The sequence below is a fragment of the Chanodichthys erythropterus genome, chromosome 10, assembly GCF_024489055.1.
Source record: "Chanodichthys erythropterus isolate Z2021 chromosome 10, ASM2448905v1, whole genome shotgun sequence".
Lineage (NCBI taxonomy): Eukaryota > Metazoa > Chordata > Actinopteri > Cypriniformes > Xenocyprididae > Chanodichthys > Chanodichthys erythropterus.
The window spans coordinates 52,142,561-52,214,649 of NC_090230.1; the positions used below are offsets into that span (position 1 = coordinate 52,142,561).

The 72,089-nt window shown below is 41.8% G+C and overlaps 3 protein-coding genes across 5 annotated transcripts; 1 reads left to right on the top strand and 2 right to left on the bottom strand.

Moving 5' to 3' along the window:
- Nucleotides 1-279: 279 nt before the first annotated feature.
- On the top strand, nucleotides 280-6,407 carry rab36 (RAB36, member RAS oncogene family). 3 transcript variants are annotated; one of them, XM_067399424.1, is made up of 11 exons: nucleotides 280-415; nucleotides 849-948; nucleotides 1,966-2,057; nucleotides 2,237-2,311; nucleotides 2,395-2,496; nucleotides 2,594-2,664; nucleotides 2,741-2,792; nucleotides 2,874-2,955; nucleotides 3,567-3,657; nucleotides 5,334-5,450; nucleotides 5,547-6,407. In XM_067399424.1, the coding sequence occupies exons 2-11, from the start codon at nucleotides 895-897 to the stop codon at nucleotides 5,600-5,602; spliced, it is 792 nt and encodes a 263-aa protein (XP_067255525.1). In that variant the 5' UTR covers nucleotides 280-415; nucleotides 849-894; the 3' UTR covers nucleotides 5,603-6,407. The 3 variants fall into 3 exon arrangements, with proteins under 3 accessions (XP_067255525.1, XP_067255524.1, XP_067255527.1); XM_067399423.1 differs by having other exon boundaries at nucleotides 865-948; XM_067399426.1 differs by having other exon boundaries at nucleotides 865-948; nucleotides 2,594-2,658.
- A 15,478-nt stretch (nucleotides 6,408-21,885) lies between these two features.
- Nucleotides 21,886-24,926, bottom strand: LOC137028392 (piggyBac transposable element-derived protein 4-like). The gene is made up of 4 exons (XM_067397150.1): nucleotides 24,711-24,926; nucleotides 23,858-24,068; nucleotides 22,572-23,518; nucleotides 21,886-22,434 (listed from the first exon to the last, which is right to left on the bottom strand). The coding sequence occupies exons 1-4, from the start codon at nucleotides 24,924-24,926 to the stop codon at nucleotides 21,886-21,888; spliced, it is 1,923 nt and encodes a 640-aa protein (XP_067253251.1).
- A 37,863-nt stretch (nucleotides 24,927-62,789) lies between these two features.
- LOC137029756 (fish-egg lectin-like) lies at nucleotides 62,790-66,064 on the bottom strand. The gene is made up of 6 exons (XM_067399427.1): nucleotides 65,991-66,064; nucleotides 65,849-65,910; nucleotides 65,457-65,684; nucleotides 64,685-64,896; nucleotides 63,206-63,333; nucleotides 62,790-63,090 (listed from the first exon to the last, which is right to left on the bottom strand). Exons 1-6 carry the CDS (start codon nucleotides 65,999-66,001, stop codon nucleotides 62,946-62,948), a joined length of 786 nt encoding a protein of 261 aa, XP_067255528.1. The 5' UTR covers nucleotides 66,002-66,064; the 3' UTR covers nucleotides 62,790-62,945.
- Between the last annotated feature and the right edge of the window lie 6,025 nt (nucleotides 66,065-72,089).

Genomic DNA, 72,089 nt, shown 5'->3' on the forward strand with positions numbered 1-72,089 from the left:
CTTTATGTTCAACAGAAAAAAAAAAAAAAAAAAAAAATGAAAAAGAGTAAATAATGACATTATTTTAATTTTTGGGTATACCTTTAAGTTATCTCATCGCGTAACGTGATGTTTTACTTTTTGAGTTGTTAGCTATTTTGAATGCATTTTAGTTGATTTCCAAACATGGATTGGGTGGGTTGGCATGAGTTGCCATATACATGCATTTAAATTTGTCCATTGATTTTTTTTCTTCCTCCAGCTACAAGGGCGTCTATTAAATATTTCCTGTTGCCATCGCACGGCGTACTGTATCTCCTACACCACGTGATGGCGGCGGGTTCCGGCTAGTGGTTGTCATGGCGATGACTTGAGGATTTGATGCGGAGACTCGATGCGCATTCGGCAGGAATAAGACTGCGCTGCAGGAATATCCGTGAGTACACGACAACCAGTTAATTTTGCACAGTCTCGGCAGGTCTTGATGTGTTAAAACGAGATTAGCGGTGTTTTTAAATGATTTTTTTTTATAGACAAAGTATTAACTGCGCCGTTACAGCGCTATATTGTGTTGCCATTCTCGTACAACAAATGCAGCTCTGCTTATTTAAGTTAGTGTTTATAGCGGGATTAACTCATTTAACCATGAACCATAACCATAGTCTTCTGTATGAGGTAACGCGCTTAAAGACATCTACAGCATTTCTGCACATCTGCAGTGTATTAAAGTTAAAATGATGACTTCGCTTGATATAATACTATATCTAGTATACACTTATTGTATAAGGTATGCAATATTAAGTTATTCAGGTAGGTGTGAATGTACAGAGTAAACACATACAGTATGTCTGATCTGATTGTGCTGACAGTGTGTGTCCTTCACAGAGTTTCCCTAGACAACCTGCTGACAAGAAAATGCATTTCAGCCCTCCTGTCAGCAGAGACAGGATCATATGTACATTTCCAAAGGTAGACTGTCTAAAGTCACATTATGTTAAAAATTTACAGGTACTTTAATTGAAGAGATCTTTCAGTATTTGACCAGGTTAAATCATCAAGTCTGATTCATATTGCATGTCGTACTATGGGAAATTCAGCAAGCGTTTTGTAAACTGTAGCGAGCACATCAGATTAGTATATTGAGAAAGTGTGACATCCATATAGAGGGGCCTCACTGCAGATGAATCCATCAGGATCACAGGACTGCAGCTTACTCTGCTGAAATAAAAAACCTTCCCACAGCTGCTTCTTGCAGTAGTTTTCTCAGTAGTGGGGTCATATTAAGGGCAAATGTTAAAGTCAAAGTTTATTTATAAAGCACTTTTTAAAAACAGCAAGTGTTTATCAAAGTGCAGTACACACATAAAAAGAATAAAAATATAAATGATACAAACAGTCAACAACACAAAAGAAGACAATAAGACACAATAAAAACAATAAAAAAGCGGCTCTCATGTAGCGTCAAATGCCAGACAATAAAAAGTTTTTAGGCTAGAATTAAAAACAGCAAGTGTATGAGTCTGTCGAATGTAGAGGGGCAAAATTATTCCAGAGCTTCGGACCTGCCACTGCAAAAGCTCGGTCACCCCTGCTCTTCAACTTTACCCGTGAGACAACTAAAAGCAAATGGTCAGCAGACCTAAGTGCTCTTAGGGGAGCATACAGCTTGATCAAGTCGGAAAGATATTTAGGTGCTAAACCATTAAGAGATTTAAAAACAAATACCAAAATCTTAAAATGAATCCTAAAATGACCAGGTAATCAGTGAAGAGAGGTGAAAACGGGTACCCTATTTACTTAGTGCACATTCTTGACCTTATTGTGAATGATTCCAAAATGCAAAGTAATGAAACTGACACAGTTTCAACATACTAAACAAAACTACTGTTCTTACACAGTAAATGACCCAAAGTATATGGTATTTCATGCGGTTTATAACAAGAAGAGTTGGTCGGCATTTATTAGTTCTGTCCTATTGTTCTCTAGTGTTATAATCCACAAGCCTGCCTACAGGTGAAGGATGACTGGGATACAAAAGCCAAGATGGCTTGTCAAGACCGGGCGGCCCGCCTGCAAGGGTATGTATGTATGTATGTATGTATGTATTTATTTATCTATCTAATCTATTTCTATTTTAATATACAGTATTTAAAACAATTTATTAATGTTATGGCAAAACTGAATATATATATATATATATATATATATATATATATATATTACTTCAATAATATGCTTTTTATATATTATCTTCCAGGTATGACAGGCTTAAGATGTCAAAAGCAGTAGTGGTTGGAGATCTAAATGTGGGAAAGACATGTTTAATAAACAGGTAGAGTGTACATGTTTACTTTAAATGATACATATTGTATTTTTCATCAACATTAAGTTCCATTATGTTCTTGTATATCATAGGTTCTGTAAAGATGTGTTTGAGAGAGACTACAAGGCTACTATAGGTGTTGACTTTGAGATTGAGAGATTTGAGATGTCTGGGCTGCCCTATTCTCTTCAAATGTGAGCAGTTATTTTCTGAACGATTTAAATAACACATCTCTTCATTTGAAACTTTCATGTGTTTTATATTTGATTTTGCACATTACAATATTTGTAGATGGGACACTGCTGGCCAAGAAAAGTTCAAATGCATTGCATCAGCATATTACAGAGGAGCTCAAGGTAAATGTAGGTTCTCATTTAATTCCCTAGATAAGAGTTTGTTTAAACCCTAATATAATCTTTTCTGTTTCTATTTTAAAAGTTATTATTACTGTCTTCGACATGGCGGATATCAAGACATTGGAAAACACACAGTAAGTAATTTTTTGGAGATTGGGAAATGTCAGTTTTTGTATTTATTTCATTTATTTATTCATTGTTTGTTTGTTTCTCAGACAGTGGTTAGCGGAGGCACTGAAAGAAAATGAACCAAACTCCTGTTTTGTTTTCTTGGTTGGCACAAAAAGAGACCTCCTGGTGAGAATAGTCCCACACACAAGCATTCATATTTGCATATGTATACATACAACACGTAAAAGCTATTAAAGGGGTCCTATTATGCTTTTGTACATTTTCATGCTTTTTTAGTGTTTAATGTTGCTGTTTAAGCATGAAAAAGGTCTGCAAAGTTATAAAGCACTAAGTCACTGCAAAGGTTATTCTCTATATCAGTCATTGTAGTCTTGAGTTTTCTTCCGGTAACTGAACACTTCACAATATTCCTTATTTAAATAATTTCCGCCAAAGGCATATACAAAATAAAGAGCCGAGGCTGGTTGAAACTCACAGTTATGGTAAGGGGTGTGACATTTCCCAAACACGCTCAAAGTGGTTGACCAATCACAACACACTGGTCCAGCCAACCAGTCAGAGCACACTGAGCTTTTCAGAAGGAGGGGCTTCTCATAGAGACAGGAACTAAACAGAGAGTTACTGACAGAATGGGAAGAGAGGTGCTGCAATAATGTGAAAAATAATGTGTATTTTGAACATTCAAGCATGAACACATGGGAGACCCCAAAAACAAAACCAAGACAAAAGGGCATAATAGGTCCTCTTTAAAGATTCCCTGTTGTCTTTATGTGAAGTCTGCAGAAGAGTGCGAGAGAACAGAGAGGGATGCCATAAAGATTGCAGCAGAAATGAACGCTGAATTCTGGTCGGTGTCCTCAAAAACAGGTACATTCTAAAAGGAAAAAAATATGCATGTACTTCATCTAGTAGTTGCAATTAGAGACATGTGTGAGTTGGATTTTTCTGGCCCGCTCCAAATTTAGGAGACAGTTGTTGTCAGATTTCATTGGTGATTTCAAATATTAAATTTAATCGAAAGAGATAGGAGCTGCACTTGAATGCCCGATAGGCGTTTAAAAGATGGCCGTCAAGTGAAATTACTTGTCTTAAAAGGACTTTGGTTATAATCAATTGGTTATGATCAATGAAGCTGATTGCACAATGAATCTTTCATAATGTCGTCTACAACACTTTATTTTTTATAATCAGAGGATTCGCCGGCATTCAGAATTCAGCACTGAACAAAAACTCAGATGTTATGAGTGGATTCAAACTTAAATACATCTGATTGGCCATTACGTTCAAGCCATCAACACATATGTCTGTAATTGGCTACATTGCACAATGCTGCAGAAACATGTTATGAATAGAATCTTGCGTCTGTAAATCATTTTTATTTTATTTTAGTTGGTCTTGTTGCTTTTGTGGAATAGATGAATAACTTAGTTTATTTATTTTTAGATGTTTTATTTTTAGATATTTCTACTTTGCGGGAGTTGCTAAAATCATTTTATTTTTCCACAACCCACACACGAGTACCTTACTGCCCGTACATGCACTCGACCATCAAATCTTGTCCAGCGCCACACTCTGTTGTGTCCGGTCCCACGGGAGTGCAGGTCTCTAGTTGCAATGTCCATTACAAGAATTATAAGATGGTTACTACATGTACAGTTGAGCTCAAAAGTTGACATACCCCTTGCAGAATCTGCAAAAATATTGTTTTAACAAAATAAGGATCATAAAAATTGAATGTTATTTTTTATTTAGTATTGTCCTCAATAAGCTATTTCACATAACAGATGTTTACATAAAGTCCACAAGACAAAAAAATAGCTGAATTTATAAAAAATGACCCAGTTCAAAGGTTTACATACCCTAGATTCTTAATACTATGTGTCGTTACCTGAATGATCCATGACTGTTTTTTTGTGATGTTCTTGAGTCCCTTGTTTGTACTGAGCAGTTAAACTGACCATGTTCTTCAGAAATCCTCCATGTCCTGCAAATTCTTTTATTTTTCGGCAACTTCTGCATATTTGAACCCTTTCCAACAATGACTGTATGATTTTTAGAACAATCTTTTCACACTGAGGACAACTGAGGGACTCAAACACAACTATTACAAAAGCTGCAAACATTCACTGATGCTCCAGAAGGAAACATAATGCATTAAGAGCCAGGGATGTAAACTTTGTTAATTGGAGGAACAGGAAAAATTGTACGTTTTTTGTCTTCTAGGAAACATGTATCTTTTGTAGCTTCCAAAGAGCAGTACTAAATGAAAAAAATATGATCTTTAAACAAAATAAGAAAAACTTGCACTTCATCTTCTTGTTCAAAAGTTTTTACCCCCGACTCATAATGCATTGTGTATCCTTCTGGAGCATCAATAAATGTTTGAAGCTTTTGTAATAGTTGTGTTTGAGCCCCTCAGTGGTTCCACAGTATGAAAAGATGGATCTTAAAATCATACAGTCATTGTTGGAAAGGGTTCAAATATGCAAGGGGTATGTCAACTTTTGAGCTCAACTGTAACTGTCACTACTATTGGTTTGAAGGGGAGAATGTCCAGGAGTTTTTCTTTCGTGTGGCAGCTCTGGCCTTTGAAGATGCCATTCTGAAGGACCTGGAGACAGAAATCAGCACTGCTCAGATCGGAGATGGAAGTATTCTCAGTAAGTGATTATGCTCTAAAATCACAAAACAGAGATGTTCGCTCATGTAAATGTAAATATTGTGAGGTGTAAGATGATGTGGCTTTGTTATTTCAGATGATAAAGCACTGGAAGATGCCGAAGAAAAACCAAAGAAGAAGTCCTGTTGTTGATCCTGGATCTTTCAAGAAGAAAAATGACCAATTTGTATTACAGAACAAAATAAATATTCAACATAGTTGAAAAAGAAGTGTTTTTCCCTGACATAACCAACTTCTGAGTTGGTGCATCACTAATGTACTTTCTGAGAGGGACCACCTTATCAGAACACACATAAAAATAAGGGAATGATAACCAATATGAGTTTGATTTATAGTGTAGTATTAACATTAGTATTTTGTAATGCTCAAAAAACTGCCATTTAATGATTATATTGTATGTTATATTTCAACCTTTTGTACTTTTTTTTTCCCTTTTGGCAGGCGAAATAAATATACATTGTAATTGAACACAGCTTATTAAATTTTTAATCATTATTTGTCTTTACATTACCCAAGCTTGAGAAATCCACATGTTCAGCAGTAATAGAAGGAAACATGCTATTTATCAGTAAAGAAGCATAGTTTGACGATGCAGAAGCATAATCATAGTGCAACAGATGACAGCATAGTAGATTTATCATTGTACAAATAAAGCTAAATTACATTTTTTTTATCTTCTGAAATTGTAAGATATTCACTTTGAAATGGTATTCTTGATGAAGACAGAAAAATGCCTATGAACTCTGCCTATATTGTATTATATTATTGAGGCAGTCTGTATTTAGTTATGACTGTGAATCTCCAGCACGCTTTGCGGCACTGTCCATCTCTATATTGTATACACGAAGAAGCCACTGTCCACTTATGCTGCCTTCACGTGTTATTATTTCTATTATTTTTATATAATTATTTCATAATTCCCGCTTCAGAAGTGATTACGAGCTTGTTGCATTCAAGTGCTTTGTTGTCGGAATGAACAGGAATAATGGAGGCCACCAAGTTTATATTTGCCTATTTATTGTGAAAATATTATTAAAATCAAAATTATATGTAACTGATCACCCTCTCCTGTGTCTTTCTCTGGCAAACTTTTTCTCTCTGCTAATTTTCAGTCTGGCCGTATGTGTGGTAGGGTGCCCCAGAAGTCCTGCTGCTTTCTGCCTCTCAGACAGTGCCTAGTTTTTGCTGCATGGTCTGGGTGAAAGGCCCTCATCACTCCTGCCTGGTTCATGGTTTATAACTCTTTAACATAAGACTTTTTTTTTTTTTTTAATCCCAATGTGAAAAAAATAATAATTCCAGAACCAACTCTGTTGAAAAAGTTTTTCATTTACTGGTGCCAGTTGATACTGGATATTTCATTGTTCCTGCTCATGGAACAATTAGACATGTCAAAAAGTAATTGAGAAATATTTAAAACTTTGCACTATTTGTAAGTCTCTAATAAACCAGTGACACTGAGCATGTGAATTCCTTTGTCAATACGGTCACATGTTCTTGCTTCTATTGAACTTAACTTTTCATTCATTATTTATGAAAATTGAATTAAATTAGAAAAATGCAAAATTCTCAAGTATTCTTGAACTTTTGAACCCTACTGTAGATTTGATATATATTGAAGATCTAGGTCCAAAATTGACATGCTCTCCATCTTATGTAGACGTGATGATGACTCTCCAGTGATGACAGCCCATCATGTGTTTGAAGAGTTCATCTGCCAACAACTGATGTAAGGCTACCAGATCATTGTAAAGACAAACAGGAAGCAACAGCCTGCTATAGTCCCACCTCCCAGCAGCAGCCCACTTTATTCCAGAGGTACATCCAACCAAGACTTGGAAGTAAACGTACACTGCTATAATTGGGTAACAGTTTTGCATTTTAAAATAATTTTCAACATATCTGCTTCACATGTGGAATTGTTTTGAAATCTTCTAAAGTTTGCCATACTTGTTTAAGTAAGAGTCTGATCCTGAATTAGAAGACAAACCTAAACCTCAAAAAAATAAAAATAAAAAAATAAAAATATGTATATAATTAATGTGGTTCATATAACAATATTTTGAGTTTCTGTTGATTAAACCAATCTCCATTGTATTAACTCAATTTTTTATTTTCAATGAACTCAAAAAAGGTAAGCAACCAGGTCACTTACTTTTTTTTAAGTTAAACCAACAGTATTTCTTTTTCTATAAAAAAACCTCTATAATATGTCAAAGATATAAAAGAAGAATGTGTGGTTTTGGACAAGTAAACATTGTTGAATGTACAGTAAAAACTGCCAGGCATGTGTTAAATTTGATACTATACAGCAGTTAAGAACGATTTGACAAAAAATAAGGACATGATTATATGAATGATCAGTTTTGGTCTTGGGTTTACAATCAGTTTAGGTGCTAAAAACAATATAAATTAATTTAAAAGTACAGAAATAAAATATTGTATTGTACTTCCTGCCATCAAATACAACACGTACAATAGGCAGCTATAAGGAAGAAAAGGTATTTGTTGAGGATATTATAAGGAAGTATTAAGTGTCTCAAGAGGAACTTTGCAACATCTTACAATCTGATTAATCACATTTAGCTTGATGTTAATAAAAAGTAACATTTCTGTCCACAGAATACAGGTATAATATCCTAATATCCTGAGTTAGATGATAGTGATGTGATCTTTAACCAAAGAATCCCTGGAAAAAGACGCAGACGGTGAGGAGGATAATAGCATTAGCGTTGACCACATTTCTCCATAGAGGCTTCTCAGTGGTGTCAGTGAGCTTCATCTTCATCTCTACCTCCTGTTCTTTGGTCAGTTTAGAGTCATTGCCTTGATCAAAGCCACAGAACCAGTTGTAGGCCTTCTTACAAAAGCTTGGTTCCTCATGCACCTCTGCAGGGTCAAGAGACAAACAGAAACGGTTGTTATTGGTTATTAAAGCTAATATGTTACATGTGCAGTGTGATTTACACAAATAAGACATGTGCCTAGATCAACATCCTTTGATTTTCCTAGCACAAACTACAATCTAATCAAATAATCATGGCTATAACCAAGTCTCAGCATCAAACGGCACACACACAGATGTCCGCAGTCCGTTCACTGAGCCACGTGATGCTCGTTGCACACAAAAATGATGAGATGTTACTTATCAATGATTATGTATTTGGTGGCTTGTGCAAATGTACCATCTGTTTCCATAGAGTTGGAATCCTGGTCATCAGTCCAGTCATCTAACTCCAGATCTATCCTCTCCTCAGTGTTGTTCCTCAAACTCCAGCAGAGTCTGTACAGCTGCACAACAACAAGGGGCCACAGAATGTTGCTTTTTTACAGATATAAAAAACAGTTATATAATATAAACCAAATTATATAAATGGATGGATACAAGGCAAAATATATAAAACGTAAAATGTAAAATGTAGAATTGACTCACTGGTTCATTGACTCGCTTGCAGAAAATGGCGAGGGTGAAGACAGCGGCAATGTGCTATTTGTATTCATATATTAATATTTTAAATTAACTTTTATTATATATCGTCAGTTTTCATTGTAATTTTAGTTTAAGCTTTAGTCATTGATATGTTTGTCTGATATATAGAACTGACTTTTAATTATTAATAATTACTGCTTTTCAACAGAATTAAAACAATTATAATTTTTTATAAGAAGGATAAAAAATTGTAATTTTTATTATTTTGTATTTAGCTTTAATTTTTTATTTCTATAGAGGGTATACATCGACATCACTTTCCTGCCGAAAGCGCGCTCACTCAGATGGACTGAGTGGCAAAAGAACCTGCCACATGACTGGATTTAATAGAGGAAACTGCAAAAACGCTAGTAAAACTAACGAATTACACTAAGGGTTGGAATTGAATGTGTTCCTTACAGCTTGTCAAAGAAACCTAATCCATGGTTATTGACATGCAGCCAGGAGTCGTGTTTCCTGACATTTATATGAGCCTGATTTCGACGCCGGGGAAATACATAAAGCAAATCTGCCTGTTTGTATTTTATATAACTACAATATAGGTAGGTTAAATCCACGTAATCACTTATATCAATGTTATATCGTCATATTGTCCAGCCCTAAAACATATAGTTTTATAGTATAGTTTTTTTGTCAGTGTTGTTTATTTAAAAACACCCAATTATGCAGAATATAAAATGGAAAATATTTAATTGATCAGTTGTCAACATAATATATAACAATACTATATATACGGTATGATTTTACATCAAAATCCAACAATTTGACACAAAATGATAACTGCAAACGTTACTAATGTAACCTCGGTTCCCTGAGATACGGAACGAGTACTGCGTATGGGGGAAAGTCTCCTTTTTTCCCGTTACTGAAGCCTTTTTCAATAACGCAATGTAACTGCACCGTCATTGGTTCACTCATAGACAAGTTGTTGAACCAATGACGGCGCGGCATAGCTGCGCATCCTACGGCGACAAAGCACGCAAATATTCCCGCTGAAATGGGCGGGGTTTAGGGCTATATAAGCAGGCGTTTCGCCATAGGATTTCAGGTCATACGACTGAAGCGACGACACTGAAGCCGCAGCCTCGTGGCACGGCATGTATCGCAGTACTCGTTCCGTATCTCAGGGAACCAAGGTTACGTTAGAAACCGAGTACGTTCCCTTTCGATACTTCACTCGTACTGCATATGGGGGAACGAATTCAACCGCGCTGTGCCACGGCAGGGAATGACTGGACTTGTCTTGGGCACTGATAGGGATCCAGCGGACAAGTGGGAAGGCCAAAGCCCCCAAACCCATGTTACACTTGCAACGGGGAGATAACTCCCGGAATGGCATGAAGCGGAGCTCAGAAGAGGCCGCGGGATCATACCGACAGGACCCGAGCTTGCAAGGTCAGGATATCCAAATTATAAAATCTGACAAAAGTGGATGGCGAAGACCAGCCAGCCACCTCACAGATGTCTTTAATGGAGACTCAACTGGACCAGGCCCAAGAGGAAGACATTCCTCTAGTGGAGTGGGCTCTAACTCCTAGTTCTGGCCCATAGAGGAGTAACAAAGAGCAATAGCGTCGACTATCCAACGTGAAAGAGCTGCTTAGAGACTGCCAACCCCTTGGTGCGGCCTCCAAAGCAGACAAAGAGCTGATCAGATTGCCGGAAAGGCTGAGATCGCTCAATGTAGGCCCTCAACGCCCCGATTGGGCAGAGTAACTCCAGCTCTCGCTCATCCGAAGAGGGAGGAAGCGCTGAGAGGGAAATGACCTTTGCTCTGAACGGAGTCAAGAGCACCTTAGGGACGTAGCCATGCCTAGGTTTTAGAACGACTTTGGAGTCGTTAGGCCCGAACTCGAGGCATGCAGGGCTCACAGAGAGAGCCTGCAAGTCATCAACATGTTTAACTGATGCTAGTGCAAGCAGCAGAGCGGCTTTGAGCGTCAGGGGCCTGAGATCAGCTGGAGGCCCTTTGAGAGTCCTGAGGACCAGAGAGAGGTCCCAGGCAGGGATGGTGAGAGGGCGAGGAGGATTTAATCGCCTAGAACCTCTCAAGAAACGCGCTACAAGGCTGTTTTGTCCCACTAACTGGCCAGCAATAGGAGCATGAAACGCTGCAATGGCTGCTACATAAACTTTGAGCGTTGAAGGGGTGCGACCCATATCCAAACGCTCCTGGAGGAAAGACAGTATCGGCGATACGTCACACTCCACACGGTCTATGTTGCGTGCAGAGCACCAGCCAACAAAGACAAACCATTTCTGGGCGTAAAGGCATCTCATGGACGGCGTTCTCGCATGAGAAATGGTATTTTATACGTCCCCTGGGAGGTTAGCAGGTTCCCATCGAGGGACCAGAGGTGTAGAGCCCAAAGTTCTGGCTGAGGGTGCCAGATCATCCTGTTCGCCTGAGAGAGGAGGTCCCGTCTCAGGGGAATTGGCCACTGGGCTTTCATGGAAAGCCTGAATAGCTCAGAGGACCAAAGGAGAACTCTGTGTTTGCTCTCCTCGACTCGCCTGATGACTTGAGGGATCAGGGCGATCGGGGGCAAAGCGTATAGGAGAGGGCTGGGCCAGGTGTGGGCCAGCGCATTATCCTCTTTTGAAAAATAAATTGGGCAGTGAAAGTTGCCTCTCGAGGCGAAGAGGTCTACCTCTGCCTTCCCGAAGAACTCCCAAATTCTGAGAACTGTCTGTGGGTGGAGCATCCACTCGTCTGAGGGGATGTTGCTCAAAGATAGTATGTCTGCTCCCAGATTCGTTCTCCCGGGTATGTGAGTCATCCAACTCCGGGCGTGGGACTGCTCTACCCTGCGGTCTCTTCCTGGCCGGCTCGCAGGAGGAAGGAGAAGGGAGGGCGTGAGCAGCGGGACCGCCCTCACTGAAGAAGGCAATCCGCGAGCGCAGCGAGGCAAGACTCATGTTCTCGCAGTGAGAACATGAGCTCCCGGTGAGCGCGGCCTCTGCGTGGGGTCTACCCAGACAGCCGACGCACTCACTGTGCCCGTCGTCTTCATGCAGAGGGGCTCTGCATGTGCCACAAGAGTGGCGCAGCAATTGTATCAACACTGCCGGCGTGAAAACGGCATTTGAGGGGCTCTTTTAGAGCAGCGAGGGCCGCAGGAAGCTCTTTTAGAGCGGCGAAAGCCGGAAGGAAAAGCTCTTTTAAAGTGGCGAGAAACCGCGGGAAAACTGCCCAGTTAGGCCCGCCAGATGGCGGCCGGGAGTGGGAAGCGGGCAGCTCGAGACGGCGCTCAGGACGTTGTTGCCATCTGATCATCCTGCAACATTTCTGCAGCTTAAAACTTAAAGTATTGTATCACGCTTGTTCTTAAATACAAATTAGACAATTCATCAGGAATCACCCCGACAGTAGCAGAAATCATGTTCATGATGAGGAAGCACACTGTATTTCATTGCTACTGTCGGGGTGATTCCTTCAGCTGTAGAAGTGAAGATGACCACTCCCATCATTTCACACTCCTTTACGGGATCATCAAGCTACGATGTTGTTAGTGTTGAATAATCCTCTGTGATGAATTGTCTAATTTGTATTTAAGAACAAGCATGATACAATATTTTAAGTTTTCTAACTCAGAGCTAGAGCTATATAAGCTAATACTAGTCTGTGGCTATACAACATGCTTGTTGTATCAGATTTGCTGCCACTAGGGGTGTAAGCTTCCCCCAATAGATCCTTCTCTTCATGTGTTGCATGCCTCAATGGGTATGCTGCAAGGTGTATGTTTCCCTGACTAAATACTAGCTAATATAGTTCTGTTATTACACAACATGCTAGTTGTATCAGATTTTGCTGCCACTAGTCGAAGCTATTGCTTCCCCGACCATACTAGTTTATCTAGTTCTGCAATTATACAAGATGCTTGTTGTATCAGAGTTACTGCCACTAGGGTTGTATGCTTCTCCCAATTAAAAAACAAACAAACAAAAAAACAAAACAAACAAACAAAAAAAACACTAGTTTATGTATTTGGCAACAGATGTATGCTTTCCCGACCAAACTGCTGCTAGGGGTGTAAGCTTCCCCCAATAATATTAATATTAATATTTATATAATAATAATAAAAATACACTAGTTCATGTACTGGGCAATGAGTGTATGCTTTCCCGACCAGACCGCCATTAGTTTAATATTAGTCTGTGATTTACAACATGTTTGTATCAGATTTGCTGCCGCTAGGGGTATAAGCTTCCCCTATAAGAGAGAGAGAGAGAGAAAAAAAAATTCAGTGTTTCTACAGGAGTAAACCGACAACCAAGTAGGGCTGAAACGATTAGTCTACATTATCGGCAACGTCGACAATAACACGATTTGACCAGTGGGGCGCTGTAGAGCAATACTGTAATGCAGCCCTCCCGGATCCAATTCAGTAGAAGACGACACGGTGCTTCGGAGTGCATAGTGCAAACGAAGTCGAACCTGTAAATTGTGGGACTTTAACATAGCATAAAACATAACAAACATAACGTTTAGCATAACTACAAAAATGCTGTCATGCAGGGCCACCATCTCTCATTAAAACTCACTGTTCTCACGCCACGTCCATTTTCTCATGCAGTGAAAGATACATAGCAGAGCAAAGAGGACACAGACAACGTGCTGACAGATCAGGTTACTTTTGATATAAAACAGTCTCGGCTTTTAAATTCTGTCAATTTTACTACGGGATCCAAACAATACATGTAGTTTTGGCACTCTTTAATGTGGCATTACAGATCGCTGTAACACCTCAGGTCAAGCAGCATGTTAACCTATTATCTCTTCCACTTTTCTGCTATTACAGCACAAAATGAATATGAATGAACTTCAAAAAGTATTTTGAAAGATACAGTACAACTTACTGACATGAATCCATCTCTAATATAATCAGTTTTAATCGCAGAAAGATGTCAGTAAAACAGCTTGCAAACTAATATGTCATAAATTGTTACATTTACCTCAGGAAAGCCATTCAGTGACAAACTCGATAGTAGAGAGGGGTATTTTTAAAAAAATATGCACAATATTACATATTAATATTTTTACTCTTATTAAAAAGTTGTTATTATTAAAGGTGCCATTGAACGTTTTTTTACAAGATGTAATATAAGTCTAAGGTGTCCCCTGAATGTGTCTGTGAAGTTTCAGCTCAAAATACCCCATAGATTTTTTTTTTTTATTCATTTTTTTAACTGCCTATTTTGGGGCATAATTAGAAATGCGCAGATTCATGTTGCGGCCCCTTTAAATGCTCACGCTCCCCGTCCACAGAGCTCGCGCTTGCCTTAAACAGTGCATAAACAAAGTTTACACTGCTAATATAACCCTCAAAATGGATCTTTACAAAGTGTTCGTCATGTATACTGCATGCATGCGTCGGATTATGTGAGTATTGTATTTATTTGGATGTTTACATTTGATTCTAAATGAGTTTGAGGCTGTGATCCGTGGCTAACGGCTAATGCTACACTGTTGGAGAGATTTATAAAGAATGAAGTTGTGTTTATGAATTATACAGACTGCAAGTGTCTAATAATGAAAATAACAACGGCTCTTGTCTCTGTGAATACAATAAGAAACAATGGTAATTTTAACCACATTTAACAGTACATTAGCAACATGCTAACGAAACATTTAGAAAGACAATTTACAAATATCATATCATGTCAGTTATTACCGCTCCATCTGCCATTTTTCGCCATTGTTCTTGCTTGCTTACCTAGTCTGATGATTCAGCTGTGCACATCCAGATGTTAATACTGGCTGCCCTTGCATATGCCTCGATCATGAGCTGGCATATGCAAATATTGGGGTTATGTAACAGTCGGTGTTATGTTGAGATTCGCCTGTTCTTTGGAGGTCTTTTAAACAAATGATATTTATATAAGTAGGAGGAAACAATGGAGTTTGAGTCTCACTGTATGTCATTTTCATGTACTGAACTCTTGTTATTTAACTATGCCAATATAAATTCAATTTTTAGTTCTAGGGCACCTTTAAAAACACAGTACCAGTCATTGTAACAGTTGGACTATTGATGACTTCTGAGGAGAAAAAAAAAAAAAAACCTGAAGTAGATTGGTAAAAGTCTAGTTATTTGTGACTAATAAAGCCTATTGGCTAGATCACCTCAAACATTAAAGTTGCCATATATATAGTTTATCCGTTTATCATCCGTCTCAGCCAGGATGCTGTCAAACCTTCTTACCTGTGTACAGCACTCTGCTGATCATACCAGGGAAAACCATGAGGAACATGGGCAGAAGTTTTCACATGAGACAGGCTCTTGGCAGACAGACAGTGCTGCACAATCACCTAAAACAAGACAGAGTGTTTGACTGCTCTCCTCAACAAGATGGAGTCTCTTCTGCTCATCATGGCTGCATTTATTTGATAAAAAATACAGTAATGGTGTTCTTGGGCAGTGTGTTGAAACTCTGTTGTAGTAAGGTTAATCATTTACTGTCACTCTTCGTCATTAACATGCAGTGAAAACTCTAATAAAACAATACACCAAAAATGTCCATGTCTTGATTAATCATCCAATTATAAATATCTGTAACATAAACAATCACTGCTATTCTCACTGTAGTAGCAGCTATAATGGATATTAGCATCACTGTTATCTTGTTCTTAACACCTTATTAAACGTAATCTTTTTAACAAAATGATTGCGGGAGAGTTGATGGTTAAGGGAGTCATGAGACAGGATAAAAAGCAGGGCTTGAAGAGAGTGAAGAGGACTGTTGGTTTGAAATTTGTTTTGTTTAAGTGATTGCTGAAAAGCCCTTGTGCTGCCTTTTTGTTTGTTTATAAAGAAGTGTGTAAATAAAAGGATACATTCTGTTGAACAGATACTCTCAGACCCTGCCTCCCTCATTTCCACACCGGGAAGACAAAAGTTTGTCACAGTCACATAGATGAACTTACGGCATTGCCTCTATGATGGTTTATAGTGGATGTGAAGGATTACTAGTGAGAGCACACCATGTAGTCTCATTGTTTTCATGTAGAACCAGGAAGGACAAACAGGAAGTGACTAAACAGTCAGTGACATAATCACATAACAAACAATGATTACATTAATTTTTACAATTGAGGTAAATAAACAGATAAGTAATTATGAACTTTATATTTTACCTGAGAATATGTATCAACAAAAATAAAGCAGATATTTGAAAGTTAAATTTCTTAAAGGGCAAGAAACTAACAAGAAACTCTGATTAATGAATTAGTAAGTAATAGTGCTCAGTTGAATGTGGTAGCTACTAACTACTGTCGGTAACTATTTTTTCATACCTCCCAAAGAACTACTAATAACTACTACATACACGTTCATAATTAATGTGAATAATGCATAATGTATAATTAATTCTAAAGTGAAGATCATGGTAACCCACTAGTAATGACTGAAGTATTACCAAATCTTTCAGAAGGAATTACTAATTATTTGGATCAGTATTCTAAAGTGAAAAACATGATAAATCTGTAGTAACTATTGGAGTCATTGTAAACTTTTAAGGTTTTTGTAAAGTAATGGATGGTACTAACTCAAGAGTTACTACATAATTCTAAAGGAACTACTACTTATTTGTATTCTAAAGTGAAGATCATGGTAGCCAATTAGTAATAACTCAAGTGTCACTACATCCTTCTAAAGGAAATACTAATTATTTGGATCAGTATTCAAAAGAGAAGATCATTGTAACCCGCTAGTAATTACTTAGGTGTTTCCAAATACATTAGAATGAATCACTGTACAAAACTGTAAAAAACCTTAAAAGTTTACAATGACTTCAGTAGAGTTACCATGATCTTTACTTTAGAATACTGATCCAAATAAGCAGTAGCTCCTTTAGAATTATTTAGTAACTCTTGAGTTGTTACTATCCAATACTTTACAAAAACCTCAAAAGTTTACAATGATAAATTATGAGGAATCATAAACCAGAATACAGGCAAGGGGTCGTGGTAGGCGGCAGACAGGTTAAACAGGGACAGGCAGAGGTTTGAGGCAGGCGGCAGACAGGGATAAACGATAACAGGCAAGTCAATAGGCAGGCAGCAAGAATCACAGTCCAGAATAACAATCCAATCGGTAACAGGCAGACAATCAGTAACAAACGCTCAGAAATGATAAACGTGGCTGATCAAGACTTCGCAAAGAACTGTAGTGAGAGTGCATGTTAAATAGTGTGTGGTAATGAGGTGATTGGCGGCAGGTGCAGGCGTGATCAGTCCCAGGTATGTGGATCTAAGGGAAATGTAGTCTGAATGTAACTAGTACTCTGGCGAGGGCTCCCTCTGGCGACCCAAGAGATCTGGTGCAGAGGACCCAATCATATCAGAGCCCCCACCCTGCAAGCGGCTCCTTACGCGAGGGGCTGAATGGCGTCGGGGTCTATATCTGGGTCTGGGGGCCGGCTTCTCTGGATGCGACCTGTGGAACTCGTCAGTGAGTGAGGGGTCGAGAATGTCCTTAGCATTGACCCAAGATCCTTCCTCCGGACCGTAACCCTCCCAGTCGACCAGGTATTGCAACACCCTGTTGGGACGCCGTGAATCAAGCAGGTCCTGGACCTGGTATACCGCCTCGTCGTCGACGAGAATTCTGAGCGTATTCAGCCCACATGAGATACTGGCTCCAGTCGGCTTGGTGGCTGTGGCAGTAGGTTTGAAGAAAACGGGTAAGTTCTTGATTCAGCCTCTCTGTTTGGCCATTAGACTGCGGATGGTAGCCGGATGTGAGACTGACGTTGACGTTGAGCAGGCGGAAGAAGGCTGTCCAGACTCTGGAGGTGAACTGTGGACCTCTGTCGGACACTATGTCTTCGGGCAGGCCATAGAACCTGAACACGTAGTTGCATAAGGTCTCGGTGGTTTCCATAGCCGTGGGTAATTTGGGCAGAGGGATTAGTTGGCAGGATTTAGAGAAGCGATCCACCACAGTCAGGATGGTGGTGTTGCCTTGGGAGTTTGGGAGATCTGTGACAAAGTCAATCGCTATGTGTGACCAGGGTCGGTGAGGAATGGGTAGTGGCTGGAGTAGTCCGGCTGGGAGTTGGTGTGAGGACTTGGTGGTGTTGCAGGGGATGCACTAAGTGACGAAGTGAGCAGTATCTTTGGACATGGATGGCCACCAGTACTTGTTTTTAAGCATCTGTAATGTAGCGGTGATGCCTGGGTGACCTGAGCTGGGACTGTCGTGAACGTGGTGCAGTAGTTTGTCTCAATGTTGCTCGGGGACATAGATGAGTTTGGGAGGACATTCAGGTGGTGGTGGAGTTTGTGTGTTGGACAGGTTGATCTTGGTGGAAATATCCCATTGAAATGGCCACCTTCATGGCGAGTAACTCACGGTTTCCTACGTCATAGTTGCGCTCTGCAGCTGACAGTTTTCGTGAATAGTAAGCACAGGGAAACATCTTATTAGCTGGTTCATGTCTTTGAGATAACACAGCGCCAATACCTGTGCTGGAGGCGTCCACCTCCACAATGAATGCTTTGCTGGGGTCTGGGTGATGGAGTATGGGTGCTGTGGTGAAGCGGTGTTTGAGCTCCTGGAAGGCTTGTGACACCTCGGGAGTCCATGAAAGTGACGAAGAAGTCCGACGAGTCATCGAAATCAGGGGTGCCGCCACGAGACTGAAGTTTCTGATGAAGCGTCTGTAAAAGTTTGCAAACCCCAGAAAGCGTTGTAATTCCTTGAGTGTTTGAGGCTTTGGCCAGTTCAGTATCGCTCTGACCTTCTGAAATTTTGGTCTGGTGAAACTCACATTTCTCTGCCTTGCCGTATAACTGGTGCTGAATGAGGCGACTCAGCCAGGGAGCCCGCTCCAGCCAGGGAGCCCGCTCCAGCCAGGGAGCCCGCTCCAGCCAGGGAGTCCGCTCCAGAGCCCGCTCCAGCCAGGGAGTCCGCTCCAGCCAGTGAGTCCGCTCCAGAACCCGCTCCAGCCAGTGAGTCCGCTCCAGAGCCCGCTCCAGCCAGTGAGTCCCTTCTGGGTGAGCCACCGCCTCACCCTCATAAGCGGAGGAGAAGGAGGAAAAGGGCTTCCTCCGTCCTACAAGGCCTGGCGACCACTCTAGTGGTTGTTCGTGGGTTCTCCAAGTGCCTTGCCCTGCCGGCGCCACCGAAGCATCTTGCCCTGCCGGCGCCACCGAAGCAGCCCGAGCCCACTGCCGTCCCAGAGCAGCCCGACCCCGCTGCCGTCCCAGAGCAGCCCGAGCCCGCTGCCGTCCCAGAGCAGCCCGAGCCCGCTGCCATCCCAGAGCAGCCCGAGCCCGCTGCCGTCCCAGAGCAGGCCATTCTTCCTGAGATGGTCACGGAGCACCCTTGGTCTGCCCTGCCGCCGCCGCCGCCCAGACCTTCTGTCCTGCCGCCGTCATCCAAGCCTTCTGTCTTGCCACCACTGCCTGGGCCGTCTGAGCCGCTGGAACTAGCCTGGTTGGTTCCTCCAGCGCCGCCCGGGCAATCAGCCAGGACTCCAATCCTGAGAGTATCCGCCTGGTCAGTTCCTCCAGCACCGCCCTGGCGTTCAGTGGAGCACCTGGGATCTGGCCCACCATCCCCCCCCCTGATCCTCCTCCAGTCCACCTCCCTCCTGAGTTTTTTTGTTTTTTTTGTTTTTTTTTTGTTTTTTTCGGATGGAGCGTCTGGTAGCCGCTCCTTTAAGGGGGGGTAATGTCACGATCACCTGTGAGAGTGCCCTTCAGCCACTAGAGGGCACTCCTTCCCGGATTCTCTGTTTCACCCATTTCATGGACTACATTTCCCATAACACACTCCCCGGACTAATCACTATTCATCATTGCACCCAGCTGTTGTATATTTTGTCATTAGTGTCTGTGTATTTAGTCTGAGTCGTTTCTGTCTGTTCTTGTGGTTCATTGTTGGATGTCACCCTCGAGTCTGAAACCTGTTCTCCCGTTTTGGCTTGTAGTTTCTTGTTTCGTGTTTCTTGTTTCATGTTTGGACTGTCTATTTATGGATTATGACCTTTGCCTGTACCCCGGATTACGCCTTTTGGATTTGCCCACAATAAACACCTTTTGCTGCAATTGGATCTATCTCGTCTTCATGAGATCCGTGACATGCACATTTGGAGAAATATTGGATTCTCATATGCTTATGTAAATTTTCTATACAGAGGAGTTATATTAATTTAATATTCATTGTCATTACTATAAGCGCTGGTGTTTTCAATTCATCCTTGAAGTCGGAGGGCGCCCTGTGTATTTTTAGTCCACAAATTCATCAAAAAGAAGAAGAGGCTATTCCATGAATGGAGTTTCCAATACATACTGCAGCCGGAGGGCGCTAAAGAAACAAAAACTCATCTAAACTTCATGTATAGAAGAAAAGTAAACAGGAACTAACTGCATGTCTTCTAGAGATCGCTTACCATGACTTTTACATCCAGATAAACACTTTTCAAGACAATAAATACACGATTGAGACAATGAATGTATGTATTGCCTCTGAATTTGCGTCTGAATAGCGCTGGTTCTGTGGGCGTGGCCGCATTAGCAGGTAATGAGCTGAATCACAGATTTCTGACATGGCTCTCTTTTCATACAGATTACATAAACACAGAAGGTTTGTTTTTGGTTTGACTTACATGATTTAAAACCTGACATCTTAACGTTTTTTTTAGACATAAGTTACATTTTTCTGTGATTAGTATTCACTAAGTTACAGTTCATTTTCTGAGAACTATCAGATTGGACTTCGTTCAGAGGGAGAGGACAGATCACGCATCATGTTAGTTTTCTTTATTTTACAAAAAGCACAACATTTTGTTTTTACTTTGAGTGTATATAAATAAAAGAAGATATTCTATAGTTTCAATTGATATATTACTTATGTCTCTATGACAAAAAATGACGGAGTATTTTAAGTCTGTTTTGCTGCAATGTGAAAAAAAACCTGCAAAACGCGCCGGCGCGTTTCAGACCTCAGAGTGTTAATGCCCAATAATTCGTACAGTTTGCGTAACGTGCGTGACATAAACGCCGTGCCTTGATCAGTGAGGATTTCTTTTGGAATCCCCACCCGGGAGATTAAGCGAAACAGTGCATCCGCAACACTCTTAGCGGAAATGTTGCGGAGAGCCACTGCTTCAGGATATCGTGTTGCATAATCAACAATGACTAATGCAAAGCGATGTCCCCTTGCTGATCGTTCTAATGACCCGATGAGGTCCATACCAATTCTCTCGAAGGGGACCTGCATTAATGGAAGCGGGCGCAATGGCGCTTTTAGGGTGGCCGGTGGGTTCACCAACTGGCATTCACGACAAGACGCGCACCACCTGCGTACATTCTCGTGAATGCCCGGTCAGAAAAACCGGGTCATGAGACGATTTTAGTGTCCATGCCCGTCCCAAATGCCCCGCCATCGGATTAGAATGAGCCGCGTGGAAAAGCATTTCCCTGCGGCTCTTTGGCACTAATAACTGGGTTGTATCTTCTTTTGTGAGTGTCTTGGGTCACTCGATACAACCTATCTTTTATAATCGCGAAATATGGGTAAGCAAGCGGACGTCCAGGCTGGAGAGGCTGACCATCAATTGTACAGACCCTATCAAATGCATGTTTTAACACTAGAAGTCCCAGAGAGCAGCCATTTGGCTTTTCTACCTATAAAACCCGCAGGACAGCCGATGGGCTGGAAGGCTTTAGGCTAATATCCTTAATCAGCTGTGAACGGTTGCTTTTGTTATGTAAACAATGTGGGGCCATGCTGAGCCACTTCAAGGAAACTTGTGTTTCACTTTGCCATCTTAGGGAGAAATCAACACACATGTTTTTTTTTCCTTTGTTGCTGAGATTTATTGATAAAAATAGTACAAAATAAAATAAAGAAACCAACCATTTGTACACATATTTACAAATAATATTAAAAAGTGAGTGAGTACATTCCAGCAATCACTCACAATCCTGGCACTGCCATGGTATCTCCGGTCTGCATTTACCACATGTGTATCTGTAGCAGTGAACACATCGCACAGTGGCATGATTGTTCTTGCATTGGTGTTTGACCTGACACATGGCTCTTTTTCCAGGGCTAGGTGTGGAGGGTTGTGTCCGAAGCAATTGTTCTTTTCTTGCCTTCTTCGCACACATATGAGAGTTAGCCAACTCTCTTGCAAGCTCCACCAGGAAGTCCACCCGTCTTTCCTGCCTTCCGGTGCATGCTTGATACAGCACATGTGCATTCAGTGCTGCCATGTCAATCATGTTATAGAACACGGCAACTGGCCAGCGCCGTGTCCCTGTGCGGACAGTGTACTCCCGCACCATCTGGTCCATCACATCCATGCCGCACTTTGTGGTGTTGTAAAGGGTGACAGTGTTTGGCTTCCTTTTGGTGGTATTATCAGTCTGAATCACGCTGTGCATGCTGCTAAGAATGTAGACGGTCTTCTTCCGTTTGGGCGCGTACGCCGTCAGCGTAGCAGCAGTGGTTGAAAACACCTAATAAATAAGATAAATTGTTATTTTCATAGCACTTTTACACACAATGACACAATGACACAATGACACACTTGGCGGTGTTGATTCTAAAAATTAGAAACACATAAACATAGAACCACAAAAGACCTGCAACATACCTGAGTGGTGAATTCATTGCGATCTGTGTGTCTAGCGGATTGAGGGATTTCCCGCCGAATCTTGTTGACGGTGCCGAGGATGGTGGTTTTCCGGCTAAGAAGTTTATGCGCAAGTGACAGCGATGTGAAGAAATTGTCCGTGGTAACATTTCTGCCCTTGTCTAGGAATGGTTCCATCAGCCTCATCACTACATTTTCAGACAGTCTTTCTCCACTGGGACGACTAGGGTCCTTGCCAAGATATGGGAGGACATTACAAATGTACTTAGATTTTAGGTCGCAAGCCACCCAAAACTTGATCCCAAACTTGTCAGGTTTAGTTGCAATATACTGCAGGAAACAGCAGCGAGTCTTTGACGGGAAAAGCTGTTCATCAACGGTGATATGTAGACCAGGGTTGTAGGATGTGATGCAATTGGTGACAAATGATCCCCACACACTGGAAATTGCAGCAAACTTATCAGTCTTTGCTCGATCACTCCGGGTGGACCTGTCATCAAAGCGTAGGTGTCGCATGATGTCTTGGAAGCGGTTTCGCGGCATTGTTCCAATGCTATGTGGGTTTCCCAGGTTTGCTGACCAGCAGTCACGTAGTGATGGAACCTTGGTAAGCCCCCGCAAGATGACAATTGCAATAAATGCCATTAGTTCAGGGAGGGCCATGAACCAATGAACATGCTCCGTTTCCTGTGCATGTTGAATAGTCCATTCTTGAATGCTATGAAGCATGTCAAGAGTGATGAAACACAGGAAGCTCTGAAGGTGACTCGAGATACTTTTCCTGGCCTTAGCCGTTGGCTCTCCATCTGCAGCGTATGCTTTGATTGGGGTGAAAGGGAGACGCGTCCCCACCTGTTCTTCACGCCACACTGTGCCATCTTTCGCTGTCTCTGTCAGGTCAGTCCCCAAACGGGCTCTCTTTTTTGGTTGAGGAGCAGTCTCCTCATCTGCAGTGTGAACAAATTCAAACTGTGAGCAATGGAAAAGTCAAATGATATCACAAATGCATGCATAGATACTAATAATAATTCCAGTTTCTCCTTCTCTGTATCGGAATAATGTCTGAAATATCTTCCTAAAAAAAAAAGATACAACTAAAGCAAAGAAACAACTAATAATGTTTTGCACTTCAGATGGCAGTGAATGTCTGCTAAGTAGTACAAACAAAAAAGTGGACAATACAAAAAAGGCAGAGTAAATATTTATGTCACTCCACTCTGCTTTTTTGGTGTTTTCCACTTACTGGTTTGAAATGAAATAGGAAATAATATGAAATTAAACTTAACCTGAAGACAGATCAGACAGCTCTGAGTCCGAATCCGGCTGAAGTTCTATGTCTTCTCCATCTGAGTCACAAGGGTTTACTTCACTCAGGATCATTTCCAAGGCCTGCTGAGTGGTGAGTCTTCTCTGCATTTTCTTTTCTTGGAGAGGAGGTTCGTACACCACAGAATTCTTACTGAAATAGTAGGCTATGTGCAGTGAGATTTTATCCACCTCAGCACAAAAGGAATTACCTCTCATTTGAGAGCAAGCTGCATGCAATTAGATGTGCTAATTCATAACTGTTTACACCTGGGCAAGACCCTACATGCCAATGTGAGACATGGTCAATCAAGTTCTCTGCTTTTAGCAGCCCTCTCTCCCCCACACATACAAACAAGCCACCAGCAACCATTCACACACACACCCCCAACCCCCCTGCTGATTGCTCAGGTAATGACCACATTTACACATGAATTGATGCTAATGATAGCCAAAAGACTAGCCAGTTAGCATCCACTTGGCTAAAGGAGGGTTACAAATCTCTGGGACTTCTAGTGTTAATGTCTCATCCTGAGACTGCTCCAGGGGAAAATCATCGCGTTCCGGAAGAATTAGTCTTCCGGCTTCACTCAGATCCCCTGCAGCAGAACTCTCCGGCCTCTGATCAGTCTCTCCCACCTGTACTCGCGCTTGCTCACCCCGCGCTCTTTTCCCCCAAGAGGCATCCGAGCATAAACATCCCAATAATTGATTAAACACGGGCCAATCCGTCCCCAAAATTATCGGATGCCGGAGGTGCGGGTTAACTGCCACCTCAACACTATGCTTTTGTCCCCTAAATTTAATTATGACGGACATTACAGGATATCTTACCACATCCCCGTGCATGCACCGAACCCCAACCATGCGGCCTGTATCCAATGCCCCAGATGAAATCAGGCTTTGATGGACAAAGGTTTGGTTACAGCCCGAGTCCACCAAAGCCTGATAGGTACCCCCTTTGATACTCACAGGTATTTGGTACCCGCCAGCCTGACCAGGGGCGGCCTGTGGATCGTCGGGGACCCGGATCACCGTCCCGACCTCCATAACCGGACATTTATCCACAAAATGATCCGGATCCCCACACCGCCAACAGGCCGGCTCAGACCTGCCCGCCGCTCCAGTGGCATAGAGTGGGCTGAATAGATGGCGCGGAGAGAGGGGAGAAGCAGGAGCGGGGTCCGTCCCGGCAGCAGGGAGTCCCGCCCCCCTGGGCGGGGCTCTGGGTCCGTAGGAAGGTGCCTGTCCCGTTCCGCCCCGCCCTCGGGGACAAAAGAGAGGGAGAGAGAGAGGCAGCTGGAAGGGGTTCGCCGCCCCCCTCTTCTGGATCATCCAGTGGGCCCATCTTATTTAAGGGCAGGTGGACAGGCACAGCGGGCTGTTCGGTGGGCTCCCGGGGAACCTCCCGGTCAATCCAGCTCCGGAACGCCTCGCGGTCCTCCTGCAGGGTCTGCAGAATGGCTTGGAAACACCGCTCCTGGTCGCCTCTTAACTCCAGCAGGGCCTGTTGTTGTTCGTGGTGCAGGACCGCGAGGGACGCGATGATGTCCGCAAATGTGGAGGAGGACGAAGATTGCATGGCGACGTGCTCACCGTCTTCCTTCCCGGGTTTCGGCACCAGTGTAGTAGACTTAAGTTCGTAGTGGGGGAAGGAAGAGGTCAGGGATGGCGAACAACTGCTGACTGAGTCTTTATTGAATATCAAAACGGTTCAACAGAAAGACAACGAAAATAAACAATCCACAAAGGGCTTCACTCCAGGTTCGGCATACGCTATCCACAAGGGCTTCTCTCCAAGTTTGGTTTACACCATCCACAAGGGCTTCACTCCACGAACCTCGACTCGACTCAGTCGACAGTTCCCCTCTCTCTCACACGCTCCTGCTTCTCACGGCGTTTTATCCTGTCTCCGCGCCAATCACTGGAATGAGAAACAGGTGTTCGTGATTTGTATTCAACCCACTCACTTACCAAGCGTCTCCCGCTATTCTCTCCGGTTGCAGACCTCGCTGAACCACGCCCCCCTCGCCACATTGGGTTTTGCTATGGTATTGATAAGGGGTTGCTAGGATACTCAGCGTGGTTTCTAAGGTGTTACTATGTGGTTGCTGGGGATAGATAGATAGATAGATAGATAGATAGATAGATAGATAGATAGATAGATAGATAGATAGATAGATAGATAGATAGATAGATAGGAATGGCAGATCATAAAATTAATGAATAAAAAGGCCTCTTACTGTAGATAGTATACTTTTGTCACTATATTTCTTAAATACACTTTTGAAAAGTACACTTTATAATTATGCTGCATTAAAAGCTTGGTTACTTAAGGTGTCCTTACAGTGTAATTATACAAATAAGTTCTGAGTAATATTAAGTAATTACTATATAATTAGGGTTAGGGGTTGGTTTAGGGTTAGTTGCTTGTAATTATGCATGATTTACTGTTATTACTATATTAAGTGCACATAAAATGTGTAACAAGGACACTAAAATTAAGTGTTACCAAAAGTTTTAGTTTAAAGTACATTTTCAAATTATGTTTTAATAAGATTTTATCATGCTTTATTTTGAAGTGTTGACTAACATAATGTACTTGATTATAATTTTAACTGTAGTGTGTTATTTGAAATTAATTTTAAAGTTGCTGTCAGTCGATTAAAAAAAATGAATTAATCATACATTTTTTCTATAATTAATTGCTATCAAAAACTTTGGAGTTTTAATATTTTTATATTGTACTAATTACAGAGTTACTCTCCAAATTAATGTAGAAAAAAGTTAAAGACAGCATATTTTAAATATTTGTTTAATGGCATCTTTTTATGAATGAAGGCCAATATCACTGATGCTAATATTGGTACTGATGTCTCTATGAAACTTTTTTTCTCTTAAACATTAATTATAGACATTCAACATTACAGCATAACTAAAACGATAAATTTCAACATTTATTAGGCTTTAAAAAATAACTTTTAATTTAAGTGAACTTAAAACAATCGTCACATAAAGCCATAATAATAAATGTCATATTTACTTGTGGCCTTCCTAACCCTCTAACAGGTAGGAAATATGCAGAAATTGAATAAAGTTATCAAACACTTTACAGTCTTCACTGCATAAATTATAAATGAAATGTAGATTAATCCAACATTAATGACAGACATCACAGTAATGGTTTATTAGGCTGCTGTGATTTTAAGACCTGCTGCTGCTGATTATGACATGACGATCTGACGTGCGTATCATTTTCGCAACTCTTTAAGGTCTTTTAAGATATTATTTAACTCATTTAAAGGGTTAGTTCACCCAAAAATTAAATTTCTCTCATTAATTACTCACCTTCATGTTGTTCAAAACCCGTAAGACCTTCGTTCATCTTCGGAACACAAATTAAGATATTTTTGATGAAATCCGAGAGTTATCTGAACCACACATAAGCAGCAACATCATTGCACAGTTCAAGGCCCAGAAATGTAGAAAAGACGAGAATACATTTTGTACGCAAAAATAAAACAAAAATAATGACTTTATTCAACAATTCTATCACCTCCCTGTCATTCTCCTACTCTGTTTACGTTCAGTGCTTCCAGGTTCTACGCCAGAACAATGACTCATTATTGGCCGGCTCCTGCATCAGCATCACACGCATACATTGTGCCGCTCACGTGAACATCATCAGCCAATACTGATTCACCGTTCTGAAATAGAACCTGGAAGGGCTGAACTAAACAGCATAGGAGAATGACAGGGAGGAGACGGAATTGTTGAATAAAGTCTTTTTATTTTTGTTATTTTTGTTTTGTTTTTGTACACAAAAAAAGTATGACACGAGGGTGAGTACTTAAAGGATTAGTTCACTTTCAAATGAAAATTACCCCAGGCTTTACTGCCATCCTAGGTCTATATGACTTTCTTCTTTCTGATGAACACAATCAGAGAAATATTAATAAATATCCGAAGTTTATAATGGCAGTGAACAGGTGTCACAGGTATGAAGCTGAAGAAAGTGTCTCCATCCACATACATCCATCATAAACATAGCAAATAAGCGAAGCGATGCATTTGTGTAAAAAAAAAAAAAAATCCATATTTATCAAGTTATGAAGTAAAATATCTAGCTTCCACCAGACCGCCTTCCATATTCTACTTACGAAGAAAGTTTAAAACTTATATTATTTTTTTTTTTTACACAAACGCATCGCTTTGTTTCAGAAGGCCTTTACTAACCCCCCGGAGCTGTGCAGAATATGTTTATGATACATAGATGTGGACAGAGACACTTTCTTCAGCTCAGGAGACACCTGTTGATCCTCACTCACTGCCGTTATAAAGGTCCAATGCATCAGGATATTTATTAATATTTCTCTGATTGTGTTCATCAGAAAGAAGAAAGTCATATACTCCTAGGATGGCTTGAGGTTGAGTAAAGCTTGGGGTAATTTTCATTTGAAAGTGAACTAATCCTTTAATGACAAATTTCATTTTTGGGTGAACTAACCCTTTAAGACTGCTCTTATGATGATACTTGACAAAACGGGCATTTTGGCATAATTATGTGTTGTTGTTCATTCAAGTGCGAAAGAGAACTCAATATTGGCGCCATCTTTCTGTGCAGACCGTGTGTGTCACACAGACATGACATACACAGACAGCGCATTCTCATTTGTGTTGGCGCTTGAATGGTTTAAAAGCATTTGCGTGAATAAGAGCATGATCATATAATATAATGCTAGCCAAATTATGATGGAAAAACGGATGCTGAGTTAATTGCGTTAAATATTTTGAACGCATTAAACTGAAAAAATTAATTGCATGCCTTAACGTGTTAATTTTGACAGACTTCTAATTACAAATATATTAAAATACATGACATTGCATTTAACATGCAGTTAAATGCCCAAAACATTACTTTTAGCTAGCACTTAAGCAAATTCTTTTCACACTAAAGTTGTTATGAAACAGAAGAGGTGACTCACAAATATAATTGTAAAAGGCTTTATTGACAGAAATGTGCAAAAGCAAACTTGAGCAGCAGAGTTGGTCAGAGATAGCTGTACGTCAACACTTAACCTTTTGTGCAGTACGGTCCCACATTGTGGGATTTTTATTTCTGTGCCCGTGAGAGTACGGTCCCACATATGGGATTTAAAATGTTCAGTGATGTCACATAACTGCCAGATTCAAACTGTGCTTTCACGCTTTGGCTAGCGCAGAGCCAGAGATGGATGCGCTCAGCGCTTGTTATACATCACAACTATGCAGTGTTGTATTTACTACTTTATTTACTATTGCCGACGTTTATTCATATCAGACATACATAGTGGCCCCAAGTAACTATTAAGTTTACTCTATTATTCTCCCAGTTCACCGGCCACTTACTTGCATGTATTTCAGGAGAAACTGATGAATTCACGTGCTTTGTTGTGTTTTTCTTTGTTTTCTGTTTGGACTGCTCTGTGGATTTTGACCCTTGCCTGTTGTGGATTACGTTTTGGATTAACCCATTAAAGCTGCATTTGGATCTCACCTGTTTGTCTCTGTGCATTACGCGACAGAAACCACGATCACCAATAAATCCAGCAGCATGATCTTCCTCCATCTACCATGAGGGAGCGAATGGCTCAACTTCGGGCATTGATGGCTCTATGCCAGGAGGGATGGGAGGTATGGTGCTTTTCCCAGAGGTTTTGGATGGTGGCGGTGGGGCTAAAGTATAATGATGATGCGTTTAAAGAGATTTTTAATAAATGCTTCGATGACCCTCTGCCTCAATGGGAGATGGAGGGGCTGCAGGTCTTGGACTTTTGGGGCTTTGTCAATTATCTCTCCCATAGAGTCCATTGGGCAACACCTGCTCAGCCAGAGGCCGCTCCAGCCCGTGAGTCCGCTCCAGAGGCTGCTCCATCCCGTGAGGTCGCTGTTGCGCCCACAGAGGAGGTAGGCTTAGAGCCACCGCCTCATCCATGGAAACGGAGGAAGAGGAGAAGGAAGACTTCCTCCATCTCTCAAGGCCTGGAGGCCTTCCCAGAGCCCACTCCAGCCCGTGAGTCCGCTCCAGAGCCCGCTCCAGCCCATGAGTCCGCTCCAGAGCCCGCTCCAGCCCGTGAGTCTGCTCCAGAGCCCGCTCCAGCCCGTGAGTTCGCTCCAGATGCCGCTCCAGTCCGTGAGTCCCCCACTGAGCCCGCTCCAGCCAGTGAGCCCGCTCCAGCCCGTGAACCCGCTCCAGCCAGTGAGTCCGCTCCAGCCAGTATCTCCCTGATAAGGCCACAGAGGCCGTCTCCTAGCTGCCCGGTCTCCCTGATATGGCCACGGAGGCCGTCACCGAGCTGCCTGCCCAGACTGTCTGCCCTGCTGCCGCTGCCCAGGCCGTCAGTCCTGCTGAAGCCCACCTGGTCAGTTCCTCCAGCACCGCCCTGGCGTTCAGTCAGGACTCCAGACCTGCTGGAACCCGCCTGGTCAGTTCCTCCAGCACCACCCTGGCACTCAGCCAGGACTCCAAACCTGCTGGATCCCACCTGGTCAGTTCCTCCAGCGCTGCTCTGGCAGTCAGCCAGGACCCCAGACCTGCTGGCACCTACTTGGTCAGTTCCTCCAGCACCGCCCTGGCAGTCAGCCAGGACTTCGACCCCACTAGAGCCTCCATGGTCTGTGCCTCCAGCTCCCCCCTGGCCCTCAGTCGGGGACTCTGGACCTGGCCCACCATCCCTCCCCCTGGTCCTTCTCCTGTCCACCTTCCTCCTGAGAGTTTTGTTTTTTGTTTGGTCTGGTGAAGCGTCTGTTAGCCGCTCCTTTGAGGGGGGGTACTGTCATGATCACTAGTGGGAGTGCCCTAATCAGCCACTAGAGGGCACTCCAACCCGGACTCTTGCTTTCTTCACTTGGACTTAATTTCCCAGAACTCACTTCCCAGACTCATTACCTCTTCATTGCACCCAGCTGTTTTGTGTTATGTTCATTAGTGTCTGTCTATTTATACTGAGTGTATTTCTGCTTTTGTTATCGTGGTTTCACCGGCTTCTGTTGTGTTTTTCTTTGTTTTCTGTTTGGACTGCTCTGGGGATTTTGACCCTTGCCTGTGGTGGATTACGTTTTGGATTAACCCATTAAAGCTGCACTTGTATCCCTCCTGTTTGTCTCTGTGCATTATGTGACACTATTACACAACAGACCATGGAGTTGTAGAAGTTTAAAGTCACAATGCAGCTTGCCTTGCACAGACTTATCTATTGTCAGAATGGGCAATTACACATAACACATCACGCTACAATAAGCATCCCACCGTATGATACTACAACCCTGGACTTTACTCTCTGTTGTAGTATAAACTTCAGGGACCATATAAAAATAACGCATGGAATGTGGGTATAAAGCAAATATGCTGTATGCAAATGATATATTTATAAATATGCTGTATGCAAATTATATATAGACAATATATAGACTATATTGAAATGCAAATGTAATGTAAAATTTATATAAAAGCATAAGGAAAAGTGTATATTTTTGGTCTTTTAATTGGTACACCATTTGGTTACAATTTATTTTAAGCCTTCAGTAATTTATTTCTGGTGCTTAATGTGTGCATGCAGTGTCTTGTAATTGGTCAAAAAAAGCTGCATTCACAATTCATCTGCATTCAGCATTCATTGTAAAGACTGAGACAGATTTTGGACTTACAGAGATTTTGGTGAAAACGTAGAGAAACAGGGACAGCACAGAGAGGTAGATACAGATACGCTGCCCACCAAAGCGTTTCTTCAGATACTCTGGCATGGTCACAACCTGCAGATAACGTCAACAAAGGACCATAAAAATGATACCAAAGAGATAAAGTACACATTCATCTTGTGATAATAAGCAATGTTTGAAAGATTTGTTCTGTAATGCTGGTTGGAGAGGTAGAAATGTAAGCATACCCCAGCCTTTATGTAGATGGGCACGAAGAGCCATCCCATAAAAATCACAACAACAAGAGCCTGAGAGTGGAAAAAAAGATGATGTAATTACAGATTTGGTTTGATATTTTCTACACATTATACCTTCAATGTTGTTATTGTTAACTACAACTGAAAGGGTAACATTTTACAATCAGGCTTCTGTGGCGAGGGGGGCGTGGTTCAGCGAGGTCTGCAACCGGAGAGAATAGCGGGAGACGCTTGGTAAGTGAGTGGGTTGGATACAAATCACGAACACCTGTTTCTCATTCCAGTGATTGGCACGGAGACAGGATAAAACGCCGTGAGAAGCAGGAGCGTGTGAGAGAGAGGGGAACTGTTGACGGAGTCGAGTCGAGATTCGTGGAGTGAAGCCCTTGTGGATGGTGTAAACCAAACTTGGAGAGAAGCCCTTGTGGATAGCGTATGCCGAACCTGGAGTGAAGCCCTTTGTGGATTGTTTATTTTCGTTGTTGTGCGTTGCACAGTCCTTCTGTTGAACCGTTTTTCAATAAAGACTCAGTCAGCAGTTGTTCGTCGTCCCTGACCTCTTCCTTCCCCCACTATGAACTTAAGTCTACTACAGCTTCATTTCATAAAAGTAGTTAACTACATTAGTTAATGTAAACTAACAGCATTCATTAAGTTAATGTTAATGTTAATTTAATTTACTAATTAAAATCAAAAGGTGTATCAGTTGACATTAGTTTTGCAATGTGAACAACTAAAATGAACAAAGATGAATAAAATCTGTAAAAATATATTACTCATGGTTAGTTCATGTTCAACTAATGCATTAACTAATGTTAACAAATGAGACCTTGTTGTAAAGTGTTACCACTAATACTATTAAAAAATATTTTCATTAATTAAAAACAAATGCTGAAATAAAATAAAAAACTATAAACCTAATTAGAATTATATTAGAAATAATGCCTTGACAACTAACTGAAATAAAATAAGTTTAAATTAAAGTACTTAAATTACTAAAACTTTCACTGAAATAAAAATAAATAGGAATATTAAAAAATAGGAATATTAAAAAATGAATAAAAATGACACATAACTAAATGACTGAAACTAAAATCAAACCTGAATATGTAAAAATAAAAGCTAATTTAAAATATGAATAAATACTATAACAATATATAAATAATATTAAAATAGCTCTGAAGTTTAATTGGTTCTTTAATAAATTCTTAATATTTTACCTTAATAATAATAATGCATAGTATACTTTTATCCTTCTAATAAATAATTATACTTTTTTGTGTGCAGACATAAAATAATAATTAAAAATCAGTTCTGCGTATCAGACATTTTTATCATTATGAATGATTAATTATATTACAAATTATTAATTGTAAATTATTCCTTAATCACTAATAAAATATTATTTATAGAAATGCAATATTGCCATAATAATAGTTACTTATATGAAAAATATATATTTTTTCTGTTTTATTGATCCATATAGTCGTTAACTGTAGGCTAAACCATAAATTCCTGACACACATCATAATTATTAAATATCATAAATGTAAATATTAGGCTTTAAAAAAAAAAACAAAAAAAAAAAACATAGATTCAACTCAAAGCCTCCGATGGCGATACCAGCAGCTGCTCCACTTCCTGCTAGTCCCACAAAATGCCCACTTCCAATGTTACTTGCAAAGAGAGAGGCTCCAATCTGAAAAAGTTTAAGATACTTTAAAACAATCTGCAGGTCACAAATGCACCGGTCCTCCCCTCTGTCACAGACACGTCAGGTTCCACCTCACTCCCTTACCCACGCACTCAATCACCAGCATACTGATCACCGCCACCTGTGACTCATCAGCACCGCAATCAGCACCAGTACAAAGCCACCACACTCACACACACTCACTGTCCGGTCTCGTTTGCACTACGACATATGTATGCTTACCTTAAGGACTCCCAACGCCATATCTACCTGCTCCAGTCGTCTCCTCCAGCTCCCTCGTCTCCTCCAGCTCCCTCGTCTCCTATTCTCCGTGTGTACTTAGCTGCTTGTGTGTGTGAGTGTCTCCGCCAGCTCCTTCCATCAGCTGCATCTGCAAGACAAAATCAGGACAGTATTATATTCTCTTCATCTCTCATCATCCCATTATCCGCTTACCATCACCCTGTGCTCTGCTTAAACGTGAATAAAACTTACCTGGATTGTTTATATCTCTGCCTCCGTGTCTCTGTTGTAACAGAAGACCGGACCTTAACAACTTCACAGCATGAGCACCAACGACCCGTTTCAAGAGCTCGTGGACGCACTGCGCCGAGCACTCACACCACAGCCATCCTCACCATCACCATCCACCGCTGCAGCTTCCGCACCCTCCGTCACCGCTCCTTCTCCAGCATTCACCGCCAGTCCCATGGCCAAACCGGCGCCCTACTCAGGATCGGCGGAGGAATGCAGCGAACTGGTCCTGGAGATGCAGCCGCACCTCTACACTACCGACACGGCAAAAATAGCGTTCATCATTTCGCAACTGCAAGGTAAGGCCCTGCAATGGGCAGACTCCCTGTGGACTCAGAAAGGCCCTGTTGTCCAATCATATTCGGCGTTCGTCTCTCACTTCTGTGAGGTCTTCGGGAAACCTCTGAAGGATTCTTCCACTGGTGAGAAACTCTATAATCTAAAGCAAAGGAATCTCTCTGTAAATGATTATGCCTTGCAGTTCCGAACGCTAGCCGCCACCAGCGGATGGAATGAACAAGCCCTCATCACCTCTTTCCATCAAGGGTTGGAACCCAACGTGCGGCTGCATCTTGCTGCATACGAGGACTCAATGGGACTTGAACACTTCATCCAACTCGCCATCCGCGTGGGTTCTCATATGCAGTCGTGTCTCCTCGAGCACCAGGGCCAGCCGGCTGCCACCAACCTCCTCCGCCGGTCTGAACCCGTCAGCTCCCCAGAACCAGCCACCGAGCCAATGCAAATCGACCATTCACGTCTCACCTCCAATGAAAGACAAAGAAGGCTGACCCTGAACTTATGCTTATATTGTGGATCTCCGGGGCATGTCATCTCCACATGCCCAACCCGTCTTCCTCGGCCCGTGGTGAGTGCTATTTTCCCCTCCATTCAGAAAATGAAACCACTCACGACTATTGTAACCCTTACTGCTGCAAATACCTCTGTTCCAGTGGTGGCGCTCCTCGACTCAGGGTCAGCAGGAAATTTCATCTCAGGCGCCCTCTGTCGACAACTCAAGCTCAAGATCTCCCCGTCTCCGTTTAACTATCAAATCCACTCCATCACGGGCAAACCCCTGAGCCGTAAGAACATCCGTCATTGTGTGGGACCACTTCAACTCTGCGTGGGCATTCTGCATTCAGAAAAGATACATCTGCTGGTTCTGGAGGAATCCACCGCTGACGTGGTTCTAGGGCGCCCGTGGCTAGAATCCCACTATCTCTTGGCGCACGGGCGAAGTCCTGAAGTGGGGCGACCACTGCTTTCCAGATTGCTTTCCAGCGCTTCCTGTTCCAAAGTCTCCACTCTCCAAGTCTCTCTCCATGAACGCCACCTCTATCGAAAGCCCTGTCGAGAAACGCTCCGTGGATGTTCCCCCGGACTACGCCCCCTTCAGTGACGTTTTCTGCCCGCAACGCGCCTCCAAGCTTCCTCCACACCGGCCATGGGACTGTGCCATCGATCTGCTACCGGGTGAACCAGTGCCCAGGGGACGCATTTACCCCCTGTCAATACCGGAGGAGAAGGCCATGGAGGAATACATCAAAGAGGCCCTCAACCAAGGTTACATCCGCCTGTCTACTTCCCCTGCTGCTTCAAGCTTCTTTTTTGTGGCGAAGAAGGACGGAGGCTTGAGGCCCTGCATTGATTACCGTGCCCTCAACAAAATCACTGTTAAATTCCGCTACCCACTTCCCCTCGTCCCAGCGGCCCTGGAACATCTCCGTGGTGCCACTGTGTTCACTAAGCTGGACTTCCGCAGTGCGTACAACCTCATCCGGATACGTGAGGGGGACGAGTGGAAGACCGCCTTTGTCACGCCCACCGGACACTACGAGTATCTCGTCATGCCGTATGGCCTGGTCAACGCCCCCTCCGTATTCCAGGATTTCATACACGAGGTGCTCCGGGAGTTTCTCCACAAGTTCGTTCTGGTGTATATTGACGACATCCTCATCTACTCCCGGAGCTTGGCCGAACATCGCCACCACGTTGCGGAGGTCCTCCAACGCTTACGGCAATTCCACCTCTTCCTCAAAGCTGAAAAGTGCTCCTTTCACCAGCCCTCTGTCCAAATCATGGGGTACATAATAGATCACAGTGGCATCCGGATGGACGAGGGGAAGGTCTCCGCCATTCAGTCCTGGCCCACTCCATCTTCAATCAAAGAACTCCAACGCTTCCTAGGTTTCTCCAACTTCTACCGCCGTTTTATCAAGAACTACAGCACCATCGTCAGTCCACTAACCAACTTACTCCGTAACCAGCCCAAGTCTCTGTCCTGGTCCCAACAAGCCACCAACGCCTTCGAGACCCTTAAAAGAGCCTTCACCACCACTCCCCTCCTCGTCCACCCTAATCCAGATCTCCCATTCGTCGTGGAAGTGGACGCCTCCACCACCGGAGTGGAAGCGGTCCTATCACAGCAGCAGGGGACACCAAGTAGACTCCATCCATGCGCCTTCTTCTCCCGCAAGCTCAACCCGGCGGAGGTCAATTACGACATCGGTGACCGCGAACTCCTGGCCGTCAAGCTTGCCCTTGAGGAGTGGAGGCATTGGTTGGAGGGGGCTGCTCACCCATTCCAAGTTCTCACTGATCATAAAAACCTTGAATATCTGAAGGCTGCCAAAAGACTCAACCCTCGCCAAGCTCGCTGGGCCATGTTTTTCTCAAGGTTCAATTTCTCTATCTCCTACCGCCCTGGTTCAAAAAATACCAAAGCTGACGCCCTGTCTCGCCTCCATTCCCCTGAGGAAAAGCCTGAAGTTCCTGAGACAATCCTGCCGGAGTCCATCTTCGTGAACCCATCCAGTGGTCCGAAGAAACCATTCCCTCCTCCAATGCCTCCACACGCACTCCACCAGGTTGCCCCCAAGGCTTGCAATACGTCACACGGGCACGTCGCACTCCACTTCTGCACAATACCCACTCATCACTTGGCACTGGTCACCCGGGGGTCAATGAGACCCTCTCGTTGCTCAAACAACGTTTCTGGTGGCCCAACATGGCCAATGATGTCAGAAGGTACGTGCAGGGCTGCAGGGAGTGCGCCATCTCCAAGAGCCCACGCCATCTTCCCACCGGCAAGCTCCTACCTCTGCCCATTCCTGAGAGACCCTGGTCACACCTGGGAGTGGACTTCGTCACAGATCTCCCTGAGTCTGACGGTAACACATGCATCCTGGTGGTGGTAGACCGCTTCTCAAAGTCCTGCCGTCTGATACCCCTGGAGGGTCTACCTACCGCTATGGCAACTGCTGAGTTAATGTTTAACCATGTTTTTCGTCATTATGGAATACCTGAAGATATAGTCTCCGACAGAGGACCCAAATTTGTCTCCCACGTCTGGAAAGCCTTCTTCTCCCTCCTGGGTGTGACCGTCAGCCTGTCATCTGGATACCACCCTCAGTCGAACGGGCAGACGGAACGCAAGATCCAGGAGATAGGCCGCTTCCTGCGTACCTTCTGTCACGGCCACCAGAACTCCTGGAACCAGTACCTGGGTTGGGCCGAGTACGCACAGAACTCCCTCCGCCAAGCCACAACTGGACTGACACCCTTCCAGTGCGTACTCGGCTACCAACCCCCACTGTTCCCCTGGGATGGGGAACCTTCCAACGTCCCCGCATTCGACTACTGGTTCCGGGAGAGCGAGAGGGTTTGGGACTCAGCTCATCACCAACTGCAGAGAGCCCTGCGCAGACGCAAGACGACAGCCGACCCTCGGTGCTCCGAAGCTCCAGTATACCAACCGGGGCAGAAGGTCTGGCTGTCTACCAGGGACATCAGGATGCGTCTGCCCTGCAAGAAGCTGAGTCCCCGCTTCATTGGCCCATTCACCATCATCCGGCAGATCAACCCCGTCACCTATCGTCTTCAACTCCCAGCACAGTACAGTAGAATCCACCCTACATTCCATGTATCACTGCTTAACCTCACCACCCTTCTGTTGTTCCCTCCACAGAACCTGACGTGGCAGCCGCCGAGCCCCCCCTTCCACTCATCCTGGAGGACGGCACAGCTTACGTGGTTCACGAAATCCTGGATTCCCGGCGCCGTGGTGGTCAGCTTGAATACCTCGTCGACTGGGAAGGCTATGGCCCCAAAGAACGCTCATGGGTTCCCAAGAATGATATCCTTGAACCTATCCTGTTACAGACCTTCCACGCCAATCACCCAGACAGACCTGCCCCACGCCCTAGAGGAAGACCACCACGACGTCGGGGTCCGCGGCCCTCAGGAGCGGGCCGTGGGAGGGGGGGTACTGTGACAGACACGTCAGGTTCCACCTCACTCCCTTACCCACGCACTCAATCACCAGCATACTGATCACCGCCACCTGTGACTCATCAGCACCGCAATCAGCACCAGTACAAAGCCACCACACTCACACACACTCACTGTCCGGTCTCGTTTGCACTACAACATATGTATGCTTACCTTAAGGACTCACAACGCCATATCTACCTGCTCCAGTCGTCTCCTCCAGCTCCCTCGTCTCCTGTTCTCCGTGTGTACTTACCTGCTTGTGTGTGCGAGTGTCTCCGCCAGCTCCTTCCATCATCTGCATCTGCAAGACAAAATCAGGACAGTATTATATTCTCTTCGTCTATCATCATCCCATTATCCGCTTACCATCACCCTGTGCTCTGCTTAAACGTGAATAAAACTTACCTGGATTGTTTATATCTCTGCCTCCGTGTCTCTGTTGTAACACCCTCATGCACAGACTCCATTTCCCAGCATCTCTTCTGGTTCTCACCTGCACTAAAGGCCCCTATATTCTTCAAACAAAGTTCTTTTCCATTCTTCGTTTAGGGGTAAAGCGAAGTTCGAAATGCGTGACCAGCAATATACTGTAATCGAACATCTGACGCCACCCACACTGCTGAGAGCGACGGTTAAATGAATATGTAAATACGTGCTGTACACTTTCTTCTCAGTAATAACATAAACACAACAAAAATGAGAAAACAGCAAGCATTTTTTTAATAGAAAGCATAAGAAAAATTCTAATCATAACATGGGGAATGTTAGCACAAGCTCTGCAAATCAGCACTCCAGTCACGTCACGTTTATTTATATAGCATACAGAATAGATGTTTATTCAAATCGATTGCTTAAAAGCAAGCAGCTTTACAGTATCAAACACAAAAAACAGTGTCAGTGCCTCATTTCATCAGAAGCACAACTTCATTTTGTACTATAAAGCGGCTATCCAGTGTGTTCATGTTTTCACCCGTGGAGATCTTAGCTCAACGAACTCTATAGATCATATGAGTCAGAGAAGAGCTTCACACGAATGAAGGCGGAGCCTTGGCGCATCACAGACCAATGGTGGCATGAAGGTGTTTTGCAGCTGAAGTAAACTTTTCCTGAAAGTTCGCTTTGGCAAGCCGTTTCGAACTTCTAAAAAGAACACAAAACGAACTTCGTTTCGACCTGATTTTGTTCAAAATTACATCACATCAGTTTGTTCTTTGATTTCGTTTGAAGTATATCGGTGCCTTAAGTCAGCCATCACCCACACCCCCCACACCACCTGATTATCACCTCATCAAGACACACACATAAGCACTCACCTCGCCTTCCCTCATTGTATTGTCTCGTCATTCACTAAAGTGTATGGACTTACCTGACTCCTGTTCATCTGTGTTACCTGCCTGCATCATATCCTTATCTGCTCAAGCCATCATACACACTGAACAAAATTATAAACGCAACACTTTTGTTTTTACCCCCATTTTTCATGAGCTGTACTTAAAGATCTAAGGCTTTTTCTTTGTACACAAAAGGCCTATTTCTCTCAAATATTGTTCACAAATCTGTCTAAATCTGTGTTAATGAGCACTTCTCCTTTGCCGAGATAATCCATCCACCTCACAGGTGTGGCAAATCAAGATGCTGATTAGACAGTATGATTATTGCACAGGTGTGCCACAACAAAAGGCCACTCTAAAATGTGCAGTTTTATCACACAGCACAATGCCACAGATGTTGCAAGTTTTGGGGGAGCCTACAATTGGCATGCTGACTGCAGGAATGTCCACCAGAGCTGTTGCCCGTGAATTGAATGTTCATTTCTCTACCATAAGCTGTCTCCAAAGGCGTTTCAGAGAATTTGGCAGTACATCCAACCGGCCTCACAACCGCAGACCATGTATAACCACACCAGCCCAGGACCTCCACATACAGCATCTTCACCTCCAAGATCGTCTGAGACCAGCCACCCGGACAGCTGCTGAAACACTCGGTTTGCATTGGTTGCATTGGTTGATGAATAATGAATTTATGAATTTACTACGTTCGTGTTGTTGTTTGTGTTGTCTGCCAGCAAAAAACAAATGTGTGATGCTAGCAAAATTTTTGGACCTCATACTATGGCGGTGTGGTTCATCGCATACAGTCGCTGAGATTGAGGACAACAATCCCTGTCCAACAGTATAACGTCCTTCCTGCTCCCAATTTAGGTGGTCCTTCCAGAATCATAATTTTCATCATTCTCCTGTCTAGACTACAGTGAGACCATCCCAAGCTCCCTTTTTTCTGCCTGTCCTGAGTTAACCCAAAAGTCTGTTCTTGTCAAAGAACCACCAGAGTCTCCAACCATCAAGGCCACCACGCCAGCATTTCCAGCCATCGTGGCGGCCACGCCAGAGTATCCTAATATTCCTAGATCCAGGAAAGCAACATCTAATAGTATGGATCTTACATTTTAATTAGCGGACCCCCCAATTGTGTCCGCACTGGTGGCAATTAAAACAGGCTCAGAATTTTTAAAACATGCTATTCAGAGTCAAAAGGTTTCAACACAGTCAAGTCCATCATCACCACTTCAAATCCCAGAGTAGGAACCCCAGAGTCTGAATTGGGCTCTGGAGTCTCCTTCTCTGGAACAGAGAGATTCTAGAGCCCATTCCAGAGAAAGAAATTCCAATGTTGGGGGCATCCATCCACGGCCACGGAGGCTGATCAAAGTTCCCTCATCATGGCCACAGAGGCCGAATTAAGCTCCCTCATCACAGCCAAGTTGGCTGTGGTTTTCATTCCAAAAGCCCATCCCTCAGCAGGCACTCCAGAGGCCTGTCTCTCAGCTGTCATGTCAGACATCCGTCTCTCAGCTGGCACTCAAGATGCCCATCTCTCAGCTGGCTCTCCAGACATTCTCAAGCCAATTGGCCCTCCAGACGTTCTCAAGCCACATGACCTTCCAGGGGTCAGCAATTCTAACCAGGGGTCAGTTTCGTCTGCTCAGATGTGGTGGTCTTCTGCTGTGCCCTGGGAGTCTTCAGCTGTCACAAATGCACAGGTCCTTCTTCCCTCATGCACACTCTGGACTCCATTTCCCAGTATCCCTCTTGGTTCTCATTTGCACTTAGTCAGCAAACACCCACATCTGCTGCTGATTATCACCTCATCAAGACTCACATAAGTACTCCCCTATCCTACCCTCATTGTCTGGTCTCATCATTCACTGCCTGTTTCATATCATTATCTGTTCAGGCCGTCATATACCTGCAAAGACAAAGACTGTATAAGTTAAGTCTGCCATTCTACATGCCATCTGCTTTATTTGTTTTAATAATCATAAATTACCTGCATTCCTGTTGTGGTTCATATTATATTTACTAATAAACAAACATTTGAAATTCAATATTTTGTTTAAAGTGATAACTTTGGCATAGACCAAAGCATGACAGCTCCATTCAAAACTGCATGAACAAACCATATCAGCTGTATTCAATTGTGGGTCGCATCTGGCATCAGTGCATTCATTGTGAAATCAAGGTTCTGAAATGGAGGGGCAGTTAGGGTCATTATCATGTCATATCTATGATAAAGTAAAATCACTGGTCATGCTATTGATATATACAGCTCCTACTTTTATGGCTGTTTCAATCTTGCATAGCACATTATGACAAAAATTCACCACATTTTGCCCACTTTTAATCTTGTTCATCCACCATCTAAGTCCTTACCGGCCACCACACCATACTTCTGCCAGCCAGGAAAAAGCCTCCTACTGTGGCTCGAGTGGTTCGTACCATTGCCTTTGAACAGAAAGAGCCATTAAATTCAGCATATAAAGAGTTACAGACACTAAATGTTTTAGACAAAATCACATTTGACTTTATATGGTGTCATACCTGCAGACACATTTCACAATAACGTATCACATTTGCAGTCTCAAAGTGTTGATGGATTGGCATTCAGTGGCCATGTTTGGTGTTTGATTAAATGTTTGAATTTTCACAAGAGTTTTTATATGGATTTATATGGATAAAATTATATGGATTTCCAATGTGCAAATGCAGGTGGAAAAATATAGTGTTATCAAGAAATGCCAGTAATAACTATGCCCTCAATTAAAATTAAGATCAAGACTGTACTAAAAATTCATGAGTTGATTTGAGAATATTGTAATGTACTGTATGGATAATTTAGTAATAATTTCAAAAAATATTTTTAGTGTTTAAAAGATATTATCATTAATAGTTACCACATATTAAGAATTATAATAAAAAAGACCATTGTAACAATTAATTTGTCTAAAAGATTTATGCAGTTTTTGCAAAAAAACACCCTTGTTGTATTACAATTACATTATATTATACATTTTTTGCAAAATCAGTCAGAATCCTCTTTCTTTCTTCAGACTTCAGATCTCACACAGCCATTGTATATTTATTTGTTGACGCAAGGTCAACAATTCACAAGTCTGTCAATGGTAGAAAAATGTTTGTTGATAGAAACCCCTGGCTACTTACCCATATTTCTACAGCCAGAACCACCAGAAAATATACAACAATCATTGAGATGTCTGCTGGATTGTTAATACAAATGGTGAAATTTCTTCTATTTTCATTGCAGAGAAAAGAGAATCCAAAATAATCTGCCCCCATTTTGATGGTGTTTGAGGCAGGGCAAGTGTAGCACCACACTGTGTGTGACACGATGGTAAAGACACCTGGCTCAGACGTTCACTTGCAGGTGTGTGTGAGCGTGCGCACGCTTTCACTTTTATGGGTCCGTCTACAGATGGGTAGGACCTCCTCAGAGTTAATTATAAAAGTTTTTTTGTGACTTACAGACAAAAATCTGAGATTGAGAGTCTTTAATGATCAATTTACTGATATATAGCGGAAAGTGTGAGACTGAGTTCCTGTAAAGCGTAAAAGCACATTTCATCAACCACACCACCTGCAACTTAATTAATGGGTTTCACTGATTCAGCTAAAGATCAGCTACTGCAATTTATGGTCCAGACATTAGTGTACATACTGTAACACTATAAGGTAATAAGGACACCCTGGGCAGTTGTGGCCTAATGGTTAGAGAGTGAGACTTGTTATCTGAACCTGTGTGTGTTCAATACTCACTGCTGTGTGTACACAATACTCACTGCTGTGTGTACACTTGGATGGATGAAATGCAGAGCACAAATTCTGAGTATGGGACACCACTACATGTGACGGTGAAAGGTGGCATTGCAGCTTGAAGACAAAAGAGAGTGAAAATTGTGATGAAACATCAAACTAAATTTTGCATACTGGGCTCCAACACTACAGATGGAGCATTAATGGATATGAATCACTCTTCCATCCTGAAACGATACAATTGGCAATATCTATTCTGTTCTACTGAGAAAGTTTTGATGGGAACTCTGCGCAGTGCCTGATTAAAAATGACTGAAAACTGCTTTAGTCTGTTAGCATAGCTTTAACAAACTAAGAAAGACGCATTGTCCGAAATCACAGGTACTACATTTGGTTTGAAACTTGCTTTATGACTGTTGCAAAAGTTCTTTCTATACAGAGCCCCCTCTCAAAGGAGTGGCTTCCAGACACTTATAAACAGTCCAGGAGGGAGGCAGAGCAGAGGAGGAACAGCGGGAGGGATGGAGGGCCAGGTCCGTGAAGCGGAAGAGGGCATGAAGACCAAGGCAGAGCAGGTGGCCAGGGCGGAGCAGGCTGAGCAAGCCGAGCAGGTGGCCAGAGCGGAGCAGGCTGAGGAGGCGGCCAGGGCAGTGCAGGTCAGGCAGATGACCAGGGTGGTACAGGCTGGGCAGATGACCAGGGCGGAGCAGATTGTGCAAGAGGCCAGGGTGGAGCAGGTTAAGCAGGGGGCCTTGTAGACGGGCTTGAAGATCCCCACGTCAGAGCAGAGATGACCACCAAAGCAGCACAGATGGGTTTGAAGAGCCCCATGGCAGAGCAGATGATCACTCCATCAGAGCAGATGGGTTTGAAGAGCCCAACGGCGGAGCAGACGACCGCCACAACAGCGCAGACCGCGAAGCAGCGGTGTAAACGGACCAAACACCACATAACATTAGGGCATAGTCCATATAGTGTCTTAGACTACAATTAAACTTCCCTACAGGAAACCAGGATCTTATGGGCTCATTTAGTCCAAAATGGAAAATGTCCATTAAAGCCACTTCATCAAATGGAACTTGAAAAGATAATTCACAAAACTGGTGAACATACTCCTCAATAGGTAAGTCCCTTTGCCAAAGATGTAGTAGCTGGTTGACTGGGTCCATGGTTAGACTGGAAATGCTCAAAAAAGCCACTGGATCTTGGTATGACTGAGTATTCTGTAATGTACGGGAGCGTGACAACGTAGTTGTGGATCCACGTGCAGCCTTTATTAACAAGAAGAGCATAGTCGAACAGGCAGTAGGTCAAACACCAGTAAACAGTAACAGGAATAGCAAGGTAAAAAGAGTAATCCAACAACACAGGCAATGGTCAAGGCAGGCGGCGAACGATCATAAAACAAGGAATCAGTCCATGGTCAAAAAACACAGGCTAGGCAAGGCAGAGCAAGGAAACAAGGAATAACACTCAATGTGAACATAGACTAAACAATACTAAGAATTGTGTGTGTTAGAATGCAGCTTATAAAGTGTCACTGATGGGGTACAGGTGTGAATGTGTGATTAGTTCCTAGATGGGGAATTGTGGGAAAAGGAGTCCATGACAACCTTGATGAGCACAGATCCAGGACACATGTCACATCTTTAGAGTTCTTTGTAGACAAGAAAAAGGTCCCATATAAAACCTTTTAGGGGTTAATTCATTATCATATTTTAATGTTTTGCTCTTGCAGGAGCTGAGGGGACATAACTGCTGCGGCAGTGGAAATTAGCCTGGAGAACTGAGCTCCTGTGGGAGCTGAGGTGACATCACTGCTGTGGCAGTGGAAAAAATTAGCCAGAGAAACTGCGCTCCTGTCGAAGCGGAGGGTACATCATTGCTGTGGCAGTGGAGAAAATTAGCCAGAGAAACAGCCCCTGTGGGAGCGGAGAGGACATCACTGCTGCGGCAGTGGAAATTAGCCAGGAGAACTGAGCTCCTGCGGGAGCTGATGTGACATCACTGCTGCAGCAGTGAAGAAAATAGGCCAGAGAAACTGCGCTCCTGCGGAAGCGGAGGGTACATCACTGCTGCAGCAGTGGAGAAAATTAGCCAGAGAAACAGCCCCTTTGGGAGCGGAGAGGACATCACTGCTGTGGCAGTGGAAATTAGCCTGGAGAACTGAGCTCCTGCGGGAGCTGAGGTAACATCACTGCTGCAGCAGTGGGGAAAATTAGCCAGAGAAACTGTGCTCCTGCGGAAGCGGAGGGTACATCACTGCTGCGGCAGTGGAGAAAATTAGGGCTTCTGCTGGAGTGAGAGGGAAGCCACTGCTGCGGCAGTGAAATAGAATATTCCCTATTTTAGTGGTTTGATGGTATTAGTTAAGTTGGATATAGTGAGCTTACAAGTTTAAGTGAGAGAACGACCTGGAGCTGAAAACTTAACTGATAAGTGTTCATTAAGTGTTCTTTTTTAATGTGGAAGTGTAACAGGTTAGAATTAGTGCTATAAATTGCAGCTTTATTTTGAGTTAGAATTAGTGCTATAAATTGCAGCTTTATTTTGAGTTATGTAGGAATGTAGTGACTGCAATACTGGAAGATCCCAGTAGGGGGCGTGGACAGGTTATCGGTGCCAAGCACGCGTTCCTTTAGCATAACAGAACAATACACTGATCGAAGGAAACTCAACGTGTTTGCTCGTCTCTTAACACATGTCCCCTTATTGCAGGTAAAAACTCTACAAAACCTACTATTTATCACCAAAATGTGTTGGTGACTGTTGTGAGATTATTATGGGTTTGTTTTATGTACTTTATTGTTTAACAAGTAATGTTAAATTGTGTTTAATGAAAAGTAAGTCACGCATGGCGCGTGTGAGTACCCCTCCCCCATCTGACTCTTAACTTTGGAATAAGGTTGTCATTTAAATTACCATTTATATCTGTTTATATTAAAGTTACGATGATGCAGTGTTAACATGTATTTAACAGTATTTATAGTTCGTGTTCACACTATTAGCTAGTGTGTTAAGTGACTGGCATACAAGAAACGAGCAATTTTTGATGTGAATCCGATCGTCATACACGTCCATATAAGTGATTAATTGAAAGTCACTGCTCATGATATAAATGGTACACATATGTGTGCTACTAATATGCATTATATTGCATTTGTTTATGTATGTTTCAATGAGAGAATAGTTGCATTTGCTACTTCTGAGTATATGCTGCGTGTGAGTTTATGGGAGAGAAATTACATCTATTTATATGAATATTCAGTGAAGAACCATGGCATTTATTGAATTATATTCAGTTGCTTGTCATATTAATTGTAACCTTTTACAAAGTGTTTTGCTGCATATAAAAGGATGTATACAATGGTTACAGCAGTTAATTTGTTATTAATTTGTTACAGCAGTAAATAAGTTATCAGTGGAAACAAAATGTAATTGCTATGTACTTTAATGTGCATTCTGTGATTTACATGTTTTGTATATGTGTTTTTTTGAAGATTAACAGAACAATACACTGATCGAAGGAAACTCAACGTGTTTGCTCGTCTCTTAACACATGTCCCCTTATTGCAGTGTGCTGTTTACATTTGGAGGCACCGCTGGGATGGTTGAAGTGAGGCCTGTATCCCACATGAAGGAGAATCGCCCTGCATTGACCATTCTATAAAATCACCTACCTGGTAGAGAGAGAGCAGCGCATTGGCTACTGCAGTAGTGAAAGCTGAGGCTGGAAAGAGTGCATCCTGAGGTGCTACATCTACTAGGGAGGCAACAACAACCAGGCAAGGCAAAACACAAAAAAAATAGCCTAATCATTGCTCATCTGCCAGTATGGATTCAGAAATTGAGAACCTGCAGTTTGAAGTCAAAGGACTGCTATTTCAGCTTAATATTGACCAGTTGATCCAAGTGAGTGATTTTCTGAAAATTTCAGGATTGAATCAGGAAAGAGTTGTTAATACGAGTCGAAGGTTTCTTGTTTCATACATTAGTCAGTATATTGACCGTGATGAAATAGCTGAGCTTGAAGATAATGGCATGGCAGAACTGTTAAGTTTATTAGACCTAATTAAAGATATTTTGGCCCTGAATGCAAACACAAAAGCACACAAAGGTGAAAAGGATGACGAACAGGCCAAGTTATTAATGGAATTGGAAAGTTTAAAACTGGCCGTTCATCAGAAGGAAACTGAAATGCAGGAGCTGGCCTCTAGGAAACATGAAAATAGCGGTGACAGGGAAACGCTGCAAAGAAATTCTCAGGTTACCCCAGTAAATAACTTCACCTGGCGAAAAGACTATAAAATCTCAGGTCAGATTGGCGAACCGGGACAAAAAGATCGACTCACCTTCTCCAGCCTAGCTCGCCAGATTGAAAATGGCCTTAGCCGAGGCTACTCAGAGTCAGAAATAGTCGATGCCGTTATCAGAGCCATTGTCCCAGGTCTGCAGTTGCGCAGTTACCTTGAAGGTAAGAGTGGTCTGTCCCTGCCAACACTTAGGCGAATCCTCCGTTCGCATTATCAAGAAAGAAGTGCAACAGAGCTATATAAACAGCTCACCACCGAGATGCAGAGCAACAAGGAAACTCCCCAGAACTTTCTCATTCGAGCAATGGACTTAAGACAAAAAATACTGTTTGCATCGCAAGAAGCGGAGTCCAGTTTAAAATATGATCCTGTCCTTGTGCAGAGTATGTTCATGCACACCATACTCACAGGCCTGCAGAGCGATAACATTAAGAGTGAACTTCAGCCTTACCTGTTAAATCCTACCACCTCAGATGAGCTCCTGCTCGAGAGACTTAATATAGCATTTAGTCATGAAAAGGAGAGGCAGGACAAGAGGCGTCAGACGTCACAACGGCAAGCTGGTGTGCATGCTGTACAGTCTAGCGATGTAGGCGGAGACAGAAAACAGGCATCTCAGCAGCACACTGTTGCTCTGCCCCCAGATGTATTGTCAGATTTACAGGGACTCAAAGCAGACATGGTACTGTTAAAAGATCTCAAAACTGAAATAGCACAGATCCGTGAGACCTTCCAAAAAAACGATCCTGCTCCCGGGTGGAGCCCTCCTGTAAATAGAGGGGTTGATTGTGAAGCCGCTTACCGGTCGGTTAATGTTCAGCCGCCGTTTGCCTCCTGGAACAATCCAACACGAGTCACAGCCTCAGCTCAGTTTCAGCAGAGGTTCGCACCACAGCGATATCCCACTCAACGTCCTAGACCTAGGTGTCTTTGGTGCCAGCAAAGAGGAGAGGAATATTGTCAACACTGCTACCGATGTGGAAGCAACGAACATTTCCGTGCCGGCTGCAGAAGATACCAAGCACCTGACTTAAGGAGAGGAGCTCCTTTAAACATGGAACAGCTACCCCCAGGGGACAGGGAGTAGCTGAGATGGCCAAAATGTCCCGTAGGAGCACTACTAAGAAGAAAGAGAAAAATAAGTCAGGACAACACTCGAGCACACAACCAAACATTCAGCAAAAACAATTATGCAAACCTGTTGATGGAAAAAGGGAAATATTATGACAAAGAAGGTTTTACCAGTGACTGAACTAGTGGGAAAGAAGTGTCTTGTTAACTGCTATATACACGGACAGAAAATTCAAGTGCTTTGGGATACTGGCTCACAGGTATCTGCAATTGATGAGGTCTGGAAAGCTGAAAACCTCCCAAATATTGAATTGAGGGACATAGCGGAGGTAGTCGACCCAGCAAACCCTTTGCAGATTGAAGCAGCAAATGGCACCAAAATGCCATATGTGGGTTGGATAGAAGTGGCAATAAGACTGGACGGAAGCACTGATGAACTCCATGTCCCTATGCTTGTTATGAGGGGTAACCAACAGCCTCGTCCGATAATTGGCTTCAATGTAATTGAGCGTGCAGTGATTAACAGTCAGACAAAGGAAGGAGTTCTTGAGAATGAAAAATTGATCAAAACTGTAACTAAGGCTTTCCCAAACTTGAAGAAAAGAACAGCTAAAGCATTCATTCAGGCTGTCAGCATTGAACGGACTACTGAGTATTCAGTGAGAACCAACCACAGGGTGAGTGCACCAAGTCATAGTGTTATGCAGATACCATGTAAGATACACGCTAAGCCCTTGAAAAAGGACACAGTGTTTGTTTTCGAGCCGAACGAGAATCCACAGTGGCCAGAGGGACTTGAGTTTTGTGACTCCCTAGTTCAAGTAAAGAAAAGGGTACCTACGCACATTATCCTCATGGTGCAAAATTCAGCTGCTCATGATATTGTTCTGGCTAGCAGAATGATAATTGGTACTGTACAACCAGCTGCAGGTGTATGCCCACTTGATACAACTTTGCAAACAAATTCACGTGTAGAGATCGGGAGCATTGAAACGGGATGTGTTAAAAAACAGGAAGAGGATGAAGATCTCTGGAACCCTCCAATTGATCTTACCCACCTAAATGAGGAGCAGAGAAAAATAGTATGCAAGATGCTGCGAGAAGAATCTGCCTGCTTTTCTCGGTGTGATAGTGATATTGGTTGCATTGATAAGTTAAAGTTAAGCATTTCCTTAAAAGATCAAGAACCAGTTGCACGGACATACATGTCAGTTCCGAAACCCCTTTATGAGGAAATGAAAGATTACCTGCTTGATCTAATGGCTCAGGGGTGGATAGAAAAATCCCATTCTGCTTATGCTTCCCCAATGGTCTGTGTAAGAAAGAAGTGTGGCTCTCTACGCTTGTGTATTGACTATAGAGAGTTAAATCGCAAGACTCACCCTGACAGACAACCAATCCCTAGAGTGCAAGATGTAATGGATGGTTTAGGAGGCAACACTATGTTTTCATTATTGGACCAAGGGAAAGCCTATCACCAGGGGTTCATGGCAAAAGACAGCAAGCATCTCACAGCTTTCGTGGACCCCTGGGGGTTATATGAATGGTCCAGGATTCCGTTTGGCCTTATGAACGCCGCCTGCGGCTTTCCAGCGTTGTATGGAGGAGTGTCTAGAGGGTCTCCGTGATAAGATCTGTGTCCCCTACCTAGATGACACCCTTGTATTCAGCAAAACGTTCGGAGAGCCATGTCAGTGATGTCCGGAAGGTGCTACAGAGACTAAGACAATATGGAATAAAATTAAAACCCAGCAAGTGTGAACTATTTAGGACTGAGATCCGTTACCTTGGAAGAATAGTATCTGCAGAAGGGAACAAAATGGACCCGGCCGACACTGCCGCCATCAGAACCCTGAAAGAGAAAAGACCAAGTACAGTTGGTGAGTTGAGACAGATAATGGGACTGTTAAGCTATTATCGTCAGTATGTAAAAGACTTTTCCCGCATTGCGGCCCCCCTGTACGATCTGACCAAAGGACCCGCAACAACGATAGAGACGACGGGTTCCCAGAGCATGCATCCAAGAGGCAGAACACTCAATAAAAGGGGTAATTCGAAAGTAGTTCCAGCACAGACTCAAATTGATTGGACCAATACCCACCAACAGATCCTAAGTAAGTTAGTAGATTGCCTGATTCAACCACCAATCCTTGCATTTCCGGACTTCTCTAAGCCGTTTGTTTTACATACAGACGCCTCAAACAAAGGACTTGGAGCTGTGTTGTATCAGCACCAGGAGGGGAGCCTCCGTGTGATTGCATATGGGTCACGGGCATTGTCTGCGTCTGAGAAAAATTACCACTTACATTCCGGTAAATTAGAATTCCTGGCTCTTAAATGGGCAATAACTGAGAGGTTCCGTGACTATCTTTACTACGCTCCTTTCTTCACGGTCTATAGCGATAACAATCCGTTGACGTATATTCTGTCCACCGCAAAACTAAATGCCACGGGCAGCAGATGGGTGGCTGAACTAGCTGACTTCAATTTCACTATCAAGTACCGCCCAGGTAAACAGAACACAGATGCTGACTTTCTGTCCAGGATGTCGTTAGATACAGAATCCCTGATGAACGAGTACACGGAGGAAATATCCTATGATACCATAGGGGCAGCTATTCAGTCAGTGGAGCTGCAGTCAGAGGCGAACGCAGCGTGGTCAATGGCTATTTCAATCAGAGATGCTTGTGCACCGCAAAACACCTCTATTGTTTCATTAACACCAGAAAAGATCAAACAAGACCAGGAGAGCGACCCACATGTAGGACCAGTGTTACAGTGCAAAGTGTCAGGAGTAAAGCTGCCATATCTTGAGCTCAAACATTTGAGTGCTCAGAGTCGTTGTTTATTCAGAGGGGTTGTAAAATTGGTAGTCGATGAAAGCGGTGTCCTATGGAGAAAAACGGCCCGTAGAAAACAACTGGTAATACTCCACTGAGCTAAAACCTACAGTTTTGAGAGAGCTCCACAATGAAATGGGGCACCAGGGTTTTGACAGGACACTGTCTTTAATTAGGGATCGTGTCTTTTGGCCGTACATGCAGCGGGAAACAGAGCAGTATGTGATGAGCTGTGCTTGCTTAAAACAAAAGAAACCCAGCCGGGAAACTAGAACACCTCTTGTAAATATCACCACTACCTACCCATTCGAGCTTGTGTCTGTTGATTTTCTCCACGTTGACAAGTGTCGAGGTGGTTATGAGTACATCCTGGTGATTGTGGATCATTTCACGCGCTTTGCGCAAGTGTATCCGACCACATCTAAGTCAGGCAAAGTTGTAGCAGACAAGATATTCAACGATTATGCCCTCAAGTTTGGATTTCCAACACGCATTCACCACGATCAAGGTGGTGAATTTGAAAACCAACTTTTCTCACAACTTAGTAAGTTCTGCAATGTGGCTGGTTCAAAGACTACCCCTTATCACCCACAGGGTAACGGCCAAGTAGAGCGTTTTAACCGTACATTATTGCAGATGCTTAAGACCCTCACAGACAAGGACAAAAACAATTGGAAGGATTCGTTGAATAAACTGGTGTTTGCCTATAACTGTACACGTACTGAAGTAACTGGCTTTTCTCCTTCTACCTTTTGTATGGCCGCTCACCAAGATTGCCCATTGATATGTTGTTTAATCTTTCTGCTGATGTAACTGGAGCTGGTCCTCAAAATTATGCTGATCATTGGAGACAGGGAATGCAAGAAGCATATGCCATTGCTAGAGGAAATGCTCATAAAGTGGCCCAGAGAAATAAGAAAAACTATGATGCCAGAGTGAGAAGTACAGTGTTGGATCCCGGTGACCGGGTATTGGTACGAAACCTAACTCCCAGGGGAGGCACTGGAAAATTAAGAAACCATTGGGAAGACACAGTTCATATTGTAGTCAGACAGGTGGGAAAGGACATGCCTATCTATGAACTCAGGCCTGAAAATGGAAAAGGTAGATCACGAGTCATGCACAGGAACCTCTTACTGCCTTGTGATTATTTACCCATAGAAACTGAAGGACTTCCGATTGTAAAGCCAAAGAAAAACAATGCCAGACCTGTTAAAGCAAAGAAAGATTCTGAAGGGAGTAATGAGGAAGATGATGAGGATGATGATTACTTTATGGACATGTCACCTCAAGTCTCAGTTTGTGTGCCCCGTGCAGTGACTGAACAGGAAGAAATACGCCATATTGAAAAACCTGCAAGTGAAACAACACGATGTGAGAGAAATTATGAATGTCAGAACACTGGCATGAATCACTCACCTGAAGTGGAGGAAAACTCGGACCCAGCTGACGAGCAGTCAGTGGAGGATGTACCACAGTCCTGTATAAGTAATCCAGAAAGTGAAACAGAGTCTAGGCCTCAACGACCACAAAGAAAGCGGCGACCACCAAAGATCTTCAGATATGATAAAATTGGGTCCCCTTCCTGTTATGGTCTCAATGCATTACCAGTTCAGACCATCCCCCAAGTGTGGTCATATCAGTTGCCACCTTACTATCAACAGCCTTTATATTCAAATGGAATGTAACTCGGTTCTTTTGAGAGTTAAACTTTGAAACCTTCTGTCATTGAAGAATATGGACGAGCCACATAGTTCATTTCATGGTTAAAATTGTAGTTTTCGGACTCAAAGGGACCTTTTGTTTAAGGACGTTGAACATTTAATACACAATTTGAAATGGTACAGAGTTTATGAAGTCAAAGAGACTTTGATTTGGAGACTCTTGAACATTTGGTGCACAGCCCGCTTTACTCTCTAATTTGAGTCTTAAAGCTAGTAGTGGATCAACCACATAAACTGAATTTTAGATACTTGTGTTCAACAGTGAAACAAAAACTGAATGTATTAAAAGAGTTCCAGTCTGTAACAATTTTGCAAATATTGAATTGCATTGTGATATCCGAAACAAAAACTGAATGTACCAAAAGAGTTCCAGTCTGTAACAATTTTCCAAATGTTTAATTACACTGTGTTGATGTTAAAGAAAAAAAAAAAACAACAAACAAACATTTAATGTATCAAAAGAGTTCCAGCCTGTAACCAATACCCATACGTTGAATGGTCTTGAAAGGTTGATATTCAAACAGTTTGAGTGTATGGCAAGAGTCACCAAGAGTGTTGATGTTGGGGACAACATCTAACTTAGAGGGGGAGTGTGTAACAGGTTAGAATTAGTGCTATAAATTGCAGCTTTATTTTGAGTTAGAATTAGTGCTATAAATTGCAGCTTTATTTTGAGTTATGTAGGAATGTAGTGACTGCAATACTGGAAGATCCCAGTAGGGGGCGTGGACAGGTTATCGGTGCCAAGCACGCGTTCCTTTAGCATAACAGAACAATACACTGATCGAAGGAAACTCAACGTGTTTGCTCGTCTCTTAACACATGTCCCCTTATTGCAGGTAAAAACTCTACAAAACCTACTATTTATCACCAAAATGTGTTGGTGACTGTTGTGAGATTATTATGGGTTTGTTTTATGTACTTTATTGTTTAACAAGTAATGTTAAATTGTGTTTAATGAAAAGTAAGTCACGCATGGCGCGTGTGAGTACCCCTCCCCCATCTGACTCTTAACTTTGGAATAAGGTTGTCATTTAAATTACCATTTATATCTGTTTATATTAAAGTTACGATGATGCAGTGTTAACATGTATTTAACAGTATTTATAGTTCGTGTTCACACTATTAGCTAGTGTGTTAAGTGACTGGCATACAAGAAACGAGCAATTTTTGATGTGAATCCGATCGTCATACACGTCCATATAAGTGATTAATTGAAAGTCACTGCTCATGATATAAATGGTACACATATGTGTGCTACTAATATGCATTATATTGCATTTGTTTATGTATGTTTCAATGAGAGAATAGTTGCATTTGCTACTTCTGAGTATATGCTGCGTGTGAGTTTATGGGAGAGAAATTACATCTATTTATATGAATATTCAGTGAAGAACCATGGCATTTATTGAATTATATTCAGTTGCTTGTCATATTAATTGTAACCTTTTACAAAGTGTTTTGCTGCATATAAAAGGATGTATACAATGGTTACAGCAGTTAATTTGTTATTAATTTGTTACAGCAGTAAATAAGTTATCAGTGGAAACAAAATGTAATTGCTATGTACTTTAATGTGCATTCTGTGATTTACATGTTTTGTATATGTGTTTTTTTTGAAGATTAACAGAACAATACACTGATCGAAGGAAACTCAACGTGTTTGCTCGTCTCTTAACACATGTCCCCTTATTGCAGTGTGCTGTTTACAGAAGCAATTGGATCAGATATAGTTTGACCAAGCAACCAGCGACCAAGTGTTTGAATCTGATGCTGGGAAATGCCTTTTGGGCATTGTGGTTGCTACTCCTATGCGGAATGAATGACTGGAAAAGTGGTCTGGGTGTACGGTCCAACATATGGGATTTAGAATGTTCAGTGACGTCACATAACTGCCAGATTCAAACTGTGCTTTCGCTCTTTGGCTGCAGGACGGACACACTCAGCTCTTGTCATATATCACAGCTATGCAGTGTTTTCAGCCACATAATGTTTTTTTAAGGTTTCAGACAATTAAATACGCATAAGCACCAGTAAAACAATACATTTAGAGTTTATAAAATACACAGTGATGTTTACTCTATTATTCTTCCAGTTCACCAGCCACTTACTTGAATATATTTTGGGAGAAAATGATTAATTCACCTGCTGTAAATCCGATTGACAGGACTCTGCAAACTGCAGGGGCAAACTAAGATGGCGGCGCCCATCTCGCATTAAAGATCAAGATAAAGATAATTTATAAAGTTTTTTAAATGACAAAACACACTCACTTACACATATTTGAGAATCGGAATATTAGATAGTTGATGACATGGTAAACAAGTTTGTGAATATTTTACAAAATAATAGCGATCTATCTGTCATACAGTGTTATTGTGGCTGCGTTCAGCGTACGTAACATGCATGACGCATCACCATGGAAACAATAAGGGCAAACGTTCTAAAATAACAGTCGCCTTCTATAATATATAATATAATTGTAGTAAACTTAAGTTCGTAGTGGGGGAAGGAAGAGGTCAGGGACGACGAACAACTGCTGACTGAGTCTTTATTGAAAAATGGTTCAACAGAAGGACTGTGCAACGCACAACAACGAAAATAAACAATCCACAAAGGGCTTCACTCCAGGTTCGGCATACGCTATCCACAAGGGCTTCTCTCCAAGTTTGGTTTACACCATCCACAAGGGCATCTCTCCACGAACCTCGACTCGACTCAGTCAACAGTTCCCCTCTCTCTCACACGCTCCTGCTTCTCACGGCGTTTTATCCTGTCTCCGCGCCAATCACTGGAATGAGAAACAGGTGTTCGTGATTTGTATCCAACCCACTCACTTCCAAGCGTCTCCCGCTATTCTCTCCGGTTGCAGACCTCGCTGAACCACGCCCCCCTCGCCACAATAATATTCAGTTAGAATATTTTAAACTCGCGCTGTGGCGAGGGGGGCGTGGTTCAGCGAGGTCTGCAGCAGGAGAGAGAGTCGGGAGATGCACGGTGAGTGAGTGGGTTAAACGCAAATAACGAACACCTGTCTCTTGTTTCAGTAATTGTTGTGCAGAGAGTATAAAATGCCAGGAGAAACAGGTGTGCGCAAGAGAGAGAAGGACTGCTGACTGGTGGACCCTGACGTGCCAAGGAAGTTGCTACTGAAGTGAAAGTTACTTTGGCCCAGGGTCGGCGAACCCCTGCCATCTGTCTCTCTCTCTCCCTCTCTCCCCCCCTTCTCTCTCTCGACCTATCCCTCTACCTAGGTCCCCTCGGCCCGGACCCCCTCGAGTCCAGCCCCGGCCTGTTGGCATTGCGGGGACCTGGAGAATTTTGTGGATGTAATGGAGGTGGGGACAATGGTCTGGGTCCCGGATGTCCCGCAGGCTGCCCCCGGTCAAGCTGGCTGGTACCAAATACCTGTGAGTATCAAGGGGGGTACCTATCAGGCCTTGGTGGATTCAGGATGTAACCAAACCTCAATCCATCAAAGCCTGATTTAATCTGGGGCATTGGATACAAGCCGCATGGTTAAGGTGCGGTGTGTGCACGGGGATGTGGTGGAATATCCTGTAGTGCCTGTCATTATCCAATTCCGGGGTCAAAAGCATAGTGTTGAGGTGGCAGTTAATCCCATCATTTTGGGAACAAACTGGCCAGCGTTTACTGAATTATTGGGTTGTTTATGCATGGATGCCTCTTGGGGAAAAAATGCACTGGAAGGGGACGTGAGAGTGCAGGTAAGAGAAACTGATTGGGGACCACTGAGTACTGCTTCGGGGGAACAAAGCGAAATCAAGAGACTTATTCTCTCAGAGCGCAATGAATTTCCCCTGGAGCAGTCTCAGGATGAGACGCTAAAGCATGCATTTGAACAGGTCAGTACCATCGATGGTCAGCCTCTCCAACCTGTACGTCCACTTACCTATCCGTATTTTGCAATCATAAAAAATCGGTTGTATCGAGTGACCCAAGACACTCAGACAAAAGAAGATACAACTCAGTTGTTAGTTCCAAGGAGCCGCAGGGAAATGCTTTTCCAAGCGGCTCTAATCCAATGGCTGGACACTTAGGTCAAATGACAACACTAAATCGCCTCATGACCTGATTTTTTTGGCCGGGCATTCACAAGAATGTGCGTAGGTGGTGCGCTTGTCATGAATGTCAGTTGGTAAACCCACTGGCCGCTCTAAAAGCGCCCTCTCTCATTAATGCAGGTCCCCTTCGAGAGAATTGGTATGGACCTCATCGGGCCATTAGAGCGATCAGCAAGAGGGCATCGTTTTGCATTAGTCATTGTGGATTATGCAACACGATATCCTGAGGCAGTGGCTCTCCGCAACAACTCTGACAAGGCGGCAAACATCTCCTGAACACTCTTTCCATCTTAGTAGTACTCAGGCGCAACAGGCAAATGGTCTTACTGAAGACAACAAAAGCTGATGACGTATTGTATGGGGACCCCTTTTATAGCGCATGTCGGCGCACCAAGTGACATCACCCTCTACTATGGCCAATTTAAATTGCTGTGTTTGCACACGTGTTTCAGGCACCATTCATTCTGGGGGCATTCACACAGTGTCATGACATCATGATGCAGCATTGAGTTCCCTTGAAACGAAACTACAAATTGACATAAAATTTCACTCATAAATAATGAAAATACAGATGCACCTAAATTCACATTAGCATGACACATTAACATAAAGTCCCTAAACTCTACAAATTTACATTAAAATATCACTCATAATAAATAATGAAAATATACAGAAGCACCTAAATTGACATCAGCATTACACATTAAAGTCAATAAAATCTACTAATAAAAAAACGATTCATAATACAACTATCATAATACAACTATGTAACATAGTACAAATCGAGCGCAGTGTTAGTTCAGTCAGGCCACATAGGCATAGTGCTGCGACCAGCTGACGCGGTCATCTGACAAATCGCTCCAATCACTATCATTCTCCTATTAGACCGGGGACATATATACATGGCATTACTGCTCGGTAAGTATGCTCAAACTGCTTGCAACCCTCCCTCCCTCCCCATTATAAGCATGAGCATATTAATGTGCACCTTTTGGTTGTTGTCTTCTTTTGTTTCAGATTACAAAGCTGCATGGACCTCTCTGCTGAGAGACAGTCATCCTCATAACCAAGCTACAGTCGACGTCCCACTGCCACATCTACATGATTACCTCTGTTCGCTTTTAAAGACATTACAAAAGTGTCTTAATTGTCTATGTATTTCCAAGCTGATGGTTACATGGGGGTTAATGTTAAAGCTCTTGTATGTTCAATTAATTTTGGAGCAAGAACCCCCATAAGGAACCATACCGCCAATGATAACTTGTTTCAATAAACTCAAAGTAACTTGCCAAAGGGGTCCTGTCTGAACTATGATAGTTGGTTGTACATTTTGACTGGGACAGACACTCTTTTCTGGCATCTGGAAAGTTTAAACAAACAGTGCTCCATAAAAATCATTGTGTGAATGATGGGCTTAAGGTACTCACACATGGATAGCAAAGAGACACTCCAGTTCCTCTGATACCTCTATGCCCTCAGTCAGGATATTCATGCCGTCCATACTGATGCTGGCTCTTTTTGCATCAGAGGGGCTTGAAGCCCCATGAACAATTATAGTTGGAGTTGGCTTTGCTGATTCCTGCCAGGTGGAAAAATATTTAAAAGATCTGTTAACAGTAACAGAATACAATACAGTATATTTTAAGTGTAACGGTAGTAAACTTTGAGTACCCAATTTTTTGTTTGTACTGCAACTATACTAGAAACTTATATGTATACTGATAGTACTAGTCAAATACTTGTAGCACATTTTTTTAGTTTATGAAAGTACACTTTGAAGTATATTCAGTAAACTACTAGTATACTTGTAAGTTTTCTGTAAGTAAACAACTGAACATAACATCATACTTATAATTTACTATTTATACATTATTTTTCACATTAATTACACTGCTATGTTCCTATTTAGGTATTCATTTTTTATACTTGAAATATACTTTTAACTGTACTTTAACTCTTTCCATTTTACAAACATTTGTTCTAGCTTAATGCATAATTTTTATCAATACTTTTATCATTAAAGCAGATTTGAAGTTAATTCCTATGTACACAAGAATTAGGAACATATCTGTTTTCTGTCAGTATAAGTCAAGTATACTTAAGTGCAGTTTTAAGTATATTCGTACATGAAGTATTTTTCTGAAAAGTACATAAAAAGTAGACTGAAAGTCTAATTTTTTTAGTTTAAAAGAAGTACACTAATAGCACACTTGAATGAACTTCTTTTTCGTATAGGGGTACCATTAAAGGTGCACAGATTTAATAAGTTATAAACAGATCATATGGCATAAGGTCTGGTTTACAAAGAAAACTTTGGCTTTATCAACTTCTCAACAATTCCTTTGAAATACCATATCTCATCATGGCCATGAACATTTTTCTTTAAGATAGTCATAAACACTTAAAGTCATAAACACCCAACCTTATGCACAGCTTTCATTGTATTATTATTGTACTAAATCGATCATGCAATGCAATTCCTGCATATCACTATTATGTAAGGAATAATTGACTCTGGGCCGTTGAATTCTTAGAAAATAATGCACACCCGAGGAAATGCAACAAATGCAAGTTCAACAGCCCAAAGTCAATTATTTTGCTTATACTACGGCTACCACACCTCAAGACACTGTTCTGATGTTGTATTTCAAGACATTTGTCTGGTTTTTGTCATTAAAGGGATAGTTCACCTATGTTTACTTGATTTTAACCAAAATGTTGACTTTACTACAAATTTGTAATTGTTGCTGAAATTTTAGAACAAATAGTTCTCATAACTAATGTAATTTGAGTAAAATTACAAAAAAATTTCAAGACATGCCAAGACATCCCTCCACACAGTGCAGAATCACACGGACTGAGGATTCAACGTTATGTTTGCAGAGTGGATCTACTTCAGTGAAATAAAAGTAAAAGCTGTTCTTGCTGTCTATTAATGGCTTGTTTACTCAGAAAACCCAAGTTAAGATCAATTAGTTTGATGTTGATTTTCCTAAAAAGTTTTTTTTTTTTTTTTTTTTTACTTACCATGATGGTGATTCATGTTCTCTTTGGTTGGTTACTTGGAACTTTGTTAAAGACTTTATAATTTTCTCCATTTTGTTGCAGCCATGCTGCATCAAGAAATCATTGTGGTATCAAATGAGGAGAAGTAGTAAAAAGATCACTTTTAAGACATGATCTGATTTCTAACTGAATGTTGTTTAGGAAGATGTTTAATGTTTTAAAATGTTTGTGCTAACACTGTGTTATCAACATCTTTTTAAACTTTTATTTGAGTATCTGTAACAGTAGCTTACAGCTGACCACTTGAGCCACACACAGATCTTAACATTCAGCATGCAAACCACAACAATGGTGACAATAAAATTATATTTTAAGTAAATTAAGTACTCTCTACAGTTCTTCTTTTAGTTAGTAGTACTCGCGTGTAAGTGAACTATACTAACAAAACTTTTTCAGTACAACATACTATTCTTCTTTCACTTGACTTGAAGAAAATGTGGAAACCGATTGCACATAGTTTTTTAAGTCTGCGTAGCATAAAATGGCAGATTAAAGCCATGTTGAGAATAATAGTATTTAAGATGTTTGCAGAACACAATATAACACTGTTAGTTAAATGGAATTTCTCATGTAATCTTACTATTAAATCTTAAGTAAGATTAGTAAATATTCTAGAGTATGTTAACTAGAATTGACATTAAACTAACTTGATATTTATTACTTTATTTACTTGGGAAGAGTTAGATTTCTTTACTTTTAATAGATTATAACTTAACTTAAGTTTTCCCTTTAAGTTTGCGTTGCAAAAATAAGGCCAAACAATTATTACAATAAAATAATAATATAATAATGTTTTAGGCTTAGCTATATAATTATTCATGACAATAATATCCATATCGGCTATTGTAGGCCTAATATATATATTTTTAAATATATATATATATATATATATATATATATATATATATATATATATATATATATATATATATATATATATAGGCTATTATTTTGAGCTTTAATTTTGATCTTCAAATCGCCAGCTGATCGCATGAGCAAAGTGCACACTTCTCTTTAAAACACACAACACAGACTGTATAGGCTATATATACTTAATCACTGTATTTTGCTGTTTTATAAAGGCACAACGTTCGTTAGAAAAATACAACGTAGAGACGATTTATGTTTTAAATGTTCGGTTCATTATGAAACGGTGGCAGCGCACAGGGTCATTAATGGGAAACACTGAATGAATGTATAGCTGATAAATGTGCTAAAGTTGTCATATCAGTTATTATATCATAACAAAAACCCTTCAACCGGACCGAACGAGAGTCTCAAGGCCTGGCGCTGATCTGAGCGAGTGACAGGAGGCGTGTCTGTGTTCAACTGCGGTGTGCGTAAACGCGCTGCCGGTGTATATGGATAGCCTACTGTAGAAAAGCGGGATTGAACTGTTTAACATATTTTAATAGAGAGATATGTTTAGAAAAATATATATATTTTAACAACACTATTAAGAAACCTCTATGCTGTATGCTGCCAGACTTTTTTGCCATGTATTCGTGGATTATTTTGAACGAAATATAAAACGGGGACATTTCCGGGGTCAGCTCCAGTCGGGGACGAAGCATCAAAAACCGGGACTGTCCCCGGAAAACGGGGACGTCTGGTCACCACTCTCTCTCTCTCTCTCTCTCTCTCACTCACTCACTCACACACGCGCGCGCGCACACACACACACACACACCCTCTCTCTCAAGCAAAAATGTAGCACTAGCACCTCTGTTCAATCTTTCTGATTTTAGTAAATCTTTGTAAAAGTGCCTTATAAAACATTAATTCAAATAAATACTTCAAAATAATTTGAGCTTCAGCCTGATTTAATAACATTTATATAAATATGAATGTCTTTGGTCAAATTAAGCTGTAAAATAAATAGTTTATCCCTTTAAATGCAATGGATTTTGAAAGATATCAACAAAAAATGGGCAAAAAACTTTAAAAGCGATTTTCTCAGGTTTTCAATTGGAAAAAGAGGGCAGAGATGGGTAGGCTATAAAGATGGGTAGGCTATATCTTTAAAACCATTCAAGGTATGACTTTGACTAGGATGTCATTTTAAAGCTTATTGTCTCATCTTTCCATTGATACATGAAATTTGGGTCACTGACTCATTTTGCTGAATCAGGTCACATTTAATAATAACTTTAATAATTTAATAATAACTTTAATAATAATTTCAGCTTTAATAGTGTAAATTCCACTGTAATGCTGGACCTCCAGTTTGAGAATTACTGGACTAAATGATTCAAGAAACACAAGGCTGGTAAGATGCTATCATAGTGCTTTATTGATTCAGCAGCAAGAAAAAGAGAAGATAAGAAAGATTAAGATTAATCAAGCTTTTATAATTTTCTGTTAATAATATCTGAGATTTCTGTTAATGATTGAGCTCCTCTGTTGCTTCAGTGATGCATGACAGACTATAAAGTACACCTGCGGACGGAGCCATCAACACAGACGACCCACAGCAATCCCAGGTCAAAGCTCACATGCTTGTGGCCATTGGGACAGGCAACAATCGATAACCAGTCTGTGCCAGCGGGGTTGGACTGAGAGACGTCAGTTCTGCAAAATTATGGTTTCTTGAATGCAGTATATGATTTATATGTGAAAGTTATTCTTGAAAAATTCATAATTTTGTTCATAAAAAGTTTTATTAAATGATGACTGTTCAGTTCACCTTTGGTATAAGACCCCTTGAGAATTGACACCAAAAACACTGCCATCAGTTGCTACTTCAATCATGGACAGAAGTCCAGGAATTTTCACAAAGGAGCCGGACCCGGAACAGGTATTACCAGACACACCCTGAACAAGACCGAAAGAAACACAAACCAGTCAGCCATAACCTGATATTGCTGAGTTCAACATGTTCCTGGGTCAACATTTTAGTTGATCCTGGAACAACATTCAAATCAACCAATCAGATTTGAGGGACAAGTTTACAGATTATGTAAACAAAACATCAAATACTGTTAAAAATTTAGGTGTAATCATTGACTCTACCCTTTCCTTTCAGTCTCATATTTCCTCTATAACCAAATCTGCATTCTTTCACCTACGTCGCATTGCCCAACTCCGTCCCTTCATCAGTACCAAAGACGCCGAAACTGTCATCCATGCATTTGTCTCATCACGCCTTGATTACTGTAATGCCCTCTTCATTGGTCTACCTACCAGCTGCATTTCCAGATTACAATACATTCAAAACTCTGCTGCTAGAATACTCACCCATACCAAGCGTTCTGCTCACATCACCCCAATTTTGTATGATCTCCACTGGCTTCCAGTTGCCTACCGTATTAAATTCAAAATTCTTCTGCTCACTTTTAAATCTTTGCATGGTTTGGCTCCCCCTTATCTCTGTAATATGCTCGTCCCCTATACTCCAACTCGCTCACTACGTTCCTCTGACTCTGGCCTTCTCGTTGTCCCTCGGCATCGCAGATCATTCAGTGTTATTGCACCCAAACTCTGGAATTCTCTCCCACGCTCACTCTGTTGTGTCAATAATATCTCTGAATTTAAATCATTACTCAAAACTCACCTGTTTTCTGAATGTTATACCCCTGATTTGATTAATTGATTACTCTGCATTATTACTATTATTTCTCTGAATGTTATGTCTCTTAAGTCTTGTTTTGTAATTTTGTACTTGACTCTATTTTTCTGTATACTTCCATTATTGTTTCTCATCATTGTCTACTTGTATTATCTCTTCCCTGTTAATTGTTCACTGTAAAGCGTCCTTGAGCTATGGAAAGGCGCTATATAAATAAAACTTATTATTATTATTATTAAAGTTTAGGCTTAAAATCATGAATTGGTGCTTCTACATCAGTGTTATTCATCTATCATTTCCCTCTGATTTTTGAGATAACTTATGGGTAGGGTTAGGTTTAGGGGTAGGAATAGGGTTAAGACTAAATTTTCAGACAAAATATGTTGACCCAGGAACGCATCTAACTCAGCAATATCAGGACGTGCTGTCGTCACATCAAGAAATTGTTTGCTGCTTCCACACCAAACAAACTGTTTCTTTATTTCTTTAGTTATGTCAGAAAATGCTTGCGTGATGTTTACTTTATTGTTGTACTTTTAAAAACCTGGTGTATTTGAACTTGTACTCAAGCCCCTGTATTTAACAATGTGACATTACCTTCATGATCCAGATTAGTTCATCACCGCTCACTCCCCAACAGCTGTACGGGCCACAGCTGTAATACTTCAGCTTTCCATTAAGTTGAACCCAAGGAACAGAGTTGGATGGCAAATTGTTGTTAGCATCCATATTTAAACAATATATGTCATCATTCATATTGACACCTGCAACATTCTGATCTCCTCCAGCATCCACCTGTTTGAGAAGGCCTAACAGTACAAGCAACAGGTTGGATGAAAGATTAGTTTAACTGGAAGAATAACGGTTATGCTTTATTTTACAGTCCATTCCAGTGTACATTTACATTTATTCATTTTGCAGAGGCTTTTATCCAAAGCAACTTACAAGTGAGGAATATAACAAGCGAATCATTGTGAAGAGGCATATAGACACAAGAAGTGCTCACAACACAAGTTTCAGTTACATTGCTTGGAGTAGCATAAGCTAGAATAGGGAGGGATTAAAGGAAGTGAAAGCATAGAGAAAGTACCCAAGAAAGTACTGGTAATACAAGGTAAGTACATGGGTTGAGGTTATGTTTAGGGGTAGGTTCAGGGTCAGTACCTAGTTATAACCCAGTTATTGTAATTTCTACAGTATAATAAGTACAAAGTATCTACATGCAGAACAGGACTGTAAAATAAAGTGCTACCAGAATGACAATAAGCTGATGTCATTGGTACTGTGATTTTAAAACAATGACTCCAAACTAAAATCACGTACATTAATAACAGATTAAACATATCTTATGATTTCTGTAACTCTTTACCTGTAATCTGCACAAGGCTGCCACCCCGCACCTTGAAGATGTTGTTTGCTGTATCCACCCCAAACTGACCAGCAGGACCAACACTGAAGTGTTTTAGAGACGTAAAGACCTTTGTGAAGACGTTATTAATCAGGACGAAGACTTCATTTTGATCGTTCACTCCAACCACTGAGCCTGCCCCAGCGTCTATCTGCTTCAGGGTGCCACAAATCATTTCACAGTTTAAAGCTGTGAAAACATGGTGCAAAATAAGTACAAACAGACACTTTTAAAAATGAATTAAATACTTTTATATTAAAATATAGCAAAAAAATATTATTTTAAAATGGATTTTAATATATGTATCACATCACATTAGTACCAAAATGTACCAAATCACATTAGTAGCTTACCCATAGTGTGAATGAACTGGCAGCTGAAGAGTAGCAGGACGCTATGATACAGCTTCATTGCTCTGTTCATAACCAGAAATCATTTATATAAGTGAGTAAAACATAATCAGTATTAAAATAACAGTAATTAAATGAAGATAACCTTCTCTTCATAGATCAGAATTCAACAGTCAGTGTCCTCTTCTGAGATAAAGGTACCAGAAACTTGCATCAAATGCTGTTGACAGACCATTTATATAGCCAAAATTTGTTTCCTGATAAGGGAGGGGGATGGGGTGATTCTACTAGGAAAAATCATGTTATTGTCATGAAGACCGTCTGTGAACTCACTGTGCCCATGCAACCCTCTACACCCAGGTGAAAAAAAAGTACACTTCTATAATGTACTTAAAGTGCCCTTTTTTTGCACACTAATTTTGTAATTAATATACTAAAAATTCATACTTCTTAAGATAATCTTAAGAACATCTAAGTGTACTCAACTGTGCTATTTTGAGGCACCATGAAATATGAACTAAAATGTGTATTTAACATACTATCTCTGTATTAAAAAAAATTTATTTAGTTACCACTTGTAGTACACTATGGGTTCAAGTGTAGTATATATGGTAACTAAATACATTTTTTTTAAAAAACAGAGATAGTATGTTAAATACACATTTTAGTTCATATTTCATGGTGCCTCAAAATAGCACAGTTGAGTAAAATAAAAAATTGACTAGCCAATGGCGAGTCAAGCTTAAGTATGTCCGTTGAGCAGGGCTCTTCAAGTAGTTTCATACGAGGGACAGATTAGGTTAATAGGTTTAAATGAAAATATTCTCACAGTGAGACTTGGTGACCACAGGTAAAACCATACATGGCTATTCACTACCACTGTCAAATGATATTATATTATGATATGTTATAGGCCTATAAAATACGCCTAAACAAAGTTAAAAACTACACCATCAGAAAGACATGTGTCATAGTTATGTTATGTTCGTTTTAGTTTTCATGGACTTTTAGTTTGATGTCACGTCTTCCTTTGTTCTGTTTTCCCGCCACCTTTTAGTTGTCATGGTAATTCATTTAATCATCACAGGTGTTCATTATTAGTTACCTAATTTGCTATGTATTTAAGTTCCTGCCTTTTCACTCTTGAGTTGTCTGGTATTACTTGTGTTGCGTGTGTTTATGCACTGTGTTATACGTTTGGATTATCTTTGAGTCTTCTAAATAAACCTTGTTGGATTTTTGTCCTCCTCTTCGTCTTCCTTGGAGCCACCATAACAACATGAATAATATATATTCCCCTACCCACCTAAACCTGCAATATAAAAGATTATAAGTTTTCAATATAAATATTCCTCAGTTCAACAAACCGTGGTAATTTACAACAGTTCATTCATGGTAAAGGGTGGTGATTTTGGGATTTAAAAGTCTTCTATCTTCATTCATGGCATGTTTCTCCTGTTTTCCTCATCAGTCTTGGTGGGAATGTTGAGGCTGTTTCATCTGAATTAAAACTAGTTTAATCATTGAGTGATTTGTAGTTTGTAACCGAGAGGTGTGTGTCGAATTTAAACGCTTCTCACTAGATGTCGCAACGCTGTTTAATCATGGTATCCGGGACCGGGAATAACGCAGTTCCTTTAAACTTTCGTTCCGTTATCCACTTGGCCGTTCAGTGTAGTTCAACTAGTGAAACATCTGAAAACTGCGCTATTTGTTCTGTTGTTGTTACTGACGTAGAAACAACTTCAGATGATTCAGTGACAAAGCGGTCCGAACTAATCCAAATAGTTTCAAAACGTTTGCAAGAGCGTTTGGCCAATTCACGGAAAAGAAAGAATCGAGACAAAAGAATGATTAATTCATGAATGACTGGTATCGCTGGTTCAGTCGACAGAAATACGGAACATACACAATAACTGCTGAAATATTCGCGTGGAAAACGTTTCTCAGGTCAGCGCGGATGGTACAAACAGTGCGTAGCCTATATAGCCATACAGCTGCAGGCGCCACTGCGGCCACATATCTAACCAAATTTAGCCACACCACCAGGAAAAGAGGAGGAGGGAGATTGAGGTGCTACGGGCCGGATGAAGATGATTGGCAGGCGGATTTTGCTGCCAGTTGATGAGGGTTGCCAAGCTATGGCCCGTTTCTAAGGCTTTGCCCATGTCTACTGGATGACAATCCTGACGTGTATTGAGTTTCATGCAATTTGAAGCATGCTATGAGTCTCAAAAGCATCCAAAACAAATATTGAAGTTTGATCTGTTGCTATGGCAACAGTGCTTGAAAAATTTCAAAAATCTTTTCAGAGGTCTACATTTGCCATGACTTGACATTAATCTAATTAAGTTTAAAAATAAATCAGGTAAAAATAAAATTATGATCTTAAAGAATTTTGAAAGTGACACTCTTCCTGTTCCCTTTATGTCGCCATAAATACGTTGCTTCGCCACAGCCAAACCACTCGAGACATCAATTTAGCATCCTTATTGTCTTGACTTCATGCTGACCGAGTTTGGTGATAATTGGATTATTTGCCTAGGAGGAGTATATCAGAGCATGATTTCAGTGCATGCGTTTTTCAAACAACTAGGGGTGTAACGGTACGCGTATTCGTACCGAACGATTCACTGGGCAAGTTCCAAATGGAAGTGATCATCCCTATGCCCTATGTGATCATCCCTCTGTAAGCAGGGTACATGCATGCCATATGTAGCCGTTTGGAATGCACTTGGCAAAGGGAGCGGCGCCATTATCCTCAGCTGGGCTGTTCCCATGACAACACAGCACCGGCATAAATACATATACAATTTATATTTCTAAAAGTTTTATATATATTACTGTTTATATATTATATAGCATATTTTAAAAACTTTTTAAATATATAAAATGTATGTTTTTTATTTGCAGCAGTTAGGCTAAAAAAAAAGAAAAAGGAATTATGCTGTTAAAACAGCGTCATCAGCTGACCCACATTGTGCTGCGTTGTCACAGGAACATCCCAGCTGAAGGTAATGAGGAAATTACGCTGCTCCCTTTGCCAAGTGTATTCCAAATGGCTACATACGGCACGCGCATACCCTGCTCACATAAGCCGGGGACACACCTAACAATTGTAAGGCCGATTATGAATGTAATTTGATACTTACGACTGATCATGTCCAATCGGCCCGAGTCAGAGCCAGTTGCGTTCAGTCTGTGTTTACAGTTGGTGCTTAAAATCGTGCAGTGTGCTGTGTTAAGATTCTAGTCTTAGAATTTTAGAAACAGTCATTGCCAGTCCTCCTCACAAAGATTCTTCTTAAATTTGATAATTCCCACTTCTGAAGTAGTGATTATGAGCAAATCGCATTCAAGTTTCGTTTTCGTTTTTTTTTTTTTTTTCAAGGAAAGTCATCTTTACAATAGCACTGAGAGCACGTGAAGGCAGCATAATATTTGCGACCGATGACATCTCTGTTTCCTTGGAGACTGTGTCAGGCGATTGTAAACAAGCGGCGAAATGGCGTCAAAAAACGTTTGAAACATAAAAACACATTGGACAACCGGTATGGAAGAAAAACTGGTTGAACTCTGGCAAGAGTACGAATGTCTATACAACACATCTTCGAAGGAATACCATAATAGAAGCGATAAGGAAAGAAGCTGGGCTGCTATTGCGGAAGCTTTGAACGTGTCAGGTAATGTACAGGGCCGGATTATCCATAGACTGCATTGGGCGAGTGTCCTGGAGCACCAGCCAATAGGGGAGCAACAAATGATAAAGATAATACTTTTTGTTTTTTTTTTATCATGTTTTGTATATATATTATTTATCTGATACGGATACAAAATTAACAGTTGATACAATATATACAGAGAGAATATAAAGAGCCCTGCCCCTTTGATCGCAAAAGTGAAAGTGCCCTTTGAGGTCGCATTGTGGTAGTATAACGTTACTTATGTGGTAATTTAATGGTCTGTACAGTGCCGTTTCAAGTCGAACAAGCTTCATTGAGGATTGCAGCTTATCGTTGCTTAACAACGGCCGACACCACCGGAGTGCAAGCCCTAAAAATAGATTTAACAAAGTTTAACGTACTCACCTCAAATTCTCTCTGTAGAGAACAAATCCATGTTTCCTCTCCAGCCAGGACCTCACTCATATCCTGCGCGTTTTTCCACTTCTTTAGTTATTTTCCGCACAAATATAGCTGCAGATGAAGAGCGCGAGCTGTTTGTTTACATCCATTTTCAAGATCCCGCGCACAGTGTGTTGCTTAGCAGCGGTCTCAATCATAAACGTTTGTGTTCTTCTCCGACTGTCAACGATTAAAATCGGCTCCAGTCGAAGGAAACAATCGGTATGTGTGTTCAGTTCAGTCTTAGAATGTTTCAGCTAATTGTTAGGTGTGTCCCCGGCTATAGGGATGATCACATAGGGCATAGGGATGATCACTTCCATTTGGGATTTGCCTTGTGAACCGTTCGGTACGAATACGCGTACCGTTACACTCCTACAAACAACCCATTATAACTGACTTCCTGTTGAGCTGGCATATAACTTGCCGTATAATAGTATGAAAGTTGTTTGGCTTGATGAGGTCTATATGTGTACCGAGTTTCATACTAATACATGCAAGCGTGTTTGATATACGGACCAAGTTTTCAGGCTCCATTCAAGGGGGCGCCATAGAACCCCTGTGCCACGCCCGGGTCCCAGCCTCAGCAGTGTCCTAATGACCGCAGATGCCAATGTGTGTGCCAATTTTCAAGAGTTTTTTGAGCATGTTAAGGCACCCAAAAAGCACCAGATGGCGGAAAAAAACATTTCTTAAAGCTTAAAAAAAAAAACAATAGGGTGCTGCGCCTTAGTGGCTTGGACCCTAAAAAAAGGTAAGCAGGTCTCCATATTAATTTCAGTATCAGCAGATGCAAAATGCTATTAAAGGCAACAACTTTTAAAGTTAAAAAACAATAAAAGTTACGAAAATGATAAAAGCTCCTTGTGGTTTTCATGCAAAACAGGAATTTTGAGTTTGTGACAACGATTCCTATATAGAGAATTCACCTCCTGCCCTCCAGCCGCATTTCGCTCTGTGCAAACAACCTATTATTTGATTTCTTTGATCTTTTTTGTCCTCTCTTCAGAGCAGGTATGTCATTATTTGTTATGTGCCTAAATGTTCCAACACAAATAACCCTTTAAAGGTTATGTTTACAAATGTTCCATAGTTCACTAAAACAAATGAAAGTTTATTGATTGGTTAGTATTCGATAATAGCAGAGAGTGATAAAGATAAGGAAAGACAGATCGCTTTTCGTAATGCGTGGACCCGTCTTGGTCATAAGCAGTTGGTATAACTTTACTTACTGCCTCTTATGCCATTGGCATGTAGGGCAGTAACAAAAGTTCTCCACTCCTGTCTGTTCTGGGCCAGCTTCTGGATGGTGCCCCAAGTGTGGTCCAGGCCCTTCAACTCTCTTTCTACTGTCTGTCTCCAGGTGTTCTTTGGTCTGCCTCTCTTGCATTTGCCTTCTGGTGTCCAGTGAAGGGCTGTGTATGAGAAATTTTTTGTTTCTTTCCTCAGCAGGTGCCCAATCCAACTCCATCTTTTTCTCATAATGATGGTCTCGATATTGTCTTAATTTTCTTGACAGTAAGTTGCTCATTTGAGATGACATTTGGCCAAAAAACAGAGGGTTTGACATTGTGTGGCAATGCTAGACATGCTATCGCGGAGCAACGTCCCCTCAGACGAGTGGATGCTCCACCCTCAAATGGTACGAAAGATTTGGGAGATCTTCGGGAAGGCAGAGGTCGACCTCTTCGCCTCAGAAGACAACTCTCACTACCCAGACCTGGCCCAGGCTCCTCCTTTACGCTTTTCCCCCGATCGCAATGATCCCTTGCGTGATCAGACGAATCAGGGAGGACAAACACAGAGTCCTGCTGGTGGTCCCACTCTGGAGGACCCGAACCTGGTCCTCAGAGCTGTTCAGGCTCTCCACGAGAGACCCATGGCCTATCCCCCTGAGAAGAGACCTCCTCTCCTCTACAATCTGGCACCCCCTGCCCCAACTGTGGGCTCTGCACCTATGGTCCCTCGATGGGAGCCGCTAAGCCTCCCCGGGAACATTTTACATACCATTTCTCAGGCTAGAGCTCCGTCCACCAGGCGTCTCTACGCCCAGAAATGGTCTGTCTTTGTTGACTGGTGCTCAACGCACAGCACCGACCCTGTGGAGAGTGACGTATCCC

Coding starts and splice junctions, on each gene's coding strand:
- LOC137028392 (XM_067397150.1), bottom strand. CDS start 24,926: ATGGAGGTCGGGACGGTGATCCGGGTCCCCGACGATCCACAGGCCGCC. Junction 23,519..23,857: donor GCTGTCTGATCTGTCTTCAG/GTTAAGTTTAAT, acceptor TTCACACTGCAG/ATGAGGAGACTGCTCCTCAA. Junction 22,435..22,571: donor GCAATGAATTCACCACTCAG/GTATGTTGCAGG, acceptor CTTATTTATTAG/GTGTTTTCAACCACTGCTGC.
- LOC137029756 (XM_067399427.1), bottom strand. Junction 65,685..65,848: donor CCAGTTCATTCACACTATGG/GTAAGCTACTAA, acceptor ATGTTTTCACAG/CTTTAAACTGTGAAATGATT. Junction 64,897..65,456: donor CAGCCTTGTGCAGATTACAG/GTAAAGAGTTAC, acceptor TTGTACTGTTAG/GCCTTCTCAAACAGGTGGAT.
- rab36 (XM_067399424.1), top strand. CDS start 895: ATGCATTTCAGCCCTCCTGTCAGCAGAGACAGGATCATATGTACATTT. Junction 2,058..2,236: donor CGGGCGGCCCGCCTGCAAGG/GTATGTATGTAT, acceptor ATTATCTTCCAG/GTATGACAGGCTTAAGATGT. Junction 2,665..2,740: donor CAGAGGAGCTCAAGGTAAAT/GTAGGTTCTCAT, acceptor CTATTTTAAAAG/TTATTATTACTGTCTTCGAC.